Here is a 72,089-nt window from a genome sequence, read left to right as displayed (position 1 = left end):
TCGCCCCTCGTATACAACATGCCTGCTGATTTCACACAGTAGCTTACCTGTTAATTCAGGATTGTGCTATGTTGCAAATTCTGATGGCACTCACCTTTTGTAATCTGCCTGTTTAAGCACAACCCGTTCTCCCAGGTGTTCTGCACAAGTCTGTCATGGTTGTGGTTTAATTTCTCTCCACTTAAATTGCTGGATCCTATGGATGCGGATGCAAGCAGACCTCTGACAGCCCAAATCTCACATTTAAAAGAGCCCGGACATTTGAGCATGTTCTCATTACGTGTTTGACGATTAGTGTGTCTAGTTCGTGCCTGGATGTCAGTCTCTGTCCAATTCAATGTTTGTTCCATGTGAACAGTGTTGAACTCTGTCTGTTACATTCTTCTTTGTTTTTCTGCATGTCAAAAAATGAGGGTAATTTGCACTCATGTATAAAATAGTTCATTTTAATACATTGTATCTAAAATAATCTAATGTAAATAAATCCTTACGTTTCAGTTGTCCCTCTTCTGTCTTTGAAACTGTCCAAAACTTCAATAAAGACAAATCTGTTTAGAAACAGAGCATTTTATCCATTGTCATTGTTTATTCTTTAAAATAAAAAGGTGAAAACACAGAAAAATATTTGGGATCGAGATCGACTCTGGCATATTGTCATCAATCAAGTTAGCCCATCAGGGCCCGATGCCGACGAGCACAGTGACAGAGCTAGGGGCATTAAGAATTTCCATGGGGGCATTACTTATTTTATTTGGAATTTAATGTTGTTGTTGGCGGGGGGAGGCATCATTTTGCCATCATTTCTGTTCCACTACATGTCATGTGTGCCGTGTTCATATTGCCATCAACTGTAACGTAGGCACTAGCTATAGTTCTAGAGCTATAGAGAGGGTAGAGAGGACCTGTAGCTAACATGTTTCTCTTCAATTTCCCCAAAACACAGTTTGATGGCAGTGCAACTTAGTCCGGTGCATTGTTAAGCGACACCGGGTGTTTACCAAAACCACAGTGTCCACGAATGCTGGCAAACACTGACATTAAGTTGACCTGTTCAAACTATAACTCTCGGCTGTGGTTAAAGCAGAGTTCAACCAGAAAGATTCAGAGAGCAATAAACAAAGGTTAACCGAGACCTAGAGATAGCGGGGGCGGAGCCTACCCCCTGGACAATTGGACAGAAATCAAACTAGTGATGGTTGGCGATGGAGGAGTGGAATGTCAGAAGTTGGCACCTGAAATCAACAGAACAACTGTGTAAACCAAGACATTTTAAAGACAGGAGCAGAATGGTGATTAGCCAGGAATTAATTGCTCATGTGGCATTAGAGTCTTCCTGGCTGAAGTTTGACCATTGCTTCCATTTCAACCAGAAAGACTCAGAAGCAATAAAGAAGCTTAAACATAATCCTTATAGGGATTTACAGGGACAAATTAAGACATAATAGAGTATTTAGCATATCCCCTGTCCACTGTCCAGGTCCCAGAGTGAGCTCATTCTCATAGAATAATGGTTTCCCCCATGGCACTGACTGAAATTTGCCATCATTGTACAATTCCAGTCCTTCCCTCCGCTCAGGGTTGGTTTTATCGCTGGAGCTCGCACTGTGTTCAAGAACACCTCTTTCAGTCTCATTGTCAAGACAGTTTAAGTTGTGTCTTACTCATCACGTGTGATACTAGGCCTACCATCAGACCCGTTGAGACCACACACACACACACACACACACACACTGGGCAAGCCTTACCTTATAGTATACAACGAAGGGAATGGGCTCTATGCATGCATCACTTCTGCATTTGGGTAAGGATTCTAAGACATTTCCAGTCAACGAGATTGAACGTAATTTCTGTTCGATTCTGTAACTCATTGTCTTCGGGATACGTGTAGAAACTAAGAATAGAGTTATCAGACATACATTGTGGTACACATATTTGTTGTGGTACACACATTTTTTACATTGTCATGCCCGTGGGTGGAGGAGGTGCTCACTGCAGAGCCAGTGGGTGTAGCTTAGGTCCAACAAGGTGGGGCCTTGGTCCAGCAGGGTCCAGCAAGTTGTGAATGAGCTGCTAGGCCAAGCCTCAACTCCCTAGACTGTGTTTGAGAAAGAAGGCCTAAAACACCACTTGTAAGCGTGTAAGTAGCTAGTGGCTAGCCCTACATTCCCTGACAATATCGATAGGCTACCCAAAACATATAGGTCTAAGAAGGAATTGTATTTTTTTACCCTTACAGGAAATAACTGCACTAATCCACTTCAAGTGTCAACTGTAGCTTTTTGAGGATCAAAACGGCAGAGTTGGAAGAATTGTTTGCAGTTCTTAAGCAGAAAATGCAATACATGAAAAACAAATCTGCATTGCACTACTGTTGATTTGGAAATACTTGTAAATTGTACTGCACTGTATTTCGCAAAAAATAAAATAAACTAGAAAACGTAATTTCGAGGAAATTACCAGTGCATGCAAAAGCAAGACATAAGATAAAATGTGAAACAAACTTAAATTTACAAACAGTTGTGGACAGAGGAAGGTGAGGGAAGGGGGGGGGGCGGCAGTGTGTTGTATGTATGTGGCTTAGGGGCAAACCGTTTCGGTTAATGTTCTAATGTCTGAATTGAAGTTGGTCAATAAAGCTTGACGGCTGGATCAGGATCGGCGATTGAATGATGATTTATTGTTGGTACAATAAGTGAATAACAGACACAGTCTAAGTCTCGCTCAGTAAAACTGACAGAGTCCTCGTAGTGTGAATTGCTATCAAGCGTGGCACATAGTATCTTGCGCGTGATGCTATGCGGTTGGCTTCTCGATCCGTCTCAGCGAGAAATACAATAAGGAAACATTATTATACTCCTAACATGAATCAAATGTAAACGTGGCACAAACATATGGAAAAACCCAGCTCTGACCCAGATACAATGGCTCCGGCCCTCGGCCCATGCTATCACCCATATCTGGATGTTCTAAGCTACTAGGCCTTCTCTGACCTAAACATGGCCAACTGTGCAGCTAATATCAGAGCTTAAAGGATCCCATTCTATGGTGAACACATCAGAATACAGTCAGAATACCCCAGAATTCAACAAAAGTCCAACCAACCAGCTGATTCTCAGTAGTAACTCTTCAGCCAGGCAGAGCAGCTAATTGGTGAGATCACCTGTGTTTAAGTGCACAGATAGAACCAATACGTGATTGGACTTTTACTCTCTGAAGCTTGACTTTTCCACCTCTGAGTGTGAGTGCGTGTGAGTGTGCGTGCGTGCGTGCGCGTGTGTGTGTGTGTGTGTGAGTGGATGTAAGGAGCATGGCTTTCTATGATGCAGTGAAATGGGAGAGTTAGGTTAAGGAATGTTGTGGAGTGCATGGAGAAGTGTGGTATATATGAAGTGCTGCAGTGAGGTGTGTGTGTATGAGTGAATGGGTAGACAGAGAGAGCTGATAATGCAGGTTCAATTTAACTGGCTGTCAATTAAACTTGATAGGGCCTTTGAGCAGCTGGCTCTTGACACAGGTGCAAATCAGCTTAATCAGCAGTGCAGTGCGATAGACCTCTGAAGTTCGCCTACAAAAAAGCTTCCCATATATGGGCAGTTGGCTTCAATTAACTCCCGGATCTCCTTATATGGGCAACAGGGCAGCTTCAGAGGTCTATGAAAAGCCAATGGGGAAAAATATTTTGCTAATATTTCAAAAAGTATCAAGTTTACAGAACTGAAATATACATAGACTTAGTCTTATTTTCAAGACCTACGTAACAAAGTTTGAACCAAGTTTCTAAGTTAAACGGTTGAAGCTAATTAGGACCTGGTTAGGAGAATAATAATAACTAGAAATGCAATTCCAAGGAATTACCAGTGCATGAAAATGCAAAAATAGATAGATAATGTAGATATGGTTACTAAGGTGTAGCTAGGGTAAACATGGTGGTTGCATAGTTTACAGAGAGTTGATAGTGTGAAGGTAGACGTTTTAAAGATGAAACGTTCCAGTTCTAACTTAACTAATGATTTCTATTCATGTTAAAATGTTGATTAGCTAACTTAGCTAATGATTTCTAGCAGTTACGCTAAAAATGCTTATTATGCTAGCAATGCTAACTTTACTAACAATGCTAACCAGGTTGATTAGCTAACTTAACCGATGATTTCTAGCAGTATTGCTAAAAATGCTAACAATGCTAACCAGGTTGATTAGCTAACTTAGTTGATGATTTTTTGCAGTTATACTAAAAATGCTAACAATGCTAACCATGCTAACTACCTAACTTGCTAGTGAGGACTTTTATTTTGAAACATTTGTTGCTAGGGTATCCATGGTGGCCACTATCAGGAAACAAGAAGTTACTGCAGTATAATCATGTTGGTTGCTATGGAAACGGTCATAAACACTTAATTTTAATGGTTGCTATGTTGGTTGCTAGGTACATGGAGGTTTCATGTAGTTGACTGGAGGCATAGTGGATGATAACTGACAGTTGGAATGGTTGAACAGTTCAATAGTTGAGTAGTTTCAATGGTTAAATGATTTAATAGTGTATTATTGCAGTGAGGACCTTTATTTTGAAACAGTTGTGGACAGAGGACGTAGTGAAACAGGATCTGTAGTCTTAATGAGATTGTATGCTTAAAGCCTGAGACAGAAGGTGCCTCTCATATAGCGTTTACGCGTCCTCTCTCGCTCCTCACTGATCTACATAAAGAATGATGGAGCGGCAACAATGGGATAGTCTAGCCCTTCTTCTATCTTTCTTTATGTAGATCATTGAGGATCGAGGAGCGAGGGAGGACATATAAACGCTGCTTGAGAGGGACCCACAGTAAATACTTTAAAAGTTGTATGTAGATAGTCTAATTAATGTTGATAGACAGACTGTTTAATGGATGTTGATAGGCAGATTGTTTAATAGATATTGATTGACAGTTTAATGGGTGGATGAGTGAATGGTCTGAAGAAGATGAATGGATAGAAGGTTGGATGGAATGTGCCTTATATTCTTGTTAAGAGAGACACTGATACAGCTCTCTGAGAGTAGTTGACACAGGTGTAATCAATTTAACTGGCTAGTCTTAAGAGAGCCAGAGTACTCTTAAAGCCTGAGACAGAGTAAATAATTTAAAAGTTGAATGTAGATAGTCTAATTAATGTTGATAGACAGAGAGTTTAATGGATGTTGATAGACAGATTGTTTAATAGATGTTGATAGACAGTTTAATGGGTGGATGAGTGAATGGTCTGAAGAAGATGAATGGATAGAATGTTGGATGGAATGTGCCTTATATTCTTGTAGAATGGAGAGACACAGCTCTCTACTGAGAGTAGTGGATACAGATACAGGTGTAATCAATTTAACTGGCTAGTCTTAAGAGAGCCAGCCTGAGACAGAGTAGATTGTTTAAAAGTTGAATGTAGAGTGTCTAATTGATGTTGATAGGCAGACTGTTTAGAATGGGTGGATGAGTGAATGGTTTGAAGAAGATGAATGGATATAAAGTTGAATGGAATTAGGAGGACTTATTTTGATACTGTTGTGCGCAGAGGATAGGCCTACAGGGGAACAGAATATGTAGTCTTCAGAGAGATTGTAAAGCCTGAGAGAAACTGACAGTTGGTGCCCAGGTGGCTGACCAGCTGGGGTAACATTCTAATTGCTGCCGTGATGTCATAATGAGCCATGTTAAGTCTATGGGGGAAATTGTAATAGTTTTTAACTAATAGTTTAAAAAGTATAAAAGTTACAAAGTTGAAAAATACAAAGCCCACATCGCGTAAGTAAGACCTACGCGTCAAAATTTGAATGGAGTTTCTACGTTAAGCGGTTGAAGCTGAATTGCGTGCGTTAGAAGAAGAACTAGAAATGCAATTCCAAGGAATTACCAGTGCATGAAAATGCAAAATTAGATAGATAATGTAGATATGGTTACTAAGGTGTAGCTAGGGTAAACATGGTGGTTGCATAGTTTACAGAGAGTTGATAGTGTGAAGGCAGACAGTTAAAAGATGAAACATTCCAGTTCTAACTTAACTAATGATTTCTATTCATGTTAAAATGTTGATTAGCTAACTTAGCTAATGATTTCTAGCAGTTACGCTAAAAATGCTAATTATGCTAGCAATGCTAACTTTACTAACAATGCTAACCAGGTTGATTAGCTAACTTAACCGATGATTTCTAGCAGTAATGCTAAAAGTGCTAACTATGCTAACAATGCTAAATTTGCTAACAATGCTAACCAGGTTGATTAGCAAACTTAGCTGATGATTTTTTGCAGTTATGCTAAAAATGCTAACTATGCTAACAATGCTAACTAGTTAACTTGCTAGTGAGGACTTTTATTTTGAAACATTTGTTGCTAGGGTATCCATGGTGGCCACTATCAGGAAACAAAAAGTTACTGCAGTATAATCATGTTGGTTGCTATGGAAACGGTCATAAACACTTCATTTTAATGGTTGCTATGTTGGTTGCTAGGTACATGGAGGTTTCATGTAGTTGACTGGAGGCATAAGTGGATGATAACTGACAGTTGGAATGGTTGAACAGTTCAATAGTTGAGTAGTTTCAATAGTTAAATGATTTAATAGTGTATTATTGCAGTGAGGACTTTTATTTTGAAACAGTTGTGGACAGAGGAAACAGTTAACAGGATATGTAGTCTTCACAGAGAGATTGTATGCTTAAAGCCTGAGAGAGAGAGGGCTGCTGCAGGTGGGGCTGGCCACCTGGCATAAGATTCTAATTGCTTAACGACCCGATAATGATGTCATAGAGGCCAATGTTAAGTCTATGGGGGAATTTTTAATAGTTTTTAATTTATAGTTTAAAAAGTATAAAAGTTACAAAGTTAAAAAATACATTGCGCTGATGTGCTAAGCAAGACCTTTGTAACACAGTTTGAATGAAGTTTCTACGTTAAACGGTTCAAGCTGAATTGCGTGCGTTAGAAGAAGAACTAGAAATGCAATTCCAAGGAATTACCAGTGCATGAAAATGCAAAAATAGATAGATAATGTAGATATGGTTACTAAGATGTAGCTAGGGTAAATATAGTGGTTGCATAGTTTACAGAGAGTTGATAGTGTGAAGGTAGACAGTTTAAAGATGAAACGTTCCAGTTCTAACTTAACTAATGATTTCTATTCATGTTAAAATGTTGATTAGCTAACTTAACCGATGATTTCTGGCAGTAATGCTAAAAATGCTAACTATGCTAACAATGCTAAATTTGCTAACAATGCTAACCAGGTTGATTAGCTAACTTAGTTGATGATTTTTTTGCAGTTATGCTAAAAATGCTAACTATGCTAACAATGCTAACTATGCTAACAATGCTAACTATGCTAACCATGCTAACTAGCTAACTTGCTAGTGAGGACTTTTATTTTGAAACATTTGTTGCTTGGGTATCCATGGTGGCCACTATCAGGAAACAAGAAGTTACTGCAGTATAATCATGTTGGTTGCTATGGAAACGGTCATAAACACTTAATTTTAATGGTTGCTATGTTGGTTGCTAGGTACATGGAGGTTTCATGTAGTTGACTGGAGGCATAGTGGATGATAACTGACAGTTGGAATGGTTGAACAGTTCAATAGTTGAGTAGTTTCAATGGTTAAATGATTTAATAGTGTATTATTGCAGTGAGGACCTTTATTTTGAAACAGTTGTGGACAGAGGAAGTAGTGAAACAGGATGTGTAGTCTTAATGAGATTGTATGCTTAAAGCCTGAGACAGAAGGTGCCTCTCATAGCGTTTACGCGTCCTCTCTCGCTCCTCACTGATCTACATAAAGAATGATGGAGCGGCAACAATGGGATAGTCTAGCCCTTCTTCTATCTTTCTTTATGTAGATCATTGAGGATCGAGGATCAAGGAGCGAGGGAGGACATATAAACGCTGCTTGAGAGGGACCCACAGTAAATACTTTAAAAGTTGTATGTAGATAGTCTAATTAATGTTGATAGATAGAATGTTTAATGGATGTTGATAGGCAGATTGTTTAATAGATATTGATTGACAGTTTAATGGGTGGATGAGTGAATGGTCTGAAGAAGATGAATGGATAGAAGGTTGGATGGAATGTGCCTTATATTCTTGTTAAGAGAGACACTGATACAGCTCTCTGAGAGTAGTTGACACAGGTGTAATCAATTTAACTGGCTAGTCTTAAGAGAGCCAGAATACTCTTAAAGCCTGAGACAGAGTAAATAATTTAAAAGTTGAATGTAGATAGTCTAATTAATGTTGATAGACAGAGAGTTTAATGGATGTTGATAGACAGATTGTTTAATAGATGTTGATAGACAGTTTAATGGGTGGATGAGTGAATGGTCTGAAGAAGATGAATGGATAGAATGTTGGATGGAATGTGCCTTATATTCTTGTAGAATGGAGAGACACAGCTCTCTACTGAGAGTAGTGGATACAGATACAGGTGTAATCAATTTAACTGGCTAGTCTTAAGAGAGCCAGCCTGAGACAGAGTAGATTGTTTAAAAGTTCAATGTAGAGCGTCTAATTGATGTTGTTGATAGGCAGACTGTTTAGAATGGGTGGATGAGTGAATGGTTTGAAGAAGATGAATGGATATAAAGTTGGATGGAATTAGGAGGACTTATTTTGATACTGTTGTGCGCAGAGGATACAGGGGAACAGAATATGTAGTCTTCAGAGAGGAGCCTGAGAGAAACTGACAGTTGGTGCCCAGGTGGCTGACCAGCTGGGGTAACATTCTAATTGCTGCCGTGATGTCATAATGAGCAATGTTAAGTCTATGGGGGAAATGGTGATAGTTTTTAACTAATAGTTTAAAAAGTATAAAAGTTACAAAGTTGAAAAATACAAAGCACATATGGCATAAGCAAGACCTACGCAACAAAGTTTGAATGAAGTTTCTACGTTAAACGGTTGAAGCTGAATTGCGAGCGTTAGAAGAAGAAGTTTAACTAGAAATGCAATTCCAAGGAATTACCAGTGCATGAAAATGCAAAAAAAAATGTATAGATAGATAATGTAGATACGGTTACTAAGGTGTAGCTAGGGTAAACATGGTGGTTGCATAGTTTAAAGAAAGCTGATAGTGTGAAGGTAGACAGTTTAAAGCTTAAACATTCCAGTTCTAACTTAGCTAATGATTTCTAACAGTTATGGCAAAAATGCTAACTATGTTAACAATGCTAACCGGGTTGATCAGCCAACAGTTATGGCAAAAATGCTAACTATGTTAACAATGCTAACCGGGTTGATCAGCCAACTTGATGATTGCTAGCAGTTATGCTAAAAATGCTAACAATGCTAATTTTGCTAACAATGCCAACCAGGTTGATTAGCTAACTTAGCTAATGATTTCTAGAAGTTATGTTAAAAATGCTAACTATGCTAACAATGTTAACTATGCTAACTAGCTAATTTGCTAGTGAGGACTTTTATTTTGAAACATTTGTTGATAGGGTATCCATGGCTGCCACTATCAGGAGTAAAGAAGTTACTGTAGCAAAATCATGTTGGTTGCTATGGAAACGGTCATAAACACTTAATTTTAATGGTTGCTATGTTGGTTGCTAGGTACATGGAGGTCTCATGTAGTTGACTGGAGGCATAGTTGATGATAACTGACAGTTGGAATGGTTGAACAGTTAAATAGTTGAGTAGTTTCAGTGGTTAAATGATTTAATAGTGTATTATTGCAGTGAGGACTTTTATTTTGAAACAGTTGTGGACAGAGGAAGTAGTGAAACAGGATCTGTAGAGTTAATGAGATTGTATGCTTAAAGCCTGAGACAGAAGGTGCCTCTCATATAGCGTTTACGCGTCCTCTCTCGCTCCTCGATCCTCACTGATCTACATAAAGAATGATGGAGCGGCAACAATGGGATAGTCTAGCCCTTCTTCTATCTTTCTTTATGTAGATCATTGAGGATCGAGGAGCGAGGGAGGACATATAAACGCTGCTTGAGAGGCACCCACAGTAAATACTTTAAAGTTGTATGTAGATAGTCTAATTAATGTTGATAGACAGAATGTTTAATGGATGTTGATAGGCAGATTGTTTAATAGATATTGATTGACAGTTTAATGGGTGGATGAGTGAATGGTCTGAAGAAGATGAATGGATAGAAGGTTGGATGGAATGTGCCTTATATTCTTGTTAAGAGAGACACTGATACAGCTCTCTGATAGCAGTTGATACAGGTGTAATCAATTTAACTGGCTAGTCTTAAGAGAGCCAGTAAAGCCTGAGACAGAGTAAATAATTTAAAAGTTGAATGAGATAGTCTAATTAATGTTGATAGACAGAGAGTTTAATGGATGTTGATAGGCAGATTGTTTAATAGATGTTGATAGACAGTTTAATGGGTGGATGAGTGAATGGTCTGAAGAAGATGAATGGATAGAAAGTTGGATGGAATGTGCCTTATATTCTTGTAGACTGGAGAGACACAGCTCTCTACTGAGAGTAGTGGATACAGATACAGGTGTAATCAATTTAACTGGCTAGTCTTAAGAGAGCGTGTGTAGACAGAGTAGAGAGAGAGAGCTGCTGCACCTGGACTGACCAGCTGGCATAAGATTCTAATTGCTGCCGTGATGTCATAATGAGCAATGTTAAGTCTATGGGGGAAATTGTAATAGTTTTTAACTAATAGTTTAAAAAGTATAAAAGTTACAAAGTTGAAAAAGACAAAGCCCACATCGTGTAAGTAAGACCTACGCGACAAAATTTGAATGGTGTTTCTACGTTAAGCGGTTGAAGCTGAATACCGTGCGTTAGAAGAAGAAGAATAACTAGAAATGCAATTCCAAGGAATTACCAGTGCATGAAAATGCAAAAATAGATAGATAATGTAGATATGGTTGCTAAAGTGTAGCTAGGGTAAACATGGTGGTTGCATAGTTTACAGAGAGTTGATAGTGTGAAGGTAGACAGTTTAAAGATGAAACATTCCAGCTCTAACTTAACTAATGATTTCTATTCATGTTAAAATGTTGATTAGCTAACTTAGGTAATGATTTCTAGCAGTTACGCTAAAAATGCTAATTATGCTAGCAATGATAACTTTACTAACAATGCTAACCAGGTTGATTAGCTAACTTAACCGATGATTTCTAGCAGTTATGCTAAAAATGCTAACTATGCCAACTATGCTAACAATGCTAACTTGCTAGTGAGGACTTTTATTTTGAAACATTTGTTGCTAGGGTATCCATGGTGGCCACTATCAAGAAACAAGAAGTTACTGCAGTATAATCATGTTGGTTGCTATGGAAACGGTCATAAACACTTAATTTTAATGGTTGCTATGTTGGTTGCTAGGTACATGGAGGTTTCATGTAGTTGACTGGAGGCATAGTGGATGATAACTGACAGTTGGAATGGTTGAACAGTTCAATAGTTGAGTAGTTTCAATGGTTAAATGATTTAATAGTGTATTATTGCAGTGAGGACTTTTATTTTGAAACAGTTGTGGACAGAGGAAACAGTTAACAGGATATGTAGTCTTCTGAGAGACTGTATGCTTAAAGCCAGAGAAACTGACAGTTGGTGCCCAGGTGGCCGGCCACCTGGCGTAAGATTCTAATTGCTGCCGTGATGTCATAATGAGCAATGTTAAGTCTATGGGGGAAATTGTAATAGTTTTTAACTAATAGTTTAAAAAGTATAAAAGTTACAAAGTTGAAAAATAGAAAGCCCACATCGCGTAAATAAGACCTACGTGACATAGTTTGAATGGAGTTTCTACGTTAAGCGGTTGAAGCTGAATTGCGTGCGTTAGAAGAAGAATAATAAGAAGTTGAAGAAGACTAGGAAGAACAGTACAGTGCATTTTCATGCACTGTAATAAGAAAAAGCCTAGGAAGAACAATATAGTGCATTTTCATGCACTATAATAATAATAATAAGAAGAATAGGAAGAACAGTACAGTGCATTTTCATGCACTGTAATAATAAGAAGTAGTAGAAGAAGAAGAAGAAGAAGCCTAGGGATAACAGTACAGTGCATTTTCATGCACTGTAATAATAATAATAAGAAGAAGAAGACCGAGGAAGAACAGTACAGTGCATTTTCATGCACTGTAATAATAAGAAGACTTGGAATAACAGTACAGTGCATTTTCATGCACTGTAATAATAAGAAGACTTGGAATAACAGTACAGTGCATTTTCATGCACTGTAATAAGAAGAAGACCGAGGAAGAACAGTACAGTACATTTTCATGCACTGTAATAATAATAATAAGAAGATGCCCAGGAAGAACAGAACAGTGCATTTGCATGCACTGTAATAAGGGTAGGCTACTGTTAAAGACTGCTGAATGTATTCGGTTCACATTGAAATGATTCGGTATTTGCGTTGCCCTTAATGTTGCAGTGAAGGTGCTCAGTTGTCACAGTTGTAGGCCTAGTCTATCTTCCTCTCTTAATACACATCTAATTTGCTTGTGGTATTTGATCTCAGAGAATTTTGGACATAGCTCGACATTTCAGGTAAAATGTATTAGTTGGGCAGCTAGACATGAAGCTCGACTCTGAATTTGTATTTTCTGTTTAGAGTATAGGCCTAAAGTACTACTTTGCTTTGTGTTTGTGTAATATGTTTCATTCCAATAGGTAGGCTAAGATATTTTTATTCCTGTGTAACCTATTGGTGCATTCTTTGCATTAGTAATGCAATTCTCTTCATTAGCCTAATCATATTCATGTGACAATCCTTGTATTCTTGTATCCTAGGCCTGCTCTTTCAAGAGAGGTGTCATGTCCTGAATCGAGGATCAGTCATAGTATATTAATCATAAACTGTACAAAAAAAGATATTAATTCATTAATTTATTTTCTTGCTGGAACCATTATGATCAACAGGATAAGGGGGGTCTTTCAATGTTCAGTTTTAGGCTGGATTGAAATGCCTTCTAACATACATTCCTAGTTCAGTTCTGACCCGCCGATGGGACAGAACGTCCCAATCGCCATGGCAACAGCCAAGACGAGGAAGTGTTGCAGGGAATGCAGTCCACCTCAGCATACAGCGCTCGACAGGCTCCATCATGTGGTAAAAGAATAAAACTAACTTCTTTTGTCAAAATCTCTTCAAACATACCAATATGTTACTAAGCCTAATAATATGTTCTTTGTAATTGTGTAGAGAGACAACTTAAATCTAAAAAGTTGTGGCGGACGCTATCAATTACCTTGTAAATGTCTTGCATTAGCCTAGCATACGTTGACGTTATCGATATCTAGATATTTCGCATGTCATTTCACAGTTATCGCATTTTATGCTACAGAAAACTGAAACATAAAATCAACACTATGCCAACGATTTCTTGTTGTGTTAATTGAATAACTTTTAGCCGTAGAATTTCTAATTGTCGTAGCATTTAATCGAAATCCAAACGTGCCACAAATGCAAATTAATTAATAAATGGTTACTAGTCTAAGCGCACTTCCGAAACATCTGATACAGATGTGTTGCTGGCTTAACATTTTGCCAACCGAACATTTGCAGGTCAATCTAACATGAATACTGCATAGGCTGTTTGACAGGCGGCACTCGAAGTTCTGAAATCTCTAGAAGCTAAACGTCGTGGGGGAGAAGATTAGAAACATATTGCCTAAGTCTATTCCAAACACAATTCAATGACATTCATGCAGCTTTTTTTTTTTTTAAACAGTGTTCTCCGAGCAATGTCATCGGTTTAAACGCGAGTATTAAGCGCATTAACCTACCTGTCACTGTGCTTAAATAAACCAATCTAGTTAAACACCAATATATGCATTTTGGAGAAAAATAACACTGTTTTTATTAGCCTAATTAGCTCCATTACAGTGGTCGATAGAGTCTTCCTTGAATGAAGCTGATCTCTCAAGTGAAAGTTGACAGCCTACTGTAACCTACGTTATGATTTGCCAGAATCTGCTAGTGGTTATAGGCTACCCATTACTAACCAATTGCATGTTATCCTGATGGATGCAGGATTGGGTATTTTGTTTGCCCTTCCCCAATGACCCAACGATCAAGTTAGATTACATTCCACCTCTCTACTCAGGCTACATCAACTTCACAGAAAGCCGATGTTAGCGTTACTGTGCGGCCCTGCATGGCAGTCAGTTGCAGAAATACCAATTAGTGTTAGTCTAGTTTTGCCCGTGGTCATTTACGAATCGAATTTCAGTCACATAAAATCTGCTAGAATTTACAAAGGCTCCCATAAGAGGCTTTCAGTTGCACGCAATAATTTCCAATGCAGAATACCTGCAATTCGGCATACTACAGCTGGAAACGCTGGTGTCAATGCAAGAGGAAGTCAGCTAACGTTAGCTGCCTGACTTAAATAGGAAGCAAGCTAACAGCCAACACAGGTAGATGCACATTGACTGGGACAAGTCAACTACGGATAGCAGGCACGAAATCTAAACGGAACTGGCTGTACTTTGTGGGATTTTGGATAGCTGTTCAACCTCAAACTGTGAGCACTGGCTAATTGATTTGGTCTTCTTTGATGAGCTGTGTTTGTATGGAATACAATGCGTGGTCACCTACAAATGTCTAGCTAGCAAGTACGCTAGTGGCAGTTACACTGAGAAACGTTCACTATGTTGGCTAACTAGCTAGCCGCCAGCTGCCTTACGTTACCTCATGTTGAATGGGGGTTGTGTGGATTTTTGCAGAGGTTGCCGGGGAGTGAAGCTAACGTAACCTTTTCCCTCTGTTTTCAGTTTTTGTCGACACGTTTTTGGAAGCTTGCTCCCGGCGTTGTGTAGCAATGCGGAGGGTAACGATGCCGGGGGTTGGCTGGCTGGTGGTGGCAGTTTTGTCCCTCCTGATTGAGCTGTGTCGGACTGAAGGAGGGGGCCCTAGCCTTGCTGAGCGTGTAATATATGCTGTAAATTCTGGCGGAGAGGCTCATACAGATGCAGATGGCATCCACTACAAGAAAGATCCTTTAGAAGGAAAGGTTGGAAAAGGTGAGTAGATTGTGTTTTGGTTTCGAGATAGGTTGACATGTTTTCGCAGCAAATGTAAGGCAAAGGTAGCCGTCAGCGTTGGCTAGTTGTATCTCCAACCGGTAGCGTTAACGTTAAGGCTCTATGGGGAAGCTAGCTAACATGAGTGAAACCCAAACCTAAGCTATTATTAGCATGTGTAGCTGCAAGATGAATGAATGAATCATTAGCATGTGAACTGTAGAATTGGTTTTGCATAACGATAACGTAAATATATATGTTGAGCATGGACATGGCCGTTTACTTTACTGTAACGTTATGTTTCTAGAATATTCGTATGTGTAAGTTAACGTTAATGCATCTTAAATACCCCTCCATCGATTACAATATTGACATATTTTTTTCTGTCGTCTAAAATCGCTAACCGATAACTTAATTTGAAAGAGAGTAAATATTGACAAGCATCTTGCTATTTCATGACTAGTGACCCTAATGGGGTTTTTTTTCGGAGCTTGAGTGATTTGTAGTCAAAGTGTAGATAGGTGATTTGGCAAAGCTAGCTACAAATACAGCAATGTGGCTTTACAGCTTGTGGTTATGATAAGTAATCAACATCAGCCCCAATATCGGTCACGAAAAATTGCTTTATCAAAATCTGTTATTACTACACCGCCCTGCCTCAAAGCTACGGTTAAGTGAAGTAGCTAGCTCTATGGCAAAGGAAGTACACGTGTAACTGACAGCAAGGGCCTGTCACTTCCTTTCTGCGCGAAGTGATAACATGACAGAATACAACGAGTGCAACACTCAGCACTTTGATGAGTGCAGCTGTTCCCCTATTGATATGTGAACAGATTTGATAAGATAGTTTCACGGATTTCTTTTTAACAGATTTCTAACCATATCTTTCCCCAACCTAATGCGACAGAAAATACATAGTGGCACAAGTCCTATTGCAATGCAGTTGTAAGATTTGATGATGTTGAAAGACTTTGAGCTTTGTCTGTGAGCTGACATCATCCTTAATCACATCTGCCTCCTCCTCATGGTCCTTTTTCTCTTTTTCTCCTGTTTCAGCCTCTGATTATGGAATGCGTCTGCCTATATTACGCTCCAACCCAGAGGATCAGATTCTCTACCAGACAGAAAGGTACAATGAGGATACGTTTGGGTACGAGGTGCCCATCCGCGAGGAGGGAGAATACATTCTGGTGATGAAGTTTGCAGAGGTCTACTTTGCGCAGTCACAACAGAAGGTAAGTCTTGTGAAGCTCGCTTTTCTCTTTCTAATAAGCCTTGCTGTTGCCTTGTGTGTCAACTTTCAAATCTGCAAGAGAAAGTGTGTAACCTCCTAGCCTGCATTCAGAGTGAAACACTCTTGGCCTAGTTAGTCTTACGTGACTGTCTCTGGTGCTAACCTTCAGATTTGTCCCTGGGAAGAAACTAGGTCTGTCCATTATCTGATGAACATATTGTTGAATATATACTAAATGTTACAGCAATTTTGAAAATATTAAAAATGGCCAGAAAAGGGCCTGCTCTTTGCTCTGGATGCGCAGTTAAATACAGTGCCTGGTACATGGGCATGTGATGTCAACACCCTGTCTTGCAAACAATTTGTACCCAAAGTCAGAGAGATCATGACCAGTTTGCCTTCTGTTTAAGATGATCTATGGGGCTACAAATCCTAGTTGTACATGTCCTGAAACATTTTCTGTGACATTTCAAGTCAGGACTTTTCTTGCCCTGACGAATAAACATATCCTTTCAGCTGTTTGAAAAAAGGGCTCCAACGTAAATTTGTTTAAAAAATTGTGTTTGTATATGCAAATGATCAGGCTTCCAGTTGTTTTATTACAACGCACAACGTCTGTGTTGTTTCAACTGCAGTCGTGTTGAAATGTTGCATGCTGTGTTCTCAGGTTTTCGATGTGCGTCTGAATGGCCATACCGTAGTGAAGGACCTGGACATCTTTGAGCGTGTTGGGCACAGCACAGCACATGATGAAATTGTGGCCTTTTCCATAAAGAGGGGCAAACTGAGTGTGCAGAGGGAAGTTTCTACCTTCAATGGCAAGCTCACGGTAGAATTTGTTAAGGTGAGGGAGGATAGGATACCATTATCTTGCTTGGACCTTTTTATTATTATTGGACTTTACGCTCCAAAAACAGCTTATCTAATAAAATCCAACCAAGTGTTCTAAAAATTTAGTTCGTATTGTTTTCATAAAATCATTTGACTTAAATTAGGATGTCTTCTGGAAACAAGCACATTTGTCTGCCAGTGGGTTAAGCAAAACTGTCTTGATGAGACCCCCTTCAAATAAGTTAAAGTTTTCTTAAATTAAGTCAAAATGATCTGTTGAGAGAGTGTTGGGTAAGTCTCTTCACGCTAAAAAGATACCAAATAGATTTTTTTGATCTCAATAACACTTGCTTAGATTTTATTTTTTTGCAGAGTAGATGTCTCTTCCTGTTTGTAATATTACTAAATATCAAAACTTGCTGTATTTTCACTCCTGGTTTAAAGTCAAAGAAAGTTACAGCTGAGTACCCAACCCCCTGTATTGTTTTCCAAAGGAGTACCAAAGCCTTGACGTAGCGTTGTCAGGGCAGCAGTTCCACTGGATCTAAACAATTCAATCTAACCATAGTGGTAACCATAGCGTTGGCTTAATCTATTTAAATAATTTTACATTTCACATTTCACATTAGGAAGTAGGAATCACATACTACAACATAATTCCTAGTAATCACATTTGTGACTAGAGTTTTATTTTAGCATGGGTTTCTTCTTGCATATAACTTCACAGCATGCAGTTAAAATCCTTAGACGCAAAATATCCACAGGGATTTTGTTTCTTACGATTACACTTCACTGGGAATTTTTTGTTACGTGGCTAAACGGCTGCCTAGCAGGTAAAACACGTTTAAATGGCTATAGCCGACATTTAAAAACAATTTATGATGTAGAGACGATGGTACATGTAAATACAATGCTGTAGATGCCACTTCCAAAGCTTGTTGAGATCCAGTCACACTGCAGTCAAGGAAACTGAGTGTCACATTTCAGTACTCTATTCCAAAGTTTCAAAGTTCCAAAGAGCTTTTTGTTGAATGTGTTTCTGCTGTCTATAGATCGATAGATAAGATAGAGGAGCATGGTATTTTTGTCTTTTTATGGTTAAGAACCTGATTTTATTAACTCACATTTGGCTACCATTTTTGTTATTATTATATTATTATTTTTGTAACTTTTGTTAAGTTCATCCTCATCCGACTGACTCAACTGTTCCTCTTTAGGGCTACTATGACAACCCTAAGGTGTGCGGACTATATGTGATGAAGGGGACACTAGAAGGTGAGTGAAAAGAGTTGCTGGTCCTTTTGGATTGTACCATTTTTTTTTAAAAAATCCTGCATTACTGTGCTTGTGGTTAACCACATGGAATATTGCAAAAATAATTGTGGCTTACTTTTTTGTCTGATCAGGACTTTCCATATCGTACTGTGTAATGAAATTACTTGTGCAAGATCTGTTTTTGTCATTTCATTTGAGTGAAACCAGGCTGTTTTATCCCTGAATCCATTTCAGTTGACCTCTGTTATATTTATTAATGGGTCGTTTAAGTATGATTTCTTGTCCAAAGGTGCCGTTTTTAATCCGTCTTCATTTTTCACATAAAGTTTTTATGTATATTCTCTCTCCATCTTTCTCCCACACACACAATCATAACCCCCAGATGTTCCAAAGCTGCAACCTCACCCTGGAATGCTTGATAAGCGGGAGCCTGAGGAGATAGATGAGGAAGACCTGGATCTGCCCGACGACGGCAGAAGCAAGAGTCCCTCCGCTGCCGCCAAGAACCGCGTGCAGTCGGGCCCACGCACGCCGAATCCGTACGCCGCCGACAACAGCAGCCTCATGTTCCCAATCCTGGTGGCCTTCGGAGTCTTCATCCCCACGCTCTTCTGCCTCTGCCGGCTGTGAGAGAGCCACAGACCCTGAGGGAGGAGGAGAGGAGAGGAAAGGGCAGGGAGTCAGCCGGTGATGGACATAAGACTGTGAAGGAGGTGGTGGGGGTGAAGAGTTGGAGGGGGTAGTCTGCACAGGTGTGAAAGGAATCAGGGGCGAGCGGGAAGGGAGCATGTAAATGAAGGGATGGGTAAAGGTGAAAGCTGATCACTAAATGAAATGAAAAGAGAAAAAGAAAAGAAATTGGCTTGTGACTTCAGAAATTGCTTCTTCGTTGACTGCTGTCACAGAAGGGCTGAGAAGGGACTGGGGTAGGGCGGGGGCGAGGGTGGGGCAGGGTGGGGCGGGCGAGAGTGAATAGAGGGAGTGCAAGTTTTTGGGCTTGGGCAAGGTTTAGCAGGTTCTCCACAATCCTGACTCACACATACACACACACACGCACGCACGCTTCAGTGGGACTGCTGAGCGCCGAGCAGAGCACACCAGACAGGACTGATCGGTCAGGGAATCCTAGTTTGTCTGGTTCCACCAGAATCAGCAGGGCTCACTCTCGAGGGGGGGGCGACTGCGTGGCTTTTTTCGGCTACCGCCTTTTTCACCGTCCGGTCTTGCCATTTGTCACTGGTGCGGGAATAGGAAGGTGGCACAAGGTCAACAGGTTCTCGGGATTGTCACTGCAAATCTGCGTGCCTCTTTCCGAGGCAGGAAAGTTACACAAGTCTCCCAAAAGCGTCTTTTTTTTTTTATTTTTTATTTTTTATTTTATTTCTTGTAGTGGCAGTGGATTGCGCAGATTGAGAGGGAATGGGAAGGTGCTGACCTCTGACCTCTTGAAGAGCATAGTACTGCTAATGTAATGGCCTTGTTGTTTATTTCAGGGCTGTTGCCATGCCTTTCATTCCATCTTGAGTTCTTGCGTGATTTTGTCATTATTATTTTTGCGGTTATTTAATGTCACCTCACCATGTCCAAGCTGTAGAGCTGCTTGAAGTGTTTATAAAACCTCTGAACACCTCTTGTGCCAGGATTGATTTGTTGGATAGAGAGAGAAAAAAAGCGGTACTAGTTCATAATTAAGATATTCTTGCCAACATGCTGCCAGCTGAACTATCTTTAAGTGTCTTTTCATTGTATATTTTATTTATAAAGGCATAAATGTTGCTAGTGGGTCATTCTGATCAGACATTATATCAACTTCCATTGGCTCACAACCTTAATCAGTTAATCAACAGTTAACTTTGAGTGTCAAGGCTCAAAATATTGGCATTTTCTCCAGGTTGTCTTTGATTTTGTGTGAAGTTTATTGAAGGTTCTACCGATCCCTCAAGCAGCATTGAATGCTGGTGCTCGTCATCGTTGACTGGGATTCTGAATATTTGACGGTGTTGGTTCAGCCTTCCCCCCCCCCCCCCCCCCCCCATTTTCTTTGAAGACTGCATTCATTTTCTGTTGTCCCCAACTGCTGAGATTTCCCCACTCCCTAGTGTATGATTCTTCTGTGCTGTTCTTTTGGTTGTGGCAGTTTATTTAGAGGTTAGAAGACTTGCCCCTGTAATGGGGCAGAGAACAACATAGCTGCTCAGAGTGCGTGCATGTTTGTGTGTGTGTGTGTGTGTGTGTGCGCGTGTGTGTATGCGTATATATCTGCGTGCCTGCTTGTTTTCTTTCTTGTGTTTACCCTTGTGCCATATAGCTCTGTGTCCCAGTCCTCAGCATCACCACAACTGCCTTTATCGTTGCCCATTGCTTCTCGGAGCTTTTGACCATTTGCTCAAACAAGTTTTCTGTTGTGATTTTCATCAGGTAGCTTTCCTGGGTCAGTCCTGAGGACTTGTGACCTGTTTCCCAGGCTTTTTTACAAGCCTTCCATCATCTGTCACATAATGCAGGTCAGAGGTCACCTGACATGTTGACTATTGTTAGTAGCAGTGCTGACTTTTGCGAAACGTTTTTTATAGGGCTTCCGATCTCAGTCACCAAGTTTGAGATGCTATTCTGAAAAATACATGTAGGATGATCAGTAGGGGTTTTCCCCATTTTTAAATTATTCCATTTTCACTTCTGTAAATGCTGATTTTGACATGCTGACTTTGTTTATTTTTAGGTTTATTTTGGTTACGTTGAGGAAATGTGAGTTTAGAGGAGAAACATTTGATCAGTATGACCATCCTTCACTCTGTAGTCATCTTCAGAACCATGATCCCCCACACTTACTTACATGTTCCCATCTGCCTATCCTTTTCAATCCTGATGAGCTTGATTTGACTCCCTTTATAAAATATTGTTTAGGACAAGCTGGCTCTTCCTTCTGCACAGTGTTCTATGTAAGTTCTATCCCCCCCCAAAACTCCCACAATCCACTTCACCCAACCCTTGCTTATGTTGACGCTGGTGAACTTGAAAACGTCTTTGCTCCCAGAGATCTTAATTGCCTGTCTTCTTATTTCTGGGATTTTTTTGCTTTACAGTTGAGAGAGAGTGTCTCATTTCTGCAGGTCTGAGTTGGGGGTTATTTTGTTTTTTTAACAGTTGTATTTTTAACATGCAGCAATCGTTAAGATGAAATGAAAGCACCTTTTGAAGAAAAAAAAATAATGTAAATCAGCACCAAAGTTAGTTGTTTTGTTTGTTATAAATGTCTCTTCTTTTAGCAAGAAAAAAATATATATTACACAAGGCGTGTGTGTATATAAGGTACAATATCACACTCACTGAAGTGTGCCAAGCGGTTAATCTTCTTTTATGATATTTTTGTGTGGTTTGGGGATTTGTTTTTGTTTCTGAAATGGATAGCTGACTTCCCTTTGTAAAAAGTGGCCTTTCTGATTGAGGCAGGTGCTAGAACGCAAAGTAGAACTATTTCTGGATGAGATAGACACAGACACCCTGACTGATTGTCAGAAAGTGAAGATTAAAGCTTGGGTTTGAACTTGAGGGTTTCTTTCAGCCTTTTTTTTTTTATTGTATAACTTAAGCAAATGGGGATTTGTGTTCAATTGAAATGTAATACGAATTCGTTGCTTAAATTTTTTTTTCTCATGTTTGCTCCTCAGGATTTTGTTTCCTTTTGAATGATTGTTATGATTGTTGTTATTGGTGTGATTTTTTTTTCTTTTTTTTTTGCACTGCCTGGTATTTTTTTTAAAGCATATATTTTTTTCTGTCATTTGTTGTAATTCTATTTTAATTCTGTTGCTTGTCGCCTTGATTTTTTTTTTAATACATGCATATATACTTTACCATTTTGTGGTACGTGATCTTTCTGTCCGTTTGACTCTTGGCTGCATGCTTATTCTGTTTTAGTTATTTAAAGTATTCTGAACATTATGCAGTTTTGAGTACCCTTTTATGAGGAGTTTTCAGATGACGACCAAAGACTCACTGGCACCTGGATGGGGATGTCGATTGTGCATCTTGGTGGTTTTCATTGTCTATCATGACTTCATTGTCTATGATCTTATGACATGCAGCTTCATTCACTGTTGAGGTTGTATTTAAGAGTAGAGGTCCCCCCCCCCCCTCCTTAGCAAGCTACTTTTGCATTATGGATGCCTGAACAGGAGGACTGAAGAAGGAATTGCTATCACAAGCACTCCCTAGCCCTACCTCCAACACACCCCTCCCCAGCAGTCTGCTCTCAAAATCTGAAAGGAAAAAAAAACCCATCACCAGTGAGAACTGCAGATAACTGCTGTTTCTTTTTAATAAATGTGCTATTTTTATCTAACTTGACTTGAAGGATTATTGTTTTGTAAAACAGTATCCACATGTTTTGCTCCACTCTGAGAATTGACAGAGAATTAATCCTATATTGCAATTGCAATTTGGCTGATGGTAACTCTCAAAATACCACTTGTTGTCTTAATTTCTAAAGACTGCATGTAAGAGAATGTGTACTTGTAGTTCAACAAGTGTGGTCCATTGCAGCATTGCATATATGAATGCAAAACATAGGTCCAGATTCGTTTAGGTTCCATATACATATACACATGTCATGTCAAATTTACAGTATATGCCAGTCTCTGTAATCTTCTGTAATCCTACGGAAGCCCACAAGCTTTTTTGGGATAAAGTCGCTTTAGCTATTATATTTTCACTGGAGGGCACCTGGTGATTTTAATTCAAGTACATGTAACACTTTTAAAAACAATCCTAAATGGCAGCAGGTCAGGGGACCTCATTGAAGGGTCAATCTTGTAAACATATATTGTAAATGTTTCTATTCAAAGGATCTATTAAGCAAGTGGATGGGGGGAAAGACTGGCAAAAGGTTAGGTAAAAAAGTAGGTTACAAGAAGTTTCTGACAGTTTTTTGGAACAATATCCGAAAAACATTTAGCCTTTTTTTAAAAAAGAAAAAATAATAAAATAAAAAAGGTTTTCTGATATTTACTCCCTGTCTCATAGACAGCTTGTCATGTCTCCACTTTAGTTCAGCCCTCCAACTTTTCATGCACTAAAATAACTCTTTAGTCACTTCACATGATCTATCTAATACACTTATTTAACATGGTGGACAACTGCATTAAATGTTTAAAAACTGGGGAAAGATATGGGCATAAACGCTAGGTCAAATTCAAGACTTCCTCGGTGGTTCCTTGGTGGAATGAGATCGTCTTTCTAGGGGGTTAAGATTATCTGTTTCTTATGCGTTATGGTTTGGCTATTGATTGAATTTACGTTGTTTATTGTTGCTGTTCTCTTTGGTCTTGGTAGTCTTATCAACTTTTTAAAATTGTTTACTGTGTTATTTGTGTGTCGCCTTTACTTGGATAAAAGCGTACTCAGCTTTGATCGAAGATACAGCCAAAGATTCTAGAACAGAATCTTTGGAAACAACTAATCAGGAAGTGCATGCAAGAATAAGAGTAACTATGGTAACCAACGTGTGCTTTCAGCCAATCACGAGCTGATCTTTTCAGCATAGGTTCTCCATAGAGACGCGCGACGCCATCTTGACTTCAGAGAAGTTCCATTTTTCATACGTAGCTGGCGCGCGCTCTACAGAGTAAACATCGGCGATATGAGCAGTCAAAGCTCCCGAAATGATTTTGCTGGAACAACTGTTAACGGCTCGGACGCTGCGGTCCCTGGGAGAGATCGAAAGTCAGGTGGCGGTGTTCTAAAAAAGCTGAAATCGCGAAAAAATCAGCCAGATAGACGGCCTGTTACGGAGGATGAACTACGGGCACTGGGGAAAGACATTACTCCAGACGGTGTCCTCGGGCTTCGCTCTGTCACCCGTGGTAAATAACTGTTAACTTAAAGTTGTGTACTTTTAGAAAGCTGTTCCATATCACAGTTTATTTTTTATGGAGGGCATCCTTGTTTGCAATAACCAGTATTCAGTCAATGACAGTAACTCCAATTGCAAGCCGTTAGGCAAGTGGCTAGCAAGAATAACGTTGAGTTAGCATAACGTTACCGTGAGATATAACGTTAAAGTTTAATCTTGCTGTGTAACGTTAGATGTAGAGGTTAATAATAATACCACTACACTAGGCTTTGGTGAGGAACATAAGTGAAACGTTGTAAAAACCCAAGCTAAGTCGACACGATAACGGTACTAAGAACATTGCACATTCCCAAACATTTACTATTGTTATTTGACCAGTTGTCACCGTCTGAATAGCTTGCCATGTTACTGCATTGCTAGTTTAACTTTCATCATGCGTGTTAGACAAGTATGAATTTCCCCTTGGGGATCAATAAAGTATCTATCTATCTATCTATCTAGTATTCTGTACTGCCATGTCAACCTAACCACGTATGTCAATGTAATGTAACAGACAGCTGCGGTACCAACATTAGTTTGTGTCTCGCCTGCTTTTAACTGGTAAAATACATCCGTTCTGTTTTCACAGCTATCTGTGTCCAAGCCGAAAGTATCTTGTAACTGGCGAATTTAGGGCCCCTTCTCTTCTTCTTTAATTTATTGGCAGATTACAACTCTTTAGTGCTAGGGCTCCTTCTCATTTCCCTTCCATTCTTACGTCCTGGCCCCTCCCCCTAAACAACCACGCGAATGAAACGAGTAGGGAATGCAGTAAGGATGGAGAAATCAATAGGTTCATTCTAGTTTATGCAGCCCTGCACTGATATGGCTGAACGTGATGCACTGGACTTGCTTGAATTGGCATAGTGGATGGCATGCTGAACATTTTTGCAAAACACCAGCAGAAAGTTCCAGATATGCGAATGAGCCTAAAGACAGACAGATATGAGATAAGATATTCTGCACTACACATCACTTTTAATAATGATGTTGTAGGTCTAACCTCAACTCTTGCTGTACTCTGTATGGAATTAGGAATTATTGGTGCGTTCATAGGGTCTGGGAGTAATGGGAAAAACATTTTATCCCAGTGGAAAAGTTCATATTAACGGCACATCATGTGGGGACCAAAACTGGGATTCTAGGGGGAAATTTTGCTGACAAAGTTTCCCTCTTAGGGACTTCTCATTGCTTTGACGTCACTTTGTAGTTCAATTGTAGTCCATGTGGACTTTCAATGCCAACTGGCATTTTGTAGTTTTTGTCACTTGAAAGATGCATGTCCTTCTTTCATCAGCACCATGACGGCATACTTTTGAGCAAATACAGTTGTTTATGTAGGATTTATGTGCGTTCACATGTTTTTCCCGTATTACTACTGTAAAGCGCATGAAGACTCACCGTTGATAGAACAGTGTCATTACTGGGAAGGTTTCCATTATTCCCAGACCCCATGGACGCACCATAATCATTAAAACATTATTGTAGTTTGGTTGAAATAATGGATGGCATTTGTATGCTGAACAGACTCAAAAACAGCATGTTAAGAAGTTTAAATTAGTTCAACCAATGTCTGAATTTAATTAGGCTACTTTACGTGTACATTCGTGGAATGCGCAGAGCATATTGACCTATACCAAAGCGGTCATATAGATTTCAACTGTTCATATAGGTTTTACCGGCCAAGCTGAAGACATTGGTGTTTATTGAAGTAACTGTAGGCTAAATCATGTCCCCTTGCATTTTGAATACAAGGTCCATAGTCAGGTGCCCCACTAGAAATGCTGTTGCATTTTGCTTGTGAAATTTCTGTAACCTTCATGCCCCACTTGCAATGTGTTTGCCCCCCAGTTTGAGAACCACTGCCGCATAAGATGGATCAACAGCAATGCATCAAGAACTTCAAGTTATTTTCTACTGTCCGATTCAGTTGGTTTACAGGAGCATCTTTTCTTTTTAGTTGTTTTCATGTCTAAGCCTACTTTGTAATAGGCCCAGAGATGTAAAAGTCCGGCCTCAGAAAGTAAAAGTCCTGCCATGGATTTGTTCTATGATTTTCACTAATGAGCTGATCTACCTGACTTAAAGGGACACTTCACCGATTAGCATTAAGCTTTGTATCTTTAGAAAACCATTCATGTTTTTGAATGGTCGTGCATCATTCCCTCAGTTTGCCTTGAGATGGGAGAAATACTGATTTCAATGAAACCCATGAATAGGACTTCCTGCTTTCAATGATGTAAAATGATGATTTTTATATCATTGAAAGCAGGAAGTCCAACATTGAAATCCGTATATCCCTTTAAGTGTTGTGCTCATTAGTTGATCATCAGCTGATTAAGTGAATGGTTGGAACAAAAAACGGACTGGACTTTCACTTTCTAAAGCCGGACTCTGAATAGGCCTAGTTCAACATTACCTTGTTGTACTATAATGACTGTCTCAACTCCACTTATCAGATTACCTTTGCAAGCCAGAAGACAACATTTACAACATCGACTTCATACGCTTCAAGATTAGAGACCTGGAAACCAATACAGTGCTCTTTGAGATTGCCAAGCCTCCGAACTGTGGTAGGTGGTGCTTTTGTGTGATTACACTACAGTGATATCAGAACAGATACTCTGAAGAACCATTAGTGCTTGCTTACCTGGCAAGTTTGAGCATAATATTCTACACCACATATATTCCACACACACACACACACACACACATACACACACCCATCTCTCATCTCTCTCCTCTGCACATACCGCTTTGACAGACCTGTTGGATGAAGACGATGAAAATGGAGACATTGATTCCAGTGCGGGGCGCTTTGTGCGTTATCAGTTCACCCCAGCGTTTCTCAGGCTGCGCACTGTTGGAGCCACGTGAGTTCTCAGCACTGTCATACGACACATGCAGGAGGGGCCACTCGATTCATTCACAAAGTAGGCCTACCCAGAGCGGTAGATAAAACAGAGTGGCAACACACAAGAGACCGTGGAAAAAAATGGCAGCGCTGTCCCATGCCAGTTTCCGGGTTATGGGAGTTTTGGAACTATTAACAGCCAATCTCTCGGTCATTAGTCATTGAGTTAATTGATTATACACTCCAGCATCCAGAAATGCTTCCCACCTTTCAGCGATTCAGCTATTCAGCGCAGGTTTTTTGGAACTTTTGATCATGTGGTGGCGACATCAAAGATGGTCACAACTCTCTTTTTCTATGGTTCTGGGCCTACCTATCCAGTTGGCCTGTTTCATTAGTTATTCATTTTTATGACCAACTAAATGCAATAGAGGCCAGTCAGAGATGGTTTATAAAACGAGACGATTCATTTGAGGGTAAATTCTGGTTTCATTGTGACATAGGGTTCGCAACTGCCACTCCCCTTTAGGAGGCAATCGGGAGGTTTGATGTCAATGTATTTCTATGCGAGAAATAAACCTTATCTCGGATTATGACCATTCCCTTAGCCCTACATTCAGCAATGCAAGTAACGAACCCATATTCTACAAGGCACACGTCTTTCTAACATTCCCACATTGAAATCGTATTTTCCAGCAAGATAAATACATAGAAAAATAACTTTGTTCGCAATCTGTCTCTGTCTCCGCTAATAGCGCAGGCCGCCTGTTATCAACAGCACAGTGCTTTTGCTGCTTCTACACCGTTCTACACTGATTATTTTGTCACTGATCACGCCCCTTTAGGAGGCAGGAAGTGGTGCCATTTCGTTCCATGGAAAAAAACCTTTATGATTCATCTTCGTAACTAGACAATCTTTGGGCCAGTATAACATTTTAAACTAAGACTCAGTGCTAAGATCTCCATGTAAATGGTTATTGTCTGCCCTGTCTGCTAATTAAGTTAGCAACTTTGTTGGTTACAATGCAATTTCCCATTGCCAACCAACTAAGTTGCTAACAGGTTAGCAACTATGGTTTTGGGAAATGCACCCCTGATTAGTAAATTCTTGCCCTTAACATTTCTGTGTTCCTTCTCTGTTCCCATCTCCCTTTAGGGTGGAGTTCACGGTGGGAGAACGCCCGGTGCAAAACTTCCGGATGATCGAGAGGCACTATTTCCAGGATCGCCTGCTCAAGAATTTCGACTTTGACTTCGGCTTCTGCATCCCCAACAGCCGCAACACGTGCGAGCACATCTACGAGTTTCCACAGCTCCCCGAAGACATGAGTGAGTTAAGCTAGCGTTGATACACTATAGGTTAAACTTCGGGTGTTATAACCGTGGTCGATATCACTGTATTCCTTTCTCTTACTGTTGTACAAGTGCTAATCGATTTGTAAGAGTACTTCACTTACTTCCTCATTACCAATTGCCGTTTTCTCTCTGTTTCTGTCTCCTCAATGTTTCCCCCCTCCCTCTCCCCCTCTCTCTTTTCTCAGTCCGTCAGATGGTTGACCACCCATATGAGACTAGGTCAGACAGCTTCTACTTTGTGGACAACAAACTCATCATGCACAACAAAGCAGATTATGCCTACGATGGAGGTCAGTAGTGTCCAGAGACCGTGGAGCAGAAAGCAGTTCGTCTGCATGGTGTGGACATTTGGGAGGACCTGCTCCATATACACACACACACACACACACACACACACACACACACACACACATACCACCTGCAACACACGTAACCTCTTACCCACATCCAGCTCGGAATGGACTCATGTCTCTCTCTTATTCCCTGACGAGTCACCTTAAGCGGACCTACCTTCTGCCTTTCAAAGATTTGAATCTTACTGTTTCTATAGCAAGAAAAAAAATCTCTCTTTATTTATGATTCCTACATATGGATGTTTGGTGCCGCTGGACAAAATGTATAATGCCTTTTTTTTCTCTAATGTTTTTGTTTGTTCTTGAGCGGGCCTAAGTCAGATTATGCCACATTCCAACTTGAGTGAGTGTTTGTGTGCATGTGTGTAGGATGAGTCTGTATTTGTGCTTTTACTCTTTGGGGTGATGCTTTGCATCTGTTAAGACTGCCAGCACAATGCACTGGCTTAGCCAGGGAAAGAGGGTTGTAGACGAACCACCAACTGTAGCAGTCAAAGGAGACAAGGAGAGAAAGTGACACAGAGACGGTTGATGGTGAACCCATAGCATTCTCAGAACTCTGAGAAAATAAAATCCCCCACAGGGTAACTTAAGGGTTAGTACTTTATTCTGGTATACTGCCTGCTCTCCAACTATACTCTGGACCCTATGCAGACCATCTGATAGACCCACGTATTTTGTAGAAGAGAAAACAAGACACTACATGTGAAACGTTATGCTTAATACACATGCAAGGATGTGCATGTTTTGATTAATGGTTTTGTGTACGCCTGAAATATGAGGTGGACTGGTGGACTCAGATTTCATAAGACAGCACTTCTGTGGCTCCTGCCTTGGTGTTTCTGGTGCCATGGATCATCGAGATTAGCCGAAGACCTCTCAAGTGTCTTGTCCTGAACTAACTTGAGTGACAGCCCTCTCAGAGCCTGATCCAGTGGTGCATTGAGGACTGAGGCTTAGGTTGTCATGGCGCCAGCATCCATGAGGCCTTTCACTGTCAGAGGCAGCTGCATGTTCAGTGGGACCCTCATTACAGTGTCACCAGCAGAGAGGGAAGAGAAGTGGGCAGCATGTGCATCAGATAGTTGCAGCCATGCTGGCTTCAGGACCAATTTCATTTATCAGAAAGGTCTTGTTGTGCAGTTATTGTTGTTAGATATCGCTGTTTTATGCGGCTAGTTTGTATAAATATCAGGAACAGTCCTGCCATACTCTCTCATGTTTTGGCATGGTTCACATTTTTTTGTTGTTGTTGTTTTACTTGATTTTATGAAACCTGACCACTCTGCAAAGCACCTGTAGCAAGCTTCAGCTAAACTGTGTGCACATTGGTTCCTACATGCAGGTATGCTGAGCACAGAAATAAACTAAGTGTCCTTCGGATCCACAGGGTGAAAAGTCTTCTTGTCATTGGCAAATATTTTGTGCCACTTTCCTGCGTGTCTTGGATTCCTGCTAGGGTTGAAGGTCTCCACCCATCTTTGGTTTTGTGTGTGTTTTGTTTTTGTGAAACAGCACCCTCGGATTCAGTTAATATATGATTTCCTTGTCATTTTAATGAACGGATCAGGTGTGCTCAAGACGGAGACCCAACAACGTTGTGCGGTGGGCTCCTCTGTATGTAGGAACAAACATGAGTGAACAACCAGCATCAAAGTGGAGAAACGTTTGATGGGTTCATGAAGACCTTAGTTTGTAGTGACAAGTTAGCATTTCCACAAGACTGGACCCATCACACTTCACAGACAGTGAATCTCTGGTTGAAGAAGTGAAGTGAATTCACCACAAAAGCTTTGCTTTGTTAATACAGACATACTTGATGCGGATGAGATACACAAGGGCATCCAGATGATGTTCACAGTTGAGATGTTGAGAGACCTGATTCAGTTTGACCTGCATTGATGTCTGTCTGTCACACTGCGTGTCAGAACAGGATCTTCGTGACCTGTGGAGATTGGGCTGCAGTACAGCCGCCTCTCACAGTTTGGGGTTCAGATAGCTACCCCTGGTTCAGAGTTTTATTGACTTTCTTTTTGTACTATACCGTTACATAGTCCCTAAATGTTTCTGACATTTTTCATAATGGTGATTGATTAAAAAGTAATTCATTTCAGGTAAACCTGGTAATCATCGAGTTGTTCAAAGATGGCCATGCACATTCATTCTTAACTCAGCCTATATTTCTAAGTGTACATATTTTCCACGGATGTTGGTTTGTGTGTTTGGCCTATATCCTCCCTCCAACTCTGACTGCCTGTACACTAAGGGGACATTTCTGTGTTTGCAGTGATGCTGTGTGTGTGAGTGTTACAAGTCAGCTGCAAACTGTATGTTTGGTCGACCATCTCCTGTAGAAATATATTTGTCTGTATTTAAAAAAAAAAAAAAAAAAAAAAATGTTACACATTTCTGCCTTTGTTGTGTGATAGTACAACTAAAAGCATGGAGAATGATTGATTGGTTGATTGGTTGATCGGTTGATCGATTGGTTGACTGATGCTAAATAATGGCTGCCGATGAAGGACCGAGTCCCTGTCAGGTGACCTGGTGCCTGTTGATTCGTCACCATTGCGTGTGAACTGGAAACCTCTAGCATTTCATGATTTATTTTCCGTTACTCATTTTCGCTTTGTTTATTTCGTTATCCACTTGTTTTTTTTTCTGACTGAATTATTATGTTTCTTTGCAACAACAAACTACCATTATTATTGTTACATGTTTATTTTTTATAAGCCTGTATCAGGACAATTATCATGTTAATTGGTTGTGCACAGTGGCTTTCTGTTCTCTGTTCTGTTCCGAGTTCCTCAATATGCCTATGGGTGTTTTTGGAGATTTAAGTCCTTAGTCCCTGCCTATCTCTCTGTGTGGCTTTCATCAAGCAGGTGCAGTTGACAGGAGCCAGCAGCGCAGGAGTGTACAGATATGGGTTGTTTATCAGTGTTGTCCATGTTGTTAGGCCACTTTTGACCGGTTTGGAGTGAAAATACTGTCTTTTGTTTCGGACATTCACATTGAGATACGGTTTTGGTTTCATTTTGCACCAAAAAGGCCCATGTGACCAAAATCCCCTCATCATGTTACCCGTTTGCCTGTCTGAGCGTAAGGGAATGTATGAAGATGGTTCCTTCGCTTTTGTTTGGTCTTTGACAATGTCTGAGTTGGTTCATTTTGATGCCCTGGAGGAAAATAAATGACTCATTTCATAATGTCATTGCCTTGATTTGTCTCTGTAAGAGTTGTCTTCAAATTGAAACTGTTCTTTATAAACATAACGACTTGCAGTACATTTGATCAGAAACAACTTAAATGATTCAATTAAACATGAACCACAACTTTATGTCCTTGAATGACATCCAATGCTTGCAAACAAAATTAATGTGTACACTACATTTATATATGGAAGATAATACATTGTTTTGTGACTGCCAATATAGGTTATTGTAAAGTTTAGGCAAAGCAGAAAGTAACGTAACAGTTTATCCACAAAAAAGCTGCCATCTTTGCCCTTAAAGAGATCCAGTTTCTTGTGATTTTTCCTATGGGAAAATAACATGGGAATTTTGAATAATTGCATCATGAATAATTGCATCATGAGTCTGGTGAAACCAGGCCAGTGATTATGGTGGTCCAAGCAATGTCCTTCAGCGGGGAAAAGTTGAAGGTCAGCGCTGAAAAGGAACATGGTTCGCTTGTGTGTGTGTGTGCGTGCGTGTGTATGCCTGCCTGCATGTGTGTGTTTTTATGTGTGTGTGCCCGTGTAAATTTAACAGTAAACTATTTAAAAGTTGGTAATACTACATGAAGGAGAATAGCAATATTATAGATAAATATAGAATTATGTGGCACAAGAATTTCATTGTTCTGCAAAGTATATATGACAATAAAAAACTTGAACTTGAATAATAAACAACAATGCCAATTCAACAACTTCATGATAATAACTAAATACTATAATATACAAACCATAATGCAGAAGAAAAGCTTAACAAACTAAGTGCACGTTGAACAGATATGCCTTTAGACACCTCTTGAAATATCCAAAACTATCACAGGAACGGAGAGCAATGAGCAACTCATTCCACTAACACGGAACCACCGCAGAAAAGAGTCTTGAATTTGAATTTGCGTTTATGGCTGCTGGTCAACACCACTGACGCTCATCAAAATACTGCAGCAATGGGCGGTTGTGGTTGTGGATATACATCTTGAACATTCAATTAAGAGAGCAGGGAGCAGATCCAGTCACTGTAGGCTGAAGGGAGAGAGAATTGAATAGCCACTATTTGGATGCCCTCTGCTGGAGAATGCTGTGTAATGCTCTTTGAGCAAGCACTTTCACAGACCTCAACTGTCAGACTCGGTATACTTGTATGACTTACTGGATGATTTTAATTCAAAGATGGCAAATATTTGAGTTACATTGCTCCATTAAAATTCAAGCGTCACTGACAAATAGACAGCACAATGCAAACAAAATCCAGCGGTTTAAATCCTAAAGAGAGTGTAAGAAGACTGAAAGAAAATGTTTCAAAAACAAACTTCTGATCCATAAAAGATGTTCAATAAAGCAAGACCATCTTTCTTCTCATCATCAGGCTACACACACACACACACACACACACACACACACACACACACCTCAACTAATAAAAAAGAAAGAAAAAAAACCCAGTAGGCCTAATATTGAATGCCATCACACAGAGTTGTTATCCTGCACTAACAATTCCAGTGTATTTCTTGGCCGGGTCCTTGGCCAGAGAGGTTTTAGACACTATTACACAAATGTGGCATAGATGGTTGACCTGACCCTGTGGTTCATCCTGATGGTTGACCCACCCTACATGTTTTGGATGCCCTCTGCTGGTGAATGCATACGACTGTAGAACTGGACAGTGTGGGTGCATTCGCTATGCTATAGCTAGCCTACATATAATCTATGAGTGAATTACCCACCTAGGGCAGAACTGGTAACATTTTAACACATTTTAACACCACTGTAACCAAATGCTTCAGGTAGAGCTATCCTTTAAGGTTTAGTGAAATCGAAATGAGCGAGCGAGCGCGCACGGGGCAGAGGCGGAGGTCGCCTTGGTCACACTGTTAAAGGGGCAGTCGGTCACATGTTTGTTTATACATTTGTCCAAAATTGGTTTTAGTAGCCTATTTCAAGTTGCATTTATTTATTTATTTGCATTCCAACTTAAAAATTCTTTGCTTTTTTTTCTTAATGTCTGTATTAGCGCATTTCTTGGCTAATTTTCTACCAAAAGCCTACAATTTAAAGGCCAGTTAACCTAAAAAGCTTCGGGTAAAGGTGAAACCGAAACTCTTTTTATGGACAGACGGACGGGCACTCCATTTTGTTTGACATATCAGGAAGAAGTAGCCAAAACTAAACTTAAACGAAGTAGCTTAACAGGTAAGAATTGTAGATCTAAATGTAGTTGGCCTTGTATGCAATCAAACGTTGATTTATTTGTTTTTAGAAAGTGGGTGCAGGGGTGATGATTTGTCTGATGCATTCATTCGGTTTGCATTGTGGCTCCGTCACTTTGATGTTCACATCAGAATAAAACCAAATACAACATAGCTACAGGACTAGCTTAACAGATTCTTTACGATTATTAAAAAAGAAAGTAGGCCTAGAACTAAGCCCTTAATTATTTGACCGTTGAAGCCTATTTCACGTGTAGGACCTACACGGATGAAGGGAATTCGTGACGTTGTTTGCGGAAATAATATAGGCTATGACAGTTTATTGAATTTTGACCCATACAGGTGAATTAATAAAATCAGTGGCCTAGGCTAGAGTATATCCTGCACATGATTTGAATGATATCAGCCGATATTATGTATTAGCCCCCTAACCCAGCTGTTGTGTTCAGATTAATTCAGGCCTAGGCTACACTATGTGAAATTTCCGCAACCATGTTGAAGAGGGCGATATCACTCGAACCATTCACGTCAAAGAAAAGGTAGGCAACTTACATTCTTTGCACTTTAACACAATATAATTGAATTCATGGTTCTCGGCTTAGTCACATTTTAAAGGACGTAGCCTATGATCCTGTCACATTCTGTCTTGGGAAATGCTGCCTAATATTTTTGATTTCACACGTGTTTTTGTACAAATACAAATACAAATGTGCAACAAGCTTTGATGATCATAGTTTCCCATGTTTTTTTTGTTTTTTTTAGACTGAAGCAGGAAAGACCAGACTCACCGACACCCAACTGTCCAAATGTGTGAGTATTAAATAGCCTAAAACATACTTTTAGTCAAGGTCAGCTGAGCAATTTTTTCAGATTGCATTGATTTTGTTTTCTTTTTTTTCTGCATTATATCATAGACTAACCGGGTTGGCTTCATTGTTCAAAATAAAATGTTGCTACGTGATTATTATATATGAATGGGACATGAATTACCATGAATATGATCCAAGAGTCACCTGAAACATCCTTCAAATATTACCCAATAATATCATTTGTAAACATGGACACTTTTTCAGTTGTTTTCAGTTTTTATTTTTCCAAAAGTGATGTCATTACACAAGTCCATATGAACAATTAAGTTGTGATTTCAGCCTAAAGCAGGAGAAGTCAGACTCACCAGCACCGAGCTGTACGTCAAAGGATATACCTGATCACCTTAAACAAACCTTAATACTTGACTCAAGGTGAGTTCAATTTGCTGATTCACTGAGATGCACCACTGTTGTTCATTGATAAATTATGATTGTGGTTATGTTTATAGTTACTGTATTTAGTAGACATGTTGTCTAAGCAGTTACTTACTTTCTTGAATTTTCCCTTGGGGATCAATAAAGTATCTATCTATCTATCTATCTTCCAATATATTACAATACTTTACAGTTGAAATTAACAGTAAACAGGTGAAAAAAGTTGTGAACCCTGCTTTAAGGAAAAAGTTAGAATAACAAAAAGGTCAACAACTAGGGTAAACCCTAGGCTGGTGATTTGGATTTCACTCTGCAGCTCAGGCTGGAAACCTGCGCATCTATCTCTCCTGCTTCCTGTCCACGTTTGCCGGGTCTCATCACAAACTGGCTTTTCCACCAGGCGCACCCGGATCATTGGTCTGATTGGTTGAATGACTATCCAGGCGTATTGAACTATGCCCATTGATCATGCCTCTTGTGCAGAATTAAAGTGCAGACTAATATTCAATTCTTAGGCCTACCGAAGACCAGTATCCACTCGAAGGCAGAGGACAAAACATGTAGAGCAAAACATTTCCAATTTCTTCATTCCCGCAAGAGTTAACACATGTGCGATAGCCTAATTTAAAATCCACATCATAGCCCGTTTACGGAGAGCCAGTTCACTCCAAATTAAAGACGCCGTTGTTCAGTCTTATTCAAGTAACTTTGTCATATTTTCTGAACCCTGCCTGGCCGCCACCGGCGATTTGGATTCCGCCCGGCAGCTCAAACCTGCACGTCTCCTGGCTCTGCTTCCTGTCCACAACCTTGGGTCCAATCGCAAACTATCTTATCCAAAAGGCGCACCTTGATCGTTGGTCTGATTGGTTGAAGGACTACCTAAAAACAGTCATCTGAACTATGTCAATTGTTCACGCCTCTTGTGCAGTAAATAAAGCGCAGACTCCCCAGACTAATGCTCAATCTTAAAAGATTGAGATTCGTATGGTGATAACCAGACTTGACACTGACTCTCTATGTTCGATTACAAGTAGGCTACATGAAGCAGGTCGTTTAAAAAAAACCCCGTCTCACCGAGAGTGTAGCGCAATTTGCAAGACATCCAGATCCAACGCTCCCATTTCAGATGCACCAATCAGGCCAGGGGGTATCTAACAGAGTGTCCATCACTGCTCATGCACACTTATTTCATAGCCATAGTGGGTCTATGGGGCTACACGGCCACATTTGTCTCTTTCACCAGATCGTTGTTGAGAAATCTCCGATTTAATTGTAGTTTTTACAAGTTCAACATGAGAATTTGAGAGTTTGACATCTCTGTTATACAGGTAGCTATGGCATCTGAATCTTTTTCCGAAGAGGACTTCACCTGTCCTGTGTGCTGTGACGTCTTCAAGAACCCTGTTGTCCTCTCCTGTAGTCACAGCATCTGTAAAGCCTGTCTGCAGCAGTTCTGGGAGAGCAAAGGGTCCAGAGAATGTCCAGTCTGCAGGAGATCATCAAGTGATCATCCTCCTTCTAATCTTCACTTAAGGAATCTGTGTGAGATATTCTTACAGCAGAGAAGTCGGAGAGCTTCAGCAGGGTCTGAGGTGCTCTGCAGTCTGCACGGTGAGAAACTCAAGCTTTTCTGTCTGGATGATAAACAGCCTTTGTGTGTTGTGTGCAGAGACTCCAAAAAGCACACTGGCCACAAATTTCACCCTGTTGATGAAGCAGCCCTTGACCGTAAGGTAAGATGGTTTTTTTTCATGATTATGATTACAACACAACATCACTGTATCCACTTGTAGTAAATTAATTGCACTAGAACAGGACTAGACGCCACAGTTTGCAGTAATATCAGTTTTTTTTTTATTCCAGGAGGAGCTCAAGATCAAACTGAAGCCCTTACAGGAGAAACTGAAGACCTTTGAGGAGGCTAAAGTCACCTGTGATCAAACAGCAACACACATCAAGGTGAGTCCCGTTACATGTTACATACAATCTGTGGAGAATGTGAATCATGTCAGATGGACCTGTCATCTCACTATTGTAGTTTTTACACATTGATGCTGTACATGTGACATAAACACACCTACCATGTCCACCTGGGTTACTGCAACTATACAGTTTATTGCATAACATCAGTGGAGATGTGAATCTGTCATTTCAAAGTATTCTTCTAGGAACTGAATGTGTTTTTTACTACTGTGTTTGCAATGGCTTTTAACTGTTGCTTACTGTTCTTATATAATCCTTAAATTCCTATTCATGGGTGGAACAAGGTAGTTCAGTGCTCAAAGTTGGAACAAAATAGTTTAGTACTCCTGGATGGAAACCCTAGAGGGAAGCTTTTACAGCACAACATGTTACCCAGATAAACTGTAGTTTTGCTTTTTGTAGTGCTTTTATTATTTGGCTCCTCAGAGCACTGAAGGAAGTTCCATTGAATGGGCCATCTCAGTGTTCAGAGCTTTTTTACGATTTTTTTATTTGAACTGCAAAAGAAAAATGATTGACTGTCGATGACCACAGGTTTTTTAAGCTTCAGATTAACGTCTTTCATGTATTTCTGCAAGTGGTCTGCTTGCTTCACTTGTCAGCGGCGTCATGTTTCCCTGTCAGGGATTTCTTCATGAACTTCTGTCATGTTCCATTACACCTCTACTGTACCTTTGCTCTGCACTGTTGATGCTACTGTTTGTCTGTTTGGCTGAAGTAGTGTTTTGCAGTGCTTATTCTCTATGACTTCTCCTGCCTTACCACTGCTTGGATTCATTCGCTCTGCCTAAAGTTATTTTCTAAACGAATAAACAACATTATTTTTTTTATTATCCAGACTCAGACCCAGCACACAGAGAAGCAGATCAAGGAGGAGTTTGAGAAGCTTCACCAGTTTCTACGAGATGAAGAGGCAGCCAGGATAGCTGCACTGAGGGAGGAAGAGGAGCAGAAGAGTGAGATGATGAAGGAGAAGATTGAGAAGATGAGCAGAGAGATTTCGTCTCTTTCAAACACGATCACAGCCATAGAGGACCAGATGGAGTGTGCAGACGTCACATTCTTACAGGTCAGTGTCCAAAGTGGCATACAGTGCCCTCCAAAAGTATTGGAACACATGCTTAAAGTTAAATATAAAATCATCTTTTGGAAATGTATCTTAATGCCTTAAATGAAACAATGAGGAACTATTCAACCTTTAAGGACATTAATTTTCTTTGTGAATGAATAATGTATTGTAAATAAATAAAGGGGGTCATAAGTATTGGAACGCCCATGTTAAATTCCCATAGAGGATTTTTATTTTTAAAGGCCAGTTATTTCATGGATCCAGGACACTATGCACCCTGATAAAGTCCCCTTGGCCTTAGGAATTCAAATAACCCCACATCAACACTATACCCTTCACCATACTAAGAGTTTGGCATGCTTTATGTCAGTTATTAGCTGTTAGCTAATTAGCTGGTTTAATTCTCATTGAGCTCAATGCAATTCAAACCAGCTAATTTAAAAATGAGTCTGAATGCACCCTATTTATTATTTATTAAAGGTATAACTCTTGGAAAAAATGATGAAATCACCACTCTTGGAGGATGTTCATTCAGTTTTTTTTAGGAAAAGACCAATTGCAGATGTGCCTCAAAAAATATTTTTATGTAACAGATGAACATTCTGTCTCTGTGAAACGTAGCTCAAACATTACCAGAATAAATGCAATTAATTTGTCAGGTGCAGGACAAATATGGAATCCCTTAATCCTGAGAAAAGAAATATAGAATCACAAACCTAAAAATGTTAATAATAATAATCAGTAAATTTGATTCTGGATGAAGAGCATAATTAACTGACATTTATAGTTTGTTCATGATGGCTTTGAGTGGTTTAGTTTAAATACACAATTGAATTGTGCTAATGCAAGGATTTACGTATTTTATGTTTTGGTTCTTTTTTTCTAGAACTATAAGAGCACAGTGGAAAGGTGAGTGATCTGCCTCCTGTCTCTCTCTTATCTCTTCTCTGTGGTTCTGAACCCAAACCCACAGCAGCACTGACTCCTGAATGTTATTCCAGAGCCCAGTGCACACTGCAGGATCCAGAGACGGTTTCAGGAGCTCTGATCAATGTGGCAAAGCACCTGGGCAACCTTAAATTCAGAGTTTGGGAGAAGATGCGGAACATTGTGAATTACAGTGAGTACACACACACGACACATACAGTACACATGTATATAGCCTGAAAAGTTGCATATAAAAAAAATAAATCATCACCATGTCTCTTCAAAACACATGCACACATACTTAAGAGAACACCAATAGTGGAGTCTCATTTCAACATAGAGTGTGTTCATTAAAAGGGTGTCACGATTCTCCAAATCCTCGATTCGATTCTATTTTCAGTCTTTTTTTTTAATATTGATATGTAACTCCAGCAAAAATGGACCTAAGGTGTTTTTCTGAATGAGAATACATCACCTAAGCTGTGGAGATCAAGTACAGAACTAGCAAGACTCTTAAGAGTCTTACGATATAAATTCCGGGTTTGCAAACTACATTGTTGGTGTTTCTTTTTATGTATTGGGACCCAGCGCAAGCTACTGACAAGATTTTACACCGTTTTGAACAACATTAGTGGTTAAAAAGTGCTATTTTGAAAGTGTTGCTCGCCACCCCTAGCTAATCCACTGTTTGCGATTTTGGACTCTTTGGAGCTTTTGTCAGTGCTAGTTATGTAGCACAGAAAAACACAGCTAAGTTGATGTATTTTCTTTCAGAAAAAGACTAATTGGTCACTTTCGCCCAAGTTACACTTTAAAGAGTCACTTCACCCCATAACTCCACCCACTTCACATTTCTGAAAACGGCTTTCAAAATGGGCGAGACGTTCTGAAATTTGGAGAGAGAGTGCAGCACTGTTGCAACCAATCAACCATGGTGATTTCGTGTCAATCTGGGAATGAGTGCTGCAGACATGGCTTATCACAGGTAGGCTAATCAGGGCAGCAGGTGTTGGGGCGTTTCAGTCCTAATTTGTAACGACCCGGTGACGTAGTGTCGGACTAGAAGTGCAGGACAACGTCAGCATTCCAATAGTATTTTGGACCAACATGCCATGGCATGTTTTCAAACGGTAGTATGCGCGAGAGACCAATATCTCCAATACAAAATCAGACGAAATGTTACTTTTGTCGAGAAACACGATTTTTGTCAATATTAACCCTGGTAATAGTACAGTTCACCACTTATGATTATTTTCAATCAATTAACAGCTCAAAAAAACTATTTTAGGGTGCAGTGACCCTTTAATGCATTCCTCATGTTCTTACTTTTTTTGGCCTATACGCTATACCTAATCAGGAGGCTTTTCATTTGGAACCACTTTTTAATTTGAAACCTGTTCCAACAAGGAGGTTGTTCACAAAACAAACATTAAATGTGAACATAGTGAAATGAAACAGCACATTATGATCATTTAAAGGGACCCAAGGTTAGTGTTATCAATGTGCATTTTATGCCTGTCATTTTTAACTGTAACAGGATACCTGCGGGGTCACAAATAACTTGTAACTTGGTAACAACTCAAATTTTTGGACCACCTATTGTAAACTATGTTTGATATCTAAATGCATTTTAATTTGCAGTAGCCACCTCAGCTCCCAATGTCCATCAGTCTCCAGCTAATAAAATACAGTTTCTTCTACGTCCCCCTGCAAATGTTATGCCAACAAAGGTATGTTTCAATGGTTTATGGCTATGGGTTTATGGATAATGTATGTTTTAATGATACAATTTTATATCTTTGTGATGTCTAGGACGGAAGCAGCATAGCTGAAATGGCACCAGAGAAAGGGTTGGATCTCAAAGCCCAGTTTGCTAAAAGAAATGGTGAATGGGACTGTGATGTGTGCTGTGTCAGGAATGCATCTTCAGCTAATCATTTCTTAGCCTGTCAGACTCCTAACCCTAACGGTACAAAAACGGAGGAGACATCTGAAGAACCAACAGGATTTCCTCCAGCAAAAGGGCTTACGTTTGGCACTGCTGGAGACACTGCAAAAGACACTAGCACTTCATCAAAAGTATCATTTTCCTTTGGGTCACCTGTCTCATTTAATTTCGCTCCACTTGGGAATGAGTTTGGGCCTAACACAACAAGCAAAACTACAGTGGATACCTCAACAAAGCTTTCATCATTTTCATTTGGCACTGGATTTGGTGCTCAGTTTGCTAAGAAGGAAGGGGAATGGGACTGTCCTACTTGCTGTGTTAGAAATCCGGCCTCTTCAGGTAGCTGTGCTTCATGTCAAACTCAGAACCCATCAAGGAAAGCTTCATCTTTTTCATTTGGCACTGGATAAGAAGCTCGGTTTGCTATGAAGGAAGGGCAATGGGACTTGTGGATGAAAATCCCCTATTTTCCTCCAAGCCCAACTCATTTAGCTTTGCAGACCTGGCAATATCTCAGGAAGGCTCCCAGTTTGGCCAAAAAGATCCATCTCAAAGGGGAGCAGGTGAGCAACTTTTCTCTGCCCTTCAGTCAAACCAGAAAGCAGATACCTCTGTAGATCAAGATGATGAGGATATGTATGAGACTGAAGACAATGATGGCATTCAGTTTGGGCCAGTTGTCTGAGAAAGTCCTTGAGCTTTTCACTGGCGTGGATGATGAGGAGGTCCTTTACTGTCAACATGAGTCTAAACATTCTTTACAGAAAGGATAGTTAGTGTTGCTTAATGTGTGTGAGTGATATTATTTTTGGTCAAATTAGAGTGGCAATATTACCAATCAGGAAACTCCATTTATGAAGGCAAGTTTGAGGTCATGCACAGAGGTCCAGGCTTTTTGTCCATGGCAAATTGAGGGAGAGACAACAATTCTCAGTTTTTCATCACTGTGAAGAAAGCAGAACACTTGGATTTCAAGCATGTTGCATTTGCTTTGTAAAAGATGAAAACTTGGCATGAAGACTGAGAAGCGCAGTAAAAAGATTGTCATAGCTGATTGTGGACATCTGTACTGTACTATCTTCCTTTTCATGGGGTATTGCGCTCATTCTTTCTTTGTCAATTTCCCAACCAGATTTCCTTCTTTAATTCCTGGTCGATGTATAATATACTTTTTGTTGACCTTTTTTTTTATTATCACTAAATAGTCCCAACTAAAGCTAAAAGCAAATCTGCCATTGGGTTTTGTATAATGATTCTTGGGTTCTTTCCATTTATTTAATGATGTGTGGTTGATCCTGAAGATGTGTTGAACTTTCAGTCACAACACTATATGCATTATATATTATATATAATCATATTATTTGTATTCATTCCAAAAGTAAATTTTGATCTGTGTACATTTGTATGGTCTGTCAGTGTTCTTTGTTCATTCTCTAAATATGTGACCATTCAAATCAGTTGCTTTGCGCACACCGTTATTTTGAGGAAATCCACAATAAAAAAACTTCCGGGTTAAAATGTTGAATTTCACATTTTCGCATAATTCAACAGTACACAGTCTACAGTTTCATATCGTGAACTAATTTCACTGAAAAACATATGTCTTGACTGTTAGACCCGGCGAAGATTCAACACATTTGCAGTCATTCCAGTTGTTCACGTGCTGCTTAAAAAGGTGATTTCTCGTCTTCTGGCATATCATAGCAGGAGAACCATGTCAACTTTGGATGCGGTTAGCTTAGCGATAGTTTGTGTATACCCTAGATATACATATCGTTGGAAAGCTTAGTTTATGGCTGTTCACGTGAGCACAATGACTTTATTTTGTAAATGTTACCGAAACGACTGGATTCGCTTTGCAGGGTCACATACTGTATGTCACTCCAGTCCACTGGATGTCAGTTAAGAGAACATTTTGGACAGATTTTGGCATGTAAATAAGAGATAATAGAATGGAGACACATTGGGTGCCTCTCATTCGTCTTTTATACATCCTCCCTTCCTTCCTCAGTCCTCGTCCTCACTGATCTAGTTAAAGAATAATGGTCTATCCCGTGTTAGTTATAGATAAGTGGGAACGAGCCTGGAGGATCGAGGAGAGAGTTCGAGAGGCACCCATTCTATTGGTGTATTGATGGCAGTTTGACCTGTGACCCTTGCTCATGTGTACTACATGACCTTACACAGTTAAATGATACTCCACTCAGCTCTTTTACGAAGAGAAGAACCAGAGACGGTTTATAAAGCGAGACGAGTCATATATGAGGGTCAATCCTGGTGTCCCTGTGATGTAGGGCCACTCCCATTTAGGAGGCAAACGGGAGGCAAACGGGAGAAATAAACCTTATCTCTGATTATGACCATTCCCTTAGCCCTACATTCAGCAATGCAAGTAACGAACCCATATTCTACAAGGCACACGTCTTTCTAACATTCCCACATTGAAATCGTATTTTCCAGTGTGATAAATGCATAGAAAAATAATTTTGTTCACGACCTGTCCCTCCTGACCTGACCTGCTAACAATGCTAACTATGCTAACCATGCTAACTAGCTAACTTGCTAGTGAGGACTTTTATTTTGAAACATTTGTGGCTAGGGTATCCATGGTGCCCACTATCAGGAAAGAAGAAGTTACTGCAGTATAATCATGTTGGTTGCTATGGAAACGGTCATAAACACTTAATTTTAATGGTTGCTATGTTGGTTGCTAGGTACATGGAGGTTTCATTTAGTTGACTGGAGGCATAGTTGATGATAACTGACAGTTGGAATGGTTGAACAGTTAATAGTTGAGTAGTTTCAATGGTCAAATGATTTAATAGTGTATTATTGCAGTGAGGACTTTTATTTTGAAACAGTTGTGGACAGAGGAAACAGTTAACAGGATCTGTAGTCTTCACAGAGAGATTGTATGCTTAAAGCCTGAGACAGAAGGTGCCTCTCATATAACGTTTACGCGTCCTCTCTCGCTCCTCACTGATCTACATAAAGAATGATGGAGCGGCAACAATGGGATAGTCTAGCCCTTCTTCTATCCTTCTTTATGTAGATCATTGAGGATCGAGGAGCGAGGGAGGACATATAAACGCTGCTTGAGAGGGACCCACAGTAAATACTTTAAAAGTTGTATGTAGATAGTCTAATTAATGTTGATAGACAGAATGTTTAATGGATGTTGATAGGCAGATTGTTTAATAGATATTGATTGACAGTTTAATGGTGGATGAGTGAATGGTCTGAAGAAGATGAATGGATAGAAGGTTGGATGGAATGTGCCTTATATTCTTGTTAAGAGAGACACTGATACAGCTCTCTGAGAGTAGTTGACACAGGTGTAATCAATTTAACTGGCTAGTCTTAAGAGAGCCAGAGTGTACTCTTAAAGCCTGAGACAGAGTAAATAATTAAAAAAGTTGAATGTAGATAGTCTAATTAATGTTGATAGACAGAGAGTTTAATGGATGTTGATAGACAGATTGTTTAATAGATGTTGATAGACAGTTTAATGGGTGGATGAGTGAATGGTCTGAAGAAGATGAATGGATAGAATGTTGGATGGAATGTGCCTTATATTCTTGTAGAATGGAGAGACACAGCTCTCTACTGAGAGTAGTGGATACAGATACAGGTGTAATCAATTTAACTGGCTAGTCTTAAGAGAGCCAGCCTGAGACAGAGTAGATTGTTTAAAAGTTGAATGTAGAACGTCTAATTGATGTTGATAGGCAGACTGTTTAGAATGGGTGGATGAGTGAATGGTTTGAAGAAGATGAATGGATATAAAGTTGGATGGAATTAGGAGGACTTATTTTGATACTGTTGTGCACAGAGGATACAGGGGAACAGAATATGTAGTCTTCAGAGAGATTGCCTGAGAGAAACTGACAGTTGGTGCCCAGGTGGCTGACCAGCTGGAGTAAGATTCTAATTGCTGCCGTGATGTCATAATGAGCAATGTTAAGTCTATGGGGGAAATTGTAATAGTTTTTAACTAATAGTTTAAAAAGTATAAAAGTTACAAAGTTGAAAAGTCATAGCACACATGTCCTAAGTAAGACCTACGTAACGCAGTTTGAATGAAGTTTCTACGTTAAACGGTTCTAGCTGATTTGCGTGCGTTAGAAGAAGAACTAGAAATGCAATTCCAAGGAATTACCAGTGCATGAAAATGCAAAAAAAATGTATAGATAGATAATGTAGATATGGTTACTAAGGTGTAGCTAGGGTTAACATGGTGGTTGCAGAGTTTAAAGGAAGCTGATAGTGTGAAGGTAGACAGTTTAAAGCTGAAACATTCCAGTTCTAACTTAACTAATGATTTCTATTCATGTTAAAATGTTAACTATGGTAACAATGATAACCAGGTTGATTGGTTAACTTAACTACTGATTTCTTGCAGTTATGGTAAAAATGTTAACTATGCTAACAGTGCTAATCAGGCTGATTAGCTAACTTAGCTAATGATTACTAGCAGTTATGCTAAAAATGCTAACTATGCTAGCAATGCTATCTATGGTAACGATGCTAACTTTACTAACAATGCTAACCAGGTTGATTAGCTAACTTAACTGATGATTTCTAGAAATAATGCTAAAAATGCTAACTATGCTAACAATGCTAAAATTGCTAACAATGCTAACCAGGTTGATTAGCTAACTTAGTTGATGTTTTTTTTGCAGTTATGCTAAAAATGCTAACAATGCTAACCATGCTAACTAGGTAACTTGCTAGTGAGGACTTTTATTTTGAAACATTTGTTGCTAGGGTATCCATGGTGGCCACTATCAGGAAACAAGAAGTTACTGCAGTATAATCATGTTGTTGCTATGGAAACGGTCATAAATGCTTAATTTTAATGGTTGCTATGTTGGTTGCTAGGTACATGGAGTTTTCGTGTAGTTGACTGGAAGCATAGTTGATAACTGACAGTTGGAATGGTTGAACAGTTAAGTAGTTGAGTAGTTACAATGGTTAAATGATTTAATAGTGTATTATTGCAGTGAGGACCTTTATTTTGAAACAATTGTTGACAGAGGAAGTAGTGAAACAGGATCTGATTCTGTAGTCTTAATGAGATTGTATGCTTAAAGCCTGAGACAGAAGGTGCCTCTCATATAGCATTTACGCGTCCTCTCTCGCTCATCGATCCTCACTGATCTACATAAAGAATGATGGAGCGGCAACAATGGGATAGTCTAGCCCTTCTTCTATCTTTCTTTATGTAGATCATTGAGGATCGAGGAGCGAGGGAGGACATATAAACGCTGCTTGAGAGGCACCCACAGTAAATACTTTAAAAGTTGTTTGTAGATAGTCTAATTAATGTTGATAGACAGAATGTTTCATGGATGTTGATAGGCAGATTGTTTAATAGATATTGATTGACAGTTTAATGGGTGGATGAGTGAATGGTCTGAAGAAGATGAATGGATAGAAGGTTGGATGGAATGTGCCTTATATTCTTGTTAAGAGAGACACTGATACAGCTCTCTGAGAGTAGTTGATACAGGTGTAATCAATTTAACTGGCTAGTCTTAAGAGAACCACAGTTTGCTTAAAGCCTGAGACAGAGTAAATCATTTAAAAGTTGAATGTAGATAGTCTAATTAATGTTGATAGACAGAGAGTTTAATGGATGTTGATAGGCAGATTGTTTAATAGATGTTGATAGACAGTTTAATGAGTGGATGAGTGAATGGTCTGAAGAAGATGAATGGATAGAAAGTTGGATGGAATGTGCCTTATATTCTTGTAGAGTGGAGAGACACAGCTCTCTACTGAGAGTAGTGGATACAGATACAGGTGTAATCAATTTAACTGGCTAGTCTTAAAGGGATATTCCGCCATTTTTGAAAATACGCTCATTTTCCACCTCCCCTCGAGCAAAACAATCGATATTTACCTTGTTCCCGTTCATCCAGCCATTCTGTGAGTCTGGCGATACAACTTTTAGCTTCAGCCTAGCATAGATCATTGAATCGGATTAGACCATTAGCTTCTCGTCTGCTAGCTTCATGTAAAAAAGTGACTAAGATTTCTGGTAATTTTCCCATTTAAAACGTGTCTCCTCTCAAGTTAGAAAGTGCAATAAGACCAACTGAAAATGAAACCTGGCGTTTTTCTAGGCTGATTTGACATGGAACTACACTCTCATCTGGCGTAATAATCAAGGCAACTTGCAGACGCAGTGATATCGTACGCAGCATCTGAAAAAAGTCCCCATAGACAACAAGCAGTAGTAGTGCCAGTAGCTGCAAGTTGCCTTGATTATTACGCCAGATGAGAGTGTAGTTCCATGTCAAATCAGCCTAGAAAAACAGCAGGTTTCATTTTCAGTTGGTCTTATTGCACTTTCTAACTTGAGAGGAGACACGTTTTAAATGGGAAAATTACCAGAAATCTTAGTCACTTTTAAACATGAAGCTAGCAGGCGAGAAGCTAATGGTCTAATCCGATTCAATGATCTATGCTAGGCTGAAGCTAAAAGTTGTATCGCCAGACTCACAGAATGGCTGGATGAACGGGAACAAGGTAAGTATCGATTGTTTTGCTCGAGGGAAGGTGGAAAATGAGCGTATTTCCACAAATGGCGGAATATCCCTTTAAGAGAGCCAGAGTGTAAGCCTGAGACAGAGTAGATTGTTTAAAAGTTGAATGTAGATCGTCTAATTGATGTTGATAGGCAGACTGTTTAGAATGGGTGGATGAGTGAATGGTTTGAAGAAGATGAATGGATAGAAAGTTGGATGGAATTAGGAAGACTTATGTTGATACAGTTGATACAGGGGAACAGAAAATGTAGTCTCAAGAGCCTGAGAGAGAGAGAGAGCTGCTGCACCTGGACTGGCCACCTGGCGTAAGATTCTAATTGCTGCCGTGATGTCATAATGAGCAATGTTAAGTCTATGGGGAAAATTGTAATAGTTTTTAACTAATAGTTTAAAAAGTATAAAAGTTACAAGGTAGAAAAATACATTGCCCACATCGCGTAAGTAAGACCTACGCGACAAAATTTGAATGGAGTTTCTACGTTAAGCGGTTGAAGCTGAATTGCGTGCGTTAGAAGAAGAATAATAAGAAGATGAAGTTTAAGAATAGGAAGAACAGTACAGTGCATTTTCATGCACTGTAATAATCAGAAGAAGAAGAAGCCTAGGAAGAACAGTACAGTGCATTTTCATGCACTGTAATTAATCGATAAAGTGGTCTTCATGCGGTACAGATTTAACATTGTTCAGTAAATTATGTCTTTGCTTATGTTATGTATGTCTCTACAGTGACCTGACTGCCAGTCTGCTGACAAAGGACCACTTCACATGCTCTGTGTGTACAGATGTGCTGAAGGACCCCGTCTCCATCCCCTGTGGACACAGTTACTGCAGGCAGTGCATCACCTCATACTGGACCCAGCCTAACCATGCAGGACACTATGCCTGTCCCCAGTGCTCACACACATACAGCTCCTGTCCTGCACTTTACGCAAACTCAGCCTTAGCAGTGGTGGTCCACAAGATCCAGCAGTTCAGTCCTGTTCCTCCTGATCAATGTTACACAGGTCCTGGAGATGTGGCCTGTGATTTCTGCACTGGGAGGAAACTCAGAGCTGTGAAGTCCTGTCTGACCTGCTCTGCCTCCTATTGTGAGTCTCACATCAGGCAGCACTACACAGTTCCAGCACTGCAGAAACACACACTGGTGGAGCCCCAAATCCAAGAACACAAGCTCAGTCAGCAGCATGACATCAAAATTGAAGACTTTAGATGTATTGAGGATGAAGACCTAGAATGGGTAAGATACAGTAGGCATTTAACAAGTTGTCTTCATGGCTGTGGTTAAAAGTAATTTTTGATAGAAATCATTACAGTATGATAAAAAAAAATCTTATACAGAGGCAATCTGTATTTATATCAAATATGTATATCTATATTTAGGTCTATATTACATTACAGCTTGCAGTACTTTGATGATGATGTCATGATGAATTTAAACATTTCATCATCTCAAGACTAACATGATGCTCATACTAAAGTCTCTCACCTGTTTCTGTCTGTCCTCTATGACCCAGCTTGACTGGCAGCCGTTTGACCTATTGTCTCCAGATGCAGATCAAAGGATCCAACAAGGGACTCTGGACCAGCGGTAGCTAACCCAATATATTTCACTGCAGTCCACTTTTACCATGGCCTTATGCTAAACCTGCCCATCTCAAGACCAGATGGCCATGTTTGGGGGTTTTTACAGAAGTGCAACAATTCAAGTTATTACAACTGAAAAGTTGTCATTTGCAAAATCAAATCAAATCAAATCAAAGACTCAGAAATGCCACCATCTTATCTGGACCCAAGTTCATTTAAAGGAACACTTCACCGTTTTTTCATATTAAACTATGTTATTCGCTTAATTAAGACGAGTTGATACATACCTCTCACGTTTCAATGCGCGCACTCACTGGCTCTGGCGCGCGGCGCAACTCTGATAGCACTTGGCCAGCTCAATGCATTCATGAGGATCCAAAGCAGAGATGAAGTTAGAAGCGACCAAACACCTCCATGTTTTCCCTATTAAAATACAGTTACAGGAGTAGTCACACGACCAAGTATGGTGAGACAAAATAAAATGTGGTGCATTTCTAAGCAGGTAAGAGGGATAACTATATTGTGTGGCGCAGTAATATCCTCATTCTTGCACTTTCAGTTTCACTTTGGAGTGAGGATATTACTGCGCAGAGTCTAAGTGCTCCCAATGTTATTCCGCCACACAATATAGTTGTCCCTCTTACCTGCTTAGAAATGCACCATGACCACGTTTTATTTTGTCGCACCTTACTTGGTAGTGTGACGTCACACATGTGTTTTGTCACTTCTAACTTAATCTCTGTTTGGATCCTAATGAATGCATTGAGCTAGCTAAGTGCTATCAAAGTTGCGCCTCGCGCCAGAGCCAGTGAGTGCACGCATTGAAACGTGAGAGGTATGTATCAACTCGTCTTAGTGAAGGGAATAACATAGTTTAATATGAAAAAATGGTGAAGTGTTCCTTTAACTGAGGTAAATCCTGTGGTTAGACCAATCAATCATTCTTTTTGGAAATCATGGACTCCTCTCGGTTAAAGAGACCAGGGACTATCCAACTCTCCACCTTATCCAACCTGTTATAGTGCTCAGTTCAAAAGCCAACATCTATGATGGTGTGAAAGTGCATGAGTTCCTATGGCATGGACATCTTGTCCGTTTGACAAGGCCCATCAATTCCGAATGATGTTCACAGGTTTTGAGCAACATACTGTACACTATATTGTCAAAAGTGTTGGGTCACTTGTCTTGACTCGCATATAAACTTAAGTGACATCCCATTATTAATCCATAGTAATGATGAGGGATATATTACTTTTTTGTCTCTAGAATGCCAGTACTAATGACTCTTAACAATGTCAGATAATTTGAGTGCAATGTGTTTGCATGGAAATTCTGTAGGTTTACTACTCAGATATAAGTATTTGCAGTGACTGGTTTGTTAAAGTTCAGACACAGACCAGTATCCACCAAAATTGTTGTTCCCATATGACGCACACAATCAATGTCACAATGTCAGTACATTCTGATTTCCAACATTTTGTGATTTCAGGGTGAAGCTGGAGAAATCAAACTCTCCTACACCAAGCCGTGTGTCTCTGAAGTCAATGGATCCACCAGAAGACTTTAAGCGAGAATCCAAACCTGAATCAATGTGAGTTCATTCATTTTTCTTGTCTTAAAAACTCCTCCCCTGTAAATATGTACCCCCTTACAATCAAGTGAATACTTTCCCTTACATTATTGCACACTTATTCTTACTATGTTGAATTAAGCATTTTAAAGAGACCCTATGCAACTTTTTCATAGTCATAAAATCGCTTAGAAATCATTGTTTTGCTTGACTGACCAGTTTTATCGAAAACAGTCACATTTCCTCCCGCCCCTAGTGTCCCTATCCGCTAATTACAACCTTGCAACTTTCTGATAAACGATCGTCTGCTGTTTACATCTGGAAGTCAGAGACGCGAAAGGAACAAGAAGAACCACGCTTGCAATTTATATATTTATATATAGCCTATATATGTATAGATATACACGCTAAAGCTATCGGGGAAGCTCTGCAGAGAAATATGCAAGCATAAAACGAGCGAAAACGAAAAACGAAATCGAAACCAGAGATGAAATCGCCATTCCTGCATTATTCCTCTTTAAAGTGAATTGAATTAATTAATCATTTTAAAGTCATTGAATTAATCATTTTAAAGTGTTTTTTTTTTCTGTCTCAAGACTCCCCTGAAGTAGGACAGCATGCATGGATCTTTTTTTTTTTTTTCAATTTTAAAATTTGAGCATGTCATTTCAGAGTGAAGATGGAGAGGTCAGTCTCACCTGTACCCAGTGTTGTATCTCTGAAGTCAATGGATCCACCTGAAGACTTCAGAGGAGAATTTACACCATGTGACTCAAGGTGAGCGCATCATTCATTTGTTTAGAATGGAAGATGGTAAATAATTATTTGTATAAATTATTAAATAAAAATGTTTTTGCCTTTGCCCATAACGCTTGTTTATGTATCGCTTCTTGATTTAACCTGTAGAGCACCCTGTCAAATGTCATTATAAATGTTATGCCTGAGAGTTTGTGTGTTGTCACAGTTTATTATGCGTACTGTATGTAAACACGCCAACCGAACTGAGACCACCTCGGGAGGCAGCCTCGGCACGGTTCACGTTGTCTGTGCATTGTGAACAATCACCCGGGGTTCTCTTTCACATTTGACATTTTAGGCTACCCTATTTTGTCCTACTTGACTTGCCATTGCGAAAAGAGAGGGCTTGTTTATTATTATTATTATTTATTTAATTTATTATTTATTTATTTAATTGCTGCTGTTCACTTGTTATTTTGTGATTGACTGGTGTGGTATCTATGGGTGTGGTGATGACTGACAGTTCAAGAGCATATTTGCAGTAGCTTAAGGTCTGATAGAAGACCAGAGAAGGCATAGTGTAAACAGGAAGGCAACTGAGGCCCCATCAGAGCTGAAGTGCATCAGAAAGAGTTCTGAGTCCTCTTTCAAATTAACTCAATGTGAATACAAAATGAACTGAGTCCCTTTTGTTTTGGTCCAGATGATGTTAACTAGATAGCTTGTCGGTATCTACATAATTTTGTGCCTTTAATATGCAAATCATTTTTGTGTAATTCATTTCAGGGTGAAGCTGGAGAAATCAAACTCTCCTGCACCCAGCTGTGTGTCTCTGAAGTCAATGGATCCACCAGAAGACTTTAAGCGAGAATCCAAACCTGATTCAATGTGAGTTCTTTCAATTTTCTAATAATCTACCAAGAGGCAACTGAACTGTTCGGCCAGTCTTACACACCAGTCATAGCAAAGATCCTTCATCACTATCCACTCCGCTTTAACCCTCTCTGGTCATAGTACTATCTGAACTCTTTACTATGATCAGTTTGGCTGTAGTTGTTTGTAAATAATAAAATAAAATGTAAAACACGTCCACTAAGGTAATCTAAAATGGTAATGCAATTTTTTAACTATTACATATTAGAACTAGTCTCAGCCTTTCTTTAATCATGATCTTGAATGTTTTGTGCATGACCATAGGCAGCATGTAAATTGGATCCTATCCCCTGACAGACATGACTCCTTCCCAGTAAGAGCATAACATTCCTCCCCTGTAAATCTTTACCCCCTTGCAATTGGGTGAACACTTCCCCTTACTTTACTACACACTCTTACATATTCTCACTGACTATGTTGGAAGAAATGTATACTTTTAAAAATATTTCTTTTAATTATTTTTCTTTCTGTTTCAAAACTTCCCTGACATAGGACAGCATGCATAGGTCAAATTAAAGAGGACATAGAATCGATTAATTGAGTGTTGCACTGTGTTCTCTGAAGTTAAAATAATATATTTTCAACTTCGATTTATAAAAAATGAACTCAATTGCAATTTTTACAAGTCCAATTAAAACCTTATATTTAGGCTGGGTATTGAAATGGTCCATTTGAGTAAATGGCGCCCGCTTTGGCAACCACAATTGAACTTCAATGGCTTTGAGATATCTGACATCACAAGCAGGCTTTGTTCTAATTCGCCCATTTTTAGTGGTTATTTCTAAGTTCATTCATAAGATTTTCATATGAAGGAGGGCACAACCATGCCTCATGTTCATTATAGCGCTTTGAATTGGGCTAGCTAAGTGCTATCAAAGTAGTGCCGCACGCCAGAGCCATTGAGTGCACGCATGGAAATGTGAGAGGTATGTATCAACTTCTCTTAGTTAAGGGAATAACGTAGTTTAATATGAAAAAAACGTTGGAGTGTTCCTTTAATATACAAATACTTTTGTGTAATCCATTTCAGAGTGAAGCTGGAGAAATCAGACTCACCTGCACCCAGCTGTGTGTCTCTGAAGTCAATGGATCCACCAGAAGACTTTAAGCGAGAATCCAAACCTGATTCAATGTGAGTTCAGTTATTTTGTCGCCTACCAACAGGCAACTGAACTGGCCTGGCAGTCTACACATCAGTCTTTTTAAGATGATCAGTTTGGTTGTAGGTTTTTTTATTATTATTATTTGGATTAAAACGCCTGTCCACTAAAGTGGTAATGTAATTTTCAACTTTAATATTAGAACTAGTCTCAACCTTTCTTTAATCATGATCTTGAATGTTTTGTGCATGATCATAGGCATCATGCCAGTTGGGTCCTATCCCCTGACAGACGTGACCCCTCCCACTAAAAGAGCATAAAACCTCCTCCCTTGTATTCTTAAGGTGCTGTGTCCACCAAATGCGTTTTTTACAGCCAGAGCGCCCAAAACCTCCTCCTCTCGGCGCTTCGATAAGTGTTTATTGTTGCTAAGTTACCAAAACCAGAGACGGTTTATAACGAGTAGTGCCATTGACGAGCCCGGCGCTGTTCTAAAAGTTGAACAGATTTCAACTTTGAGCGCTCTGAGCGCTGCGACAAAAAAGGTCGGCGCCGACCGTTTTTTTCCGCCGAGGGCGCTCAGCGCTGTGAGCGCTGAGCTACATAGACTTTACATTGAAAATTGTCGCCGTCGGCGCAAAAAGCGCGTTTGGTGGACACAGCACCTAAATCCTTAACTCCTTGCATTTGAGTGAACACTGCATCTGTTATTACACACTCTTACATATTGTTACTGACTATGTTGGATGAAGCTTATCATTTTAAAAATGATGTAGTACAGCATGCATAGATCATCATAGATTGTTTAATTATTATTTTTTAAATTGAGCATGTGATTTCAGAGTGAAGATGGAGAGGTCAGACTCTGTTACTGTACCCAGTTGTGTATCTCTGAAGTCAATGGATCCACCTGAAGACTTCAGAGGGGAATTTACACCATGTGACTCAAGGTGAGCTCATCGTTCATTTGTTCAGAATGGAAGATGATTGATATGAATTATTAATGCCTCTAGGACTGTAGGTGAATATTACTGACAAAGTGACAACGTGTGCTGAAAGCCTATAAGAATGGTGAGGGATATATTACTGTTGTTTGTCTCTAGAACACCAAAAATACCAATGACCTAACCATGTCTGATCAGTTGAGTGCAATGTGTTTGTATGGAAATACCGTAGGTTTACTACTTAGATATTAGTATTTGCAATGACTGGTTTGCAAAAGTTCAGACAGACCAGTATCCACCAAAATGTGTGTTCATGTTATTACACACACAAGCACATTCATCAGAAATGTACATTTTATTCAAAATGTCAATGCATTCTGATTTTCAATATGTTGTGATTTCAGACTGAAGCTGAATAAATTAGACTCATCTGCACCCAGTTGTGTGTCACTGAAGTCAATGGATCCACCAGAAGACTTTAAGGGAGAATTCAAACCTGATTCAATGTGAGTTCATTCATTTTCGTTTCATTTCTGTGGTCTTGTCTACCAAGAGGCAACTTAACTGGTCTGGTACACATCAGTCACATTGGTCACATTGACCACCATGACTACCAGATCAGACTGCTATACATTGGAAATGGCAGATTTAAAATAAATATTGCACTTCCATAGTGAGGAAAAAGTATTTTAAAATACTTATCTACTCTGTGTGTATTATTCTTGTCTGCAGTGAGTGTATAGCCAGTCTGCTGACAAAGGACCACTTTACATGCTCCGTGTGTACAAAGGTGCTGAAGGACCCCGTCTCCATCCCCTGTGGACACAGTTACTGCAGGCAGTGCATCACCTCATACTGGGCCCAGCCTAACCATGCAGGACACTATGCCTGTTCCGAGTGCTCACACACGTACAGCTCCTGTCCTGCACTTTACACAAACTCAGTCTTAGCAATAGTGGTCCAGAAGCTCCAGATGTTCAGTCCTGTTCCTCCTGCTCAGTGCTATGCTGGTCCTGGAGATGTGGCCTGTGATTTCTGCACTGGGAGGAAACTCAGAGCTATGAAATCCTGTCTGACCTGCTCTGCCTCTTACTGTGAAATTCATGTCACAGAGCACTACACAGTTCCAGTATTGCAGACACATTTATTGACAGACTGTACACACCAAAAACCTGTGGATATAAAGCAAAACCCTCCGGATATGAAGTGTGATATTAAGACTGAAAAACTAAAACAGGTGAGATTTGACTGTGTTTGTGAAGCACTGTTATTAGGTCAAAGATATTCTAGTTATCCAGTAGATTCTGTCTGAATGCATTTAGTGTGAGCCAATATAGAGACAGGATGAGCTTGGGAACCAGATGTAAACACTCAACAAGCTACTGTACTGTACATTGTTTCAAGTACAAGCAGGAATGTTTTTGCCTGGCCCACTGACTAGATCTGACAGGTAAATCCATCCTGTAGGGGGTGGGGAACACTGTGTGGGCGGGTGACTTTCTCAGCCTATGAACTTTCAAATAATATTCAAAGAAAAGTTATTAGCATGATAAAAAAAACATTATTAACCAGTCATCTAAAAGTGAAAATAGTGTTTTCACTCCGGAACAAGTGTAATTGGTTTTGTTCCCTGTCTTCGATTACGTTCATCCAAAAACTGTGTTAGTTTCCACTTTCTGTTCTTTGGGCCGTTTGTAATCCCTGATAAGGCACCTCCAATATTTCTGCTAGTTAGCTGGTGAGTAGCCACAGATCAGTTTGAAAGTCATGTCATGTCATGTGATGAAGAGAAACCAGATGTAAGTCATGTCATGTGACCTCATTTTGTGTTTGTTTATTCATGACATCTGTTATGTACATTAAGCACGCTTTGTCGTCATGTAATAATGGTGTGTTGTTGTCGTGTTATAATTATGTTGTGTTAAACTTAAAATCTGAATCTCCCCTTCAAGGTAAAGAAAGAGGAGACATCGACTTATGACGGGAAAGGCAGTGTCATGGAAACATCGATGATGGAGAACGGGAAACCAGAAGTAACGACAGAACCCAAAGAAGAGGAGGCATCAACTCCATCAGCTACCAGCTCCTCTCCTGCAGGAGTGCAGAGCAACAAGAAGAGTATGACTGAGTTCCTTTCTTTAGACATTTAATGCTTTTAGTTTCAACTACTTCAATGTACTATGTTCTTCTTTCTTTACTTGTATTGTTCTGAACAAGCGTATAATGCAACCTGGTTCCCGGCCCTGGGAACGTTTTCGCCGACCCAGCAAAACGTACCACCAGGTAGCCTACGTTTCTGACGTGCAAACTGGCCCAGCGGGGTGCTAAAGAATGACGTGACATTATTTACTACCTTACAGCTAGGTCTGGTCAAACTAGATCCTAGTGAAGACCTCAGTAGTATTGTTTGGTTATTAAACCAAAGTTTTGAATTAATAGTGCCTATGTCTCGCTAAGTTTTACAAAATAGAAGAGCACAAACCCTGAACTAGTTTGACCAGACTTAACTGTAGAAACAATGTATAACCGTCACTATTTAGCACCCCCACTGGGTCAGTTGGCAAACGTACCTGGTGGTACGTTTTTCTGAGTCTGCGAAAATGTTCTCAGGGGAACGTTTTGCTAATGAGAACAGGTTGCGGTGTAATGCAATGGTGCGGCAGAGTTGAATTTAACAGTGATTAATCATTACTTATATTATTGATATGAATGTCAATTTATTAGCTATTTGTTGTGAATAGTGTGATCAATAATTGTTCCTGGTACATCCTTAAAGTGATGCTTAGTTTTAGCTTTAGCAAATGTCATTGACCTTTGACCTCTGATCTCTCCCCTGTGTGCAGTCTTCAAGCCAGAGGAGCTACGGCAAGCCCTAATGCCCACACTGGAGGCTCTGTACTGCCAGCACCCAGAATCTCTGTCCTTCCACCAACCTGTGGATCCACAGTTGCTGGGCATTCCTGTACGTTCCAACATTTTTATCTCTGCCACTGACCTATACATTATGTCTGTTGAAGCTCATGTCTATGAGAAGAATCGTTCCAAATAAGTTTAAAAGACCATTACAAGTTTCAAATGGAATGAAACCTAACCACAGTGTAGTGTACAACAGCTGAGAAAGGACAAACTTTCTTTTCTCTCTGAGCAAAGTTTGTAGTAAGTGTAGTTGGGGAACTCTAAATTTCATCTGTACTGATGAACACCATCAGAAGATGGTCAGAAGCACTTTGATTGAGTAGTGGAGACTGCTTGGAGAAAATAACTCCTTAATAACTGAAAAATTTAGACAAAACAAGTGCCTGTTGGCACCATGCTCTCATACAGTATACCAGGAAAGCCATTCTGAAAATAAGGAGCTAAAAGCTCTCCACTTACATCGACTCTGACTTGTGAAACGGTTTGGTGGTGATCTCTCCAGGACTACTTCAACATTGTGAAGAACCCCATGGACATGTCCACCATCAAGCGCAAGCTAGACACAGGCCAGTACCAGGAGCCCTGGCAGTACGTGGACGACATCTGGCTCATGTTCAACAACGCCTGGCTCTACAACCACAAGACCTCACTCGTCTACAAACACTGCTCCAAGCTCGCTGAGGTCTTCAAGCAGGAGATCGACCCCGTCATGAAGAGGCTGGGTTACTGCTGTGGGAGAAAGGTGTGTGTGTGTGTGTACAATTCTGTTTGCTTGATTTGAGATGTGCAGTTCGGATGTATAGATACCGGAGAGCTCAGCACATTGCCTCCTGGGAGAGCTATGTTGTTGGTGAGGGGGAGTGGGGGGAAGGGTGGTGGAGTCAGACGGGCAATTGTTTGTAGCGTTATCATAGAGGGGGACACATGTTAGTTAATCCACTTTGATTGTGATTGCTTTTGGCAATCTTTGCGAAAGATAGGCTTTTAAACTTTGTGTACAGTGTATTCAGCCAATTGTAACACAAGATATACAGCCTTGGGCTAAGTTATGTGCTCCCAAATGAAGCTCGGTCAATGAATGACCGCCACTGTCTTGTGTATTCATTTGTTCACTGCTTATCTCTCCCTCTTCCCATTTTCTGTCTCCCTCTCCGTAAACTCTCATCTTTTACAGTTGGAGTTCTCCCCCCAATCTCTACACTGCTATAGCAAGCAGCAGTGCACTATACCACGAGATGCTGCTTACTTCAGTTACGGGTATGAATGCACACACACACACACACACACACACACACACACACACACACACACACACACACACACACACACACACACACACACACACACACACACACACACACACACACACACACAGGCATGCAGAAGTGCACATTCTCTCTCTCTCTTTCTCACTGACAGGTACCACTTCTGTGAGAAGTGCTTCAATGAGATCCAGGGTGAGAGTGTGTCCCTTGGGGATGACCCCACTCAGATGTGAGTACCCCCCTCTCTTCCTCCGCCTCAGTTCTGAAATACATTACATCTAAAAAAAAACTTCAACATTGTTTCATAATAAGGAATGAAGACATGGTATGATCATGGTATGATCTCCAGGGCCCGTACTGTATATATAAAACATGTTATCTTACCAGTAACACCATGTCCTAATAGGATCCGCAGCGAGCAACTGTGTTGTATGTTGTATTATGTTATTTGTCAGGTACATTTTCTTTCTTTGCATGCAGACACCAAAGATGGAGCTGTATTTTGCATATATCTATAGAAAAACTGTGGGGAGTCTAAGAGGAGATTGCAGGAAGTGTGGATTTAGGAATCTGGACGATGTGGGGAGATTCTGTAAAAATGAATGGTCTTAAATCCCTTGCTTTGTATTCTCCAACTTTATGATATGTCATTGGAGAATATTATGGGATGTTTTTATTGGCAAAGGGAGGCCTATGAATGTATTACAAGCAGGGGTGCCAATGATAAACTATACTACTGTAACTCCTTAGCTGAATCTGAACCAGAGGAACCTTGACAATGCCTGAATGTCTATTTTGAAGAGAGATTCATTGCTATAAGTCAGTTAACATTGTAATACTCTGAATTCACGAATTGAATCTTGCATGGAAACTGACCCTGCAAAAGCATTGTTTGTTACAAGGTGTGTTTGTTTGTTTATTTTGCTGCCATTGTCTCCAGGGCTGTTTTTATTGTGTCTATTCCTCCCCTTACTCAGGTCTATCAGTAAGGACCAGTTTGAGAAGAAGAAGAATGACACATTGGATCCTGAAATGTATGTGTTACTAGTCACTTAATCTGTGTTCCTTGGTGTATGTAATTTGGGCAAATTTTCCTTCATCTGAATTCTTTGCATGTACTTTTTATTTCGCTGCAGGTTTGCAAACTTGTTTGGATTGTGGGCGTAAGATGCATCAAATATGCGTTCTGCACCATCACCTGATTTGGCCATCAGGGTGAGCTGAATGATCTTCCTGTGTGCTGTCTTACTCTTGCTTTGACATTGCTTTACATTGTTTACAGCTTTACAGTTGCTCATCTAACATACTGTTCATGTTGTTCATTGCAGATTTGTATGTAACGGCTGTCTGAAGAAATCAAATAAGTCGCCTGAGGAGAATAAATATGCAGCTAAGAGTAAGTAAACTGCTGATCTTACTCCTGGCCCACTGGCACAGAGTGGACGAGTGCTATATGTTTCTGGACCTTCAGGTTTAGCACTCCTCTTGTCATTGTTATCTTATATTTTGTCCTTCACCAGGGCTGCCTCAGACAGAACTCAGCAGCCATGTGGAGTCACGGGTGAACCAATACCTGAGACGACAGGCTGACCCCCAAGCTGGCGATGTCACCATCCGTGTGGTTCACAGCTCAAAGAACTCCATAATGGTCAAACCAGGAATGAAATCCAGGTGAGCACAGAGACCAACTGATGACCTGTGTGTGTGTGTGTGTGTGTGTGTGTGTGTGTGTGTGTGTGTGTGTGTGTGTGTGTGTGTGTATATATATATATATATATATATATATACACCGTGGGGAGCACATGTATTTGATACCATGCTAAAACAGGAATATAAAATCATCATTTGGCAATTGATCTTAATGCCTTTATTAAAAAAAATTGTAAAAATCAAACCGCCAAGGACACCAATTTTCTTTGTGATTGAAGAATGTATCGGAAATAAATAAATGTTTTCCTTAAATGCTAAGGGAAGGAAGTATTTGACCCCCTATGTACTGTAACCCTCAATGCTCAATGCAAATCAAACGGGCTACTAGAAAAAGCACCATGCCAATCTCTAGCTGTGGTGAAGGGTATGTGATGATGTGGGGCTATTTTAATTCCAAAGGCCAAGGGAACTTTATCAGGATGCATAATATCCTGGATCCATGAAATAGCTGGCCTTAAAAAATAAAAATCTTCCTGCCCCTATGTTAACCCTACTGTATGTGTTAAATTCTCATAGGGTTACACAGGGGGTCAAATACTTCCTTCCCCCTAGCATTTAGGAAGAACATTTTATTTATTTACGATACATTCTTCAATCACAAAGAAAATTGGTGTACTTAGCGGTTTTATTTTTACTCATTTTTTGAATTAAGACATTAAGATCAATTGTTAAATTATGATTTTGTATTCCTCTTTTTAGGCAACTCTAGCATGGTATCAAATACATTTTCTCCCCACTGTGTGTATATATATATATACAGTATATATATATATATATATATATATATGGTATATGTGTATGTATATATATATATATATTATATTATTATTATTATTATTATTATTATTATTTTTTATGGATAAGGCAGCTGATTAAGTGTGTGTGTGTGTGTGTGTGTGTGTGTGTGTGTGTCGGTCTGCAGGTTTGTGGACAGTGGAGAAATGGCGGAGTCCTTTCCTTACCGGTCCAAAGTTCTGTTTGCATTTGAGGACATTGATGGGACAGATGTCTGCTTCTTTGGCATGCATGTACAGGAGTATGGCTCTGACTGCCCACCACCTAATCAGAGGCAGGTTTTGCTTAATTACAGTCTCAACTACAGTGACCAAATAAGGTGTCTATATTTAGAGCGATGGGTCGGTCAAGGAAAAGATGCAAGGTTCTTGATGGCTCTGGAGAATTCATTTTCAGTGGACTTCTTCTGATGATCTTTTATTTACCTGGTCTGTCCCTTCCTCCCCTGTAGGCGAGTTTACATATCCTATCTGGACAGCATCGACTTCTTCCAGCCACGCAGTCTAGGGGCTGCAGTGAACCACGAGATTCTTATCGGGTATCTGGAGTATACAAAGAAATTGGGGTGAGTCACAAAGTTCTGTAACCCTTACTGTTAACTTACTTATGGGCAAGCAAATTATCACAAAACTGCTGATGTCCTAACAGTATTAATGGATTCCCTTTGTGTGTAGGTTTACCCATGGGCATATCTGGGCTTGCCCACCCAGCGAAGGCGACGACTACATCTTCCACTGTCACCCTATGGATCAGAAGATCCCAAAGCCCAAGGAGTGGTACACGATGATGTTGGACAAGGCCGTGGACGAGCAGATAGTATATGACTACAAGGTGAGCAGTCAGCATGATGCTCATCATAGATGGGTGGTGGTAGCATAATGGCTAAGGACCTTGGCTAGCATGCTGTAGCCTGAAAAAGTTGTGGGCCTCCAATTTTATGCCCTTGAGCAAGGCACTTAACCCCAAGGACTCTGATGAAGACGTTTGTAACGTCGAAACGTTAGTCAATGTTTTGCACCTTTTGAATAAATACTAAAAAGAAGACATCTGCGTTGCACCGGCGTCCCTCTTCCTTTCATACACTATCTGTCCTGGCCTGGTTGCACCAGATTGTCGCACAACTGCAGAAGCGCGGAGAACTCTCCTTTGTTTGCAACCCCAAGTTGCTCTGGGTAGAATGTTCCTTGTAATATAATTGACATATTTAAGTCATTTTGGATGAAATGAAATTAATAAATGTAAATGTAGACACAAGCTTGAAGTTCAGTAGAGGTTTTAAAGGATGTAATTTTATTATTTATTTATTATTATTTTTTCCTGGTTTTAACCGCTATGTTTGTTGTTGTTTTCAGAACATCTTCGAACAGGCCACGGAGGACTGCCTGACCAGTGTCAAAGAGTTGCCCTATTTTGAAGGTGACTTTTGGCCCAACGTCCTGGAGGAGAGCATCACAGAGCTGGAGCAGCAGGAGGAGGGGGAGGAGAGGGAGAGGGAGGAGAACCGCACTTCCAGTGAGAGTGATGATGTGAGTGTGACTTAAGTCTCTTGGCTTAATGGACTTAGATCAGGCGAGACCTGAGAGGTGAGGTTTGCAGGCAGCACAACTCAGCACAAAACAACATAGCGTATCCAGAGGTGGAGATGCCTGGATCATAGGAAGAGTGCTCCTCTAGCTATCACCTTAAAGGATAACTCCACGTCAAGTCAAGTCATCCAGTAATTATGGGTCAGTCATGTGAAATCTGTGTCATTACTTTGATTTAAAATAATTTTAAATGACTCATAACAGGCATCATTTTATACTATAAAACCTGTATAATTTGAACATATTTTCTGTTTATCATGCAAATAATATACTGTATATTGTATGCTTTTTCAAGTATCTCAAACCCGCAAAATGTCAGGTTGCACAACACCCTGAGAAAAATTAACACTATGTGAAAGAAAAAGTAGGACAAAAGGTAAGGACATTAATGTAGAATGTCTCTTGACCATGGCTAAAGGTTGTAAGACAATGTGGTAGAAACACAGAATAAAAGAAAAGTGTTTTCATAATTTTTTTACCAAGGTCAACTACAAAATACTTACCAAAAAAAGAGTGTGGACTTTCTCTTTAGAAACTTTTGGTTGCGCCACCTGACATATTTTGCATTGAATTTTTCATACTTCAACTCCACCTGACAAATTTTTGGGTAGTGAAATAGCAAATACAGTCTATAAAATGTAAAACTATTGTAAATGTTGCACAGAAATTACAACTAAAACACAGTCTTTGTGTCTTGCGTTCTGTCCATTTTTAAAGATTATTTTGAAAACCCATATTTTTAAAAGCTTTATTTTTCAAAGACACTTATATAGCACATTTCATACACAGAGGTCATTCAATGTGTATACATAAACACAAATAGCCAGCAGTAATATCTATCACAAGCATAGAAGGGCCATAGTCAAATAATAGTTTAGTAAAAAGAAAAAACATAAAACACAAGATAAAATCATTTTAAAATAAAATATGGATTTCATAGTGAATTTGAAGTTTGTACCATTTTTTCTTCCTATACTATCTTTTAGTTTAACCACTGGATTTTGCTTCCATGATGCTTTCTGTTTGTCCTTAACTTTCTTACATTTTAATTAAAATGATCTAGTAAGTCTTCTGCCGAGTCTGACAGTTGACTTGATGTCTGTGAAGTGCTTGCTCAAAAAGAGCACTTATATGATCATTTATGATTGTCCTTTCTACCATCATAGGTTCTGAGTGTGTGGGGACATTGACACATCAAAGAATACACAGAAATGATCGGATACAGCCAGGTCTTTTGTTGTTGAGATATTGAGACCCTTTGCAATAACATGGTCGAGGGTATGGACAAGAGAGTGTGTTGGACCCTGTACATGCTGTGTTAGGAAGAAAGTATCAAGTAGTGACATTAATTCCTTGGCGTAATTATTTTCAGGATTCTCCACATGCAAGCTTAGGTCCCCTGATATAATGAGACTAAACTCTATGCAAATGGATGACAGTATTTTACCTAGCTCTCCAAGACTTGTAAAACTGTAGACATTTAGAAACTTTCTTTAATGTAAGTTGAAGTTGACCTATTGTGGGGGGGAACTGCAGGTTCAGCAGTTTTCATCTGTCGCCTGTGATTTGGTCGCCATCAATATTTAAAGAGCTCTGTTGTCTCTGTCTTCTGCTGTGTCTCACCTCACGTATCTCAGGGCACGTCTGGAGACAGTAAAAACGCAGGGAAGAACAAGAATAAAAGCAAGAGCAGCATAAGCCGAGCCAATAAGAAGAAGCCTGGGATACCGAATGTAGCCAATGACCTGTCTCAAAAGCTTCATGCCACCATGGAGAAGCACAAAGAGGTGAGGCTTCTCAAGAGTCAACTTTGATTCAACTGCTTATTTGCATTTTGTGCCGTTTATGATGGTTGAAGTTTAAAACCTTTTACTGGTTAGAGATAATGCTCCATTGTAGCTACTCTGATACTATGATGCCATTTAGCTGATGACCCTTGTTTAATTTCAGTAGTAAAGAAATAAGACGTATTCACACTTGGCCCTCCTCATCATGTGCTTATCAATTACCTTCCTCTTCCTCCCCTCCTCTTCCTTTCAGATGTTCTTTGTGATCCACCTGCACTCGGGGCCCATGGTGAACACGCTGCCACACATCGTGGACACAGACCCGCTGATGCAGTACGACCTGATGGATGGGCGTGAAGCCTTCCTGACGCTGGCGCGCAAGAGACACTGGGAGTTCTCCTCGCTGCGGCACACCAAGTGGAGCACCATGTGCATGCTGGTGGAGCTGCACAACCAGATCCTGGGCAACATCTACACCTGCAATGAGTGCAAGAACCATGTGAAGACGTGCTGGCACTGTAAAGTTTGCAAGGTGTGAGAGGAGACACACACACACACACACACACACACACACACACACACTGTGTTGTTTTATACATGTGACGGATACCATGTGCTTTTGGAACTTTTTTTGGAAATACTGTCCAGTAATCCGTTGTGAATGAATAGAGAGGGTACGAAGTCATGGAAAATCTTTAGTTGGTATATATGTGCATGTAAGTGCAAGTTCAGAAGTAAACTCAGTTTGCACATGCACATAACAGAGACGTATGATCAAATCAACATTAATTGTTGATATGAGTACACATAAACAGTGGGAAATGCACAAGATAAGAGGAGAGTGATATTAATGGTACGCTGATTGTCCCAGAAACTTCTCACAGCTGCTTGGCAGATGGAGGGCCTAATATTTAAAGGCCCTTGCCAATCTACTGAACATCAGATTGAATGAAACTGAACTTCTGTAACTGTAAACCTGAAATGATTCCTTTGCTTTGTGTTGTGTTTTTATCTCCTTACAGGACTACGACCTCTGCATCAACTGCTACAACACTAAGGGCCACGAGCACCAGATGGTCGAGAAGAGCCCTCAGGAATCCCGCCGCCTGAGCATCCAGCGCTGTATTCAGGCGCTGGTGCATGCCCTCCAGTGCCGCAGCGCCACCTGCTCGCTGCACTCGTGCCAGAAGTTGAAGCGTGTGGTGCAGCACACCAAGGGCTGCAAGCGCAAGACCTCAGCCGGCGGCTGCCCCATCTGCAAGCAGCTCATCGCGCTCTGCTGCTACCACGCCAAGCACTGCCAGGAGAACAAGTGTCCCGTGCCCTTCTGCCTGAACATCAAGCACAAGCTGCGGCAGCAGCAGCTGCAGCACCGGCTCAAGCAGGCACAGGAGCTGCGGAGGCGCATGGCCACCATGCAGAGGGTCGGGCAGCCCGGCCCTGGCGACCCGTCTGGGGGACTTTCTTCTCCTGGAAACAATAGCACCACAGGCCCCAGCTCATCCATGGCCGTCGCTACCCAGCCGCCCACTCAGCAGCAGCAGCAGCAGCAGCCTCCCTCCGGGCCTCCTTCGGCTGTGGAGATCGCCATGAAGATCCAGCAGGTGGCCGACGCCCAGAGGAAGATGGCCCAGGCTCAGATCCTGCAGCGGCAGGCCAACCAGGGCAGCATGATGCCCCCGCATCCCCACCACCCCCAGCAGGCCCCAGGCCAGATGGGGATGCCCCACCCCGGGGTGGGGATGGTGGCGGCTCAGGGCTTGCCCCCCCAGGCTGCTGCAGCCAGGAGTCATCTGGAGCAGCAACAACAACAGCCGCAGCAGCAGATTCCCGGGCGCAACCCTCTGATGCCGGGGGGTGCGAACGGCAGTGAGGGCGCCGGGAACTTCCCCCAGGGGGCACTGCAGGACCTGCTCCGGATCCTGCGCTCCCCAAGCTCCCCTCTCCAGCAGCAGATGGTGCTCAACATCTTGCGCTCCAACCCCTCGCTCATGGCCGCCTTCATCAAGCAGAGAGTCTACAAATACAAAGGTAGCGCCGCCGGTGGGGCGCCCCCTGGTGGCCAACCAGGAGCGGGACCCCAGGGGGTTCCCGGAGCCATGGGCGGCCAACCGGGCGCTGTTGGCACAGGCGTTCCCCAAGGTGGCATACACTTAGGTCAGGGTGTTGGCATGCAGTCGATAGCCCAACTGCAGCAGCAGCAGTTGCAACAACAACAGCAGCAACAGCAACAGCGGCCCATGTTACCACAGCAAGTGGCAGCTCTGCAGCAGCAACAGCAGCAGCAGCAGCAGATGGCGAACCACGCTCAGTTCCAGCAGCCACAGCAGCAGCCTCCGCAGGGCTACATGGGCCAGCATGGGGCCCAGCAGCAGCAGCAGGCGGCCACTGCAGCCCTGCAGCAGCGGCTCCAGATGCAGCAGCAAAATGCAATGCTGCAGGGGGCTGACGGAGGCGAAGCGGGAGTCCTGCAGCATCCTCCCCAGCAGCCGGGCGGCCAGGCCGGCCCGCAGACCCAAGCCCTCCTCCAGCAGGCCCTGCAGCAGCGGCTCCTGCAGCAGCACCTGGCCCGGGGGTCACCCACCCAGCACAGCAACCCTAGGAGCCCGCAGCAGCAGCAGCAACAACAGCAGCAGCAGTAGATGTCCCAGTCTCCTCACCTACAGGGCCAGCAGCTCTCCACGTCGCTTAGCAACCAAGTGCGCTCGCCGCAGCCGTCGCCACGGCCACACTCCAGCCCCTCGCCCCGCATGCAGCCTCAGCCCTCCCCGAACCACATCTCGCCCCAGACCCAGACCGGCCCAGGCCTCTGCCCCAACAGAACCCTCAGCAGCAGCAGAACCCCATGGACGGTGGCCCCTTTGGGTCAGATCAGAACGCCATGCTGTGGCAGCTGAGCATGGGGGCACTGCACGGGCCCGGGAGTACCGGACATGCTATCAGGATATAGCCAGGACCTCAACGCCAATATGAATCACAACTCCTTAGACATCATGTACCATTGAGGTGCTCCCAGATCATGCCTCACAAGGGGAGTGGACAGTGATTTAAATCAGTACAAAGATTATTATTTAATGTTTTCAATATAAATACAATGAACTGACCTTTTTTTTTTTTTAAGTATATTTTTTGGCCATTTTATACCTTTTATTGACTGAGAGAGTGACAGGAAGGGAATGGGAGAGAGAGTAGGGGTTGTGTACCAGCTGCTACAGTGACAAGGGCCATGAGCACAAGATGGAGAAGCTCAGCCTGGGCCTAGTAGACGAGAGCAACAACCAGACAGAGGCCGTGCAAACCATAGATATATACTGTATATCTATGGTGCAAACACTGAAAGACTGGAGGCATCGGGGTATCCAGCGCTGCATAAATTTGCTGGTGCACGCCTGCCAGTGCCACAACACCAATTGCTCCCTGCCCTTGTGCCAGAAGATGAAGCATGTTGTGCAGCACAACAAGTGCTGCAAGGACAAGACCAACGGTGGCTGCTCTGTCTGCAAGCAGCACATTGCGCTCTGCTGCTATCACGCCATGCACTGCCAGGAGCAGAAGCTGCGGTAGAACCGGCTCCAGCAGGCACAGGAGCTGCGGCGGCGCATGGCCAGTATGCAACGCACAGGCCAGATGGTGGGCGCGGGCTCTAGTGGGCTGCCAGGCTCGGAGGAAGGTGGCCCGCCGGGCACGCTGCAGACGCCCACGGGGCAGAGCCTGATGCCAGGGCCCCAGCCATGATGGGTGACAGCAGAGGGGGAACTCCGCAGCCTCAGATGCCACCGCAGCAGCAGCCGCAGCCTGGGATGCCCCAGCACCACCAGATGGCCAGGCTCCAACAGATGCCTGGGCCGGGTGGTATGATGAGCTCCCCTCAGCATCAGCAGTAGCAGCAGCAGCAACAACAACAACAGCAGCAGCAACAACAGCCGCAACTGCTTCAACAACAACAACACTAATTTGGTTAAATTGGGTTAAATGCAGAGAACTGAATTTCCCTCACGGGATCAAAAAAGTATATATTCTATTTTATTCTATTCTATACTATTAGCAACTAGCCTGGGTGTTCCCATCCTGCCTTGCGTGGTGATTTCTCTCACGCTGCTAAGGCAGTCTGGACACTAACACCCACATTTTCGCCTGATGTTGGTGACCATTGTTTCCGTTGCCTTCTTGCATCTACATTCGACGCCAAAGGATTTACACTAATGTCAATGGCAGCCCTTAGCGTTGCATATGAACGCGCGGGGACTCCTCATGCGTCCTCGTTCAACGAGTTGGGTGAGCTATGCGCATTTGATAGACATCCATGGCGCCCAATGAACGGATCTGGGCATTTTTTCAAATACGAGAAAATGAATGTCTGATTTCCATGTCTCATTTGAGAAGTGGTAGGTGTTAGCCAGGCTAATTAGCAACAGCAAATGGGTAAAATGCACCTGGCAGGAAGGACGCCCACCCAGCACCCTCCCCAGCAGCTAGGCACCCAGGCCGGCCCGCAGACCAAATCCCTCCTCCAGCAGGCCCGGCAGCAGCACCTGGAAGGTGGGTCCCCCACCCAGCACAACAGCCCCATGAACCCACAACAACAGCAGCAATAGCAAAAACAGCAGCAGATGTCACCTAGAGGAAAACATGGGTAATATTTTGGGGTTAGGTGGAGAGAGTATTTATCTTTTTAGGAGCTATTTTTAAGATTTAAAAAAGTGGTGATATATTAATGAGCAAGTGATTTAGCAATTAACTTTTTCTTTTATCCTCGATCAACTTCAGTTTTGCAGAGTGTTGTGGAATATTGTTGTTATTAATATTGTCAATCCAAATATCATAGATATTATTCGTGTAACGTTATGGTTGTGCTTTATATCAGTTTTTAAGCGGTTTGTTACAGTATGTATCCTGCAACTGCTACAATTCACAAAGAATATATTCTTGTTAACTGTCTAGATGGCCAATCAATCGAATTATGGTCATGTTTCAAAACACAGGCTACGGTCAGTACTTCACCCAGCAGCAGCGCCTCTGTCCAGCCGCTATTCCATCACCCCCACAACCTCCTCATGAAAGAGGTGGGGTATCCCATCTCTCTCCTACTGCACATGTACACAAGACACTTTAGTCCAGGGGTCTCCATCCTTTTGTCCTCCGAGAGCTACTTTAGCAAAATGGACATGGCTGAGAGCCTTTATGTTAGTAGTAGCATGCCACGTATTCACATAGCTCATCTCCACCCAAATCCGCTGAATAAGATTTGTATGCTTTTTAAAGGTTCCTTTCAACTCATTTACCTTCTGTCTTTGCGGACTGTGAATTTGATTTCATAGGAATTCTATCATGTTTCCCAAGTGACTTGGTTATCAGATCTTCCAAACCTTTTGAAGAGTTACTTAAGAGACCCGGCAGGGTGCTACTGGTAGCTCACAAGCTACCTTAGAGATATTGTATGTCAACCTTCGTCAAGCTTCCGTTCATCAAGTCTTCGTTTATTTCGTTTATAGGACTTGCAGAGGTACACTACTGTGAGTCATAAAGTGACAAAATAAATAAAAAGATAAAATTAAAAAAAGTGTTTGTGTGTGTACTTTCATAACACAATGACTACCCAGGACAAGTGGTGATATGACTGCAACTGCTAAGTGTTGTAGGGCCTAGATAAAAACACACCATTTGGCTGTGTATAATAATCTTTATTCATTCCAACTTTAGGTCACTTTAAGTTTTTTTTCTCTTCCTGTTAAGTTGACCTAAAAAAATGAAAGTAAATTTAAAGAACCCTCAAACAAAAATATTTTGTATAATTTTCTCTCGTCTGTCTTTACACTCAATACATGGCAAGCAGATCAGCAGCCAGCACCTCTCTATGGATTCTCAAACACACACACACACACGCACAGCGACAGTGTTGCAGGGTTGGACATGAATTACAGGGAGCAAAATGGGCTTGTAAAACTGAGACCTTGCTGGTTTCACTTGGGGTAGTTATTTGGATGAAATCACAAATTCAACTCTCCACCATAATCACCATTTCTGGTGTGGAAATAACCCAATGGCTATAAATTTAGAAGTTTCTACATATGAACTAAAATCGGATCTGATTGGTCCCCCAAGACCATAGCTGATTATAATCTGACGTTTCAGTGGTCAACAGAGAAGAACACAGAGGAAATTAAAACATGGATTTAAGTGGTCGTTGAGGGGGGGAAAGGGTGCAAATCTTGCCAAGATGACGTGAAAATTGCTATCAAAGCAAAGATGACGTGAACCTGCTATTTAAAAAGAGAAAAAAAATAGCGAAATTCATTTAACAGCTTACTCATTATGTTTAACAATACATTCCTTTTTTTTTTTTTTTTTAAAGATTATTTTTTGGGCTTTTTATGCCTTTATTTGGACAGGACAGTAGAGAGAATGACAGGAAGTGAGTGGGAGAGAGAGACGGGGTGGGATCTGGAAAGGACCACGGGGCGGGAATCGAACCCGGGTCGCCCGAGTACGGTGAAGGTGCCCCAGCCAGTTGCGCCACTGCCGGGGCCAACAATACATTCCTGAAGTATTTTGGGACATTTATCGACCTCTGACATGTTTTACTTGTCAAAATGTCTAGGTCCAAATGGCTGCCATTAACACTGATCTCAGAAAGCACCAGGAAAACAGACGGGAGTTGGCCTTGTCTGAGGTTTGTGAGGGGTGCGATTGACTCGGAGTGGGAGGGGGGTCCTGGAAGGCAAATCTACAGCTGGCTGACTGCTACACTTCACCCTACCTACCCATCCACTCCAACAATCTACCAACAATCCTCATAGAAAAACATGACGGTCTCCTGCATCAAGCGTCATCTCATGCAATTTTTGTTAAAAGTTCCTTATGATGCCGGCTACTCCTCCAAAACATAATAACATGATGCTGTGAGTTAATAATGATCAATCTGCAGTTTAATGTCTTGGCTTTGAGCTACATGTTTTATACTAAATCATTTCAGGTTTATTTTAAAACATTTGAACGGTGTGGGGGACTGTACATGGGCATGGCCAAGTTAGGGCAGTGCAGAAGGACACTGCTGTTTCACAGGGGTTTGCAGCTGCCAAGTCACTCGTAAAATAAGCAGCTACAATGAGAATCAATGTTACTTGAGAGAGTGGAGAATAAAAACGAGAGGCAAGCAAGATACACAGCTGGATGGGGATAACTTGAGTCATGAGCTGAGGGAGTATGAGGTGTGTGTGTGTGTGTGTGTGTGTG

The 72,089-nt window shown here is 40.9% G+C and overlaps 3 protein-coding genes and 1 pseudogene across 4 annotated transcripts in view; 3 read left to right on the top strand and 1 right to left on the bottom strand.

Annotated features, from left to right (window-relative positions):
- The first annotated feature begins 12,994 nt into the window (after positions 1-12,994).
- On the top strand, positions 12,995-19,224 carry mlec (malectin). 2 transcript variants are annotated; one of them, XM_062544078.1, is made up of 6 exons: positions 12,995-13,052; positions 14,720-14,968; positions 16,025-16,203; positions 16,870-17,046; positions 18,251-18,308; positions 18,691-19,224. In XM_062544078.1, the coding sequence occupies exons 1-6, from the start codon at positions 13,007-13,009 to the stop codon at positions 18,936-18,938; spliced, it is 957 nt and encodes a 318-aa protein (XP_062400062.1). In that variant the 5' UTR covers positions 12,995-13,006; the 3' UTR covers positions 18,939-19,224. The 2 variants fall into 2 exon arrangements, with proteins under 2 accessions (XP_062400062.1, XP_062400063.1); XM_062544079.1 differs by lacking the exon at positions 12,995-13,052 and adding an exon at positions 14,077-14,469.
- Positions 19,225-23,894: 4,670 nt separating this feature from the next.
- On the top strand, positions 23,895-31,970 carry unc119.1 (unc-119 homolog 1). The gene is made up of 5 exons (XM_062543423.1): positions 23,895-24,169; positions 26,658-26,771; positions 26,963-27,071; positions 28,209-28,381; positions 28,594-31,970. Exons 1-5 carry the CDS (start codon positions 23,947-23,949, stop codon positions 28,704-28,706), a joined length of 732 nt encoding a protein of 243 aa, XP_062399407.1. The 5' UTR covers positions 23,895-23,946; the 3' UTR covers positions 28,707-31,970.
- Positions 31,971-34,111: 2,141 nt separating this feature from the next.
- LOC134089102 (histone acetyltransferase p300-like) lies at positions 34,112-68,308 on the top strand (annotated as a pseudogene).
- Positions 68,309-71,873: 3,565 nt separating this feature from the next.
- The window catches only part of LOC134089723 (E3 ubiquitin-protein ligase RNF10-like), a 14,160-nt gene continuing 13,944 nt past the window's right edge, over positions 71,874-72,089 (bottom strand). Inside the window, exon 18 of the mRNA XM_062544168.1 lies at positions 71,874-72,089. This exon is cut by the window's right edge and continues 101 nt beyond it. The gene's annotated coding sequence lies outside the window, so the exon portion shown is untranslated.

This window comes from Sardina pilchardus, chromosome 8 (genome assembly GCF_963854185.1).
Source record: "Sardina pilchardus chromosome 8, fSarPil1.1, whole genome shotgun sequence".
NCBI classification, from domain to species: domain Eukaryota; kingdom Metazoa; phylum Chordata; class Actinopteri; order Clupeiformes; family Clupeidae; genus Sardina; species Sardina pilchardus.
The sequence above is the reverse complement of the archived record's forward strand: the minus strand, read 5'-3'. Positions and strand labels throughout refer to the sequence as shown.

Excerpts from the sequence above, each read along its gene's own strand:
- mlec (XM_062544078.1), top strand. The coding sequence starts at position 13,007 with ATGCAGTCCACCTCAGCATACAGCGCTCGACAGGCTCCATCATGTG. Across the intron at positions 14,969-16,024 it reads AGAAGGAAAGGTTGGAAAAG|CCTCTGATTATGGAATGCGT; the intron begins GTGAGTAGATTG and ends CTCCTGTTTCAG. Across the intron at positions 16,204-16,869 it reads TTGCGCAGTCACAACAGAAG|GTTTTCGATGTGCGTCTGAA; the intron begins GTAAGTCTTGTG and ends CTGTGTTCTCAG.
- unc119.1 (XM_062543423.1), top strand. The coding sequence starts at position 23,947 with ATGAGCAGTCAAAGCTCCCGAAATGATTTTGCTGGAACAACTGTTAAC. Across the intron at positions 24,170-26,657 it reads GCTTCGCTCTGTCACCCGTG|ATTACCTTTGCAAGCCAGAA; the intron begins GTAAATAACTGT and ends TCCACTTATCAG. Across the intron at positions 26,772-26,962 it reads TGCCAAGCCTCCGAACTGTG|ACCTGTTGGATGAAGACGAT; the intron begins GTAGGTGGTGCT and ends CCGCTTTGACAG.